We start from the raw sequence: 70,817 nt of genomic DNA, 5'->3' as shown, positions 1-70,817 counted from the left end.
ATAGGTGTGACCAGATGGAGACCTGAAGTCACTGTAAGTAAATACAGACACAGAGAGCTAAACATATCTGCCTACTGTCCACACACAGTAAATAACACAGGACTAGGACATAACTTCTACATGACATACCCACTCTACATGTACTGTGGCATGGGCTTAGCCTGCTCTAAGAGAATGGAGAAACTGTTGAGAACTGCTTGTTCTGCTGAGCACTGTACAAGTGACTGTTCAAATGAAATCAAACCAGATATTTACACTATCAGAAATGTACTTTCAGCTGGTGACACATATTGATCTTTTGCTATGCTACAAACATGACATTAAAGTAGTTGACCATACATCTACAGTTCAAGGTGCATTACATAGGCTTATATGCACAATTATAAGTTACTTCCCATCTTCTGTATCTATTGCTCCCTCTCATAGACAAAACACACTGTCATTTCTGCTTTCACACAGGCATGTTACGTCTCCCTGCACAGTTAAGCAGTGCTTCCAGAGCTCCTGCTGTGTATAATGATAACACCAAGTGTCAACAATACTACAGCCAATGTCATCAGAGTATATTGTGTAGATAGTGTTGGTAAGGCCACAACTTGGGGTTATTGTTATACAGGTGAACACAGTTCTTGACTAGGGTCGGTACACAGCAGAACTGAGTTCCGGCACCTAAATATAAACAGTACCTGCACCCAAAATGTGTATCGGTACCTATTTCAGTCCAAGTCAAGCGCTGGGTGTACAGACTGGTGATTCAGCCATACCAAAAGGAGCCTTGTGTGGCGTGCTTCTACAGTAGGTTCTCCTAATTTGCTGTGAATGAGACTACGCTTAATTATGCTATCTCTTTCTCACACATTCTCTCTCCAATGTATCCCTCTCCGTATGCCAAATCTACACATATTGTAGGTGTTCTTGCAGGTGTAGCGAAATGCTTGTGTAAAAAACAAGTGTTTTTGTCATGTCCCTGTTAACCACAGAATCCTCTTCTCCCTGACTTGTTGTTAAGGGATGTGTTTCTTAGGTCTATAAGGTGGTCTATCCAAAACAGGTCTATCTCTGTCCGCCTCATCCCCCTCTCTTTACTTTTCTCCCTGCTTCTCTCAATGTGGTGATGAATGTAGAGTCTGCTAGAGAAAGGTGAGAATGAAGGCAGGTGTATTGTGGAAGTTCAGCCATAAAGGGTTGCTTATGTCTCATCAAAGATTGACATTCTCAGAAATCACACACAAACAAGCATGCACGAACACTCACACAGTCACACAGTCGCACAGACACACACATACGCACACACACACACACACTCTAACACTCTACTGTGTAAAACACACACCCGTGAGAAGGCCTGTCACTGTTACCAGACACTTTGAAAAACTATTCACTGCTCACAGATATCTCTCACTCTTGATTCTATAGACTATTATATGTGCCATAAGCTATAGATTTGACCCCATAGCCTCATACATGATGTAAAATTTAAATATTATATTCACATACCCATACTGTCACAGACAGGCTGTTGCCTGGACCATATTCGAGGCAGGGTAGCCTAGTGGTTAGAGCGTTAGACTAGTAACGGCAAGGTTGCAAGTTCAAACCCCTGAGCTGACAAGGTACAAATCTGTCGTTCTGCTCCTGAACAGGCAGTTAACCCACCGTCATTGAAAATAAGAATTTGTTCTTAACTGACTTGCCTAGTTAAATAAATAAAAATATTCCTCCAATACAAACTGCCAGACCACATATTGCTAAGTGTCAGTATATTGGTGAAAGTAGTATTGACAAATAACTGTGTCAGTATTGTGGTGAATTTAGTATTGACAAATAACTGTGTCAGTATTGTGGTGATTGAAAGTATTGACAAATAACTGTGTCAGTATTGTGGTGAATGTAGTATTGACAAATAACTGTGTCAGTATTGTGGTGAATGTAGTATTGACAAATAACTGTGTCAGTATTGAGGTGATTGAAAGTATTGACAAATAACTGTGTCAGTATTGTGGTGATTGAAAGTATTGACAAATAACTGTGTCAGTATTGAGGTGATTGAAAGTATTGACAAATAATTGTGTCAGTATTGTGGTGATTGAAAGTATTGACAAATAACTGTGTCAGTATTGTGGTGATTGAAAGTATTGACAAATAACTGTGTCAGTATTGTGGTGAATGTAGTATTGACAAATAACTGTCTCAGTATTGAGGTGATTGAAAGTATTGACAAATAACTGTGTCAGTATTGAGGTGAATGTACTGTAGTATTAAAAAATTACTGTGTCACTTTTTGGTGAATGTAGTATTGAGTTATAACAGTGTCAGTATTGTGGTGAGTGTAGTTTTGACAAATACCTGTCTCAGTATTGTGGTGAATGTAGTATTGACAAATACCTGTCTCAGTATTGTGGTGAATGTAGTTTTGACAAATAACTGTGTCAGTATTGTGGTGAATGTAGTATTGACAAATAACTGTGTCAGTATTGTGGTGAATGTAGTTTTGACAAATAACTGTGTCAGTATTGTGGTGAATGTAGTTTTGACAAATAACTGTGTCAGTATTGTGGTGAATGTAGTATTGACAAATAACTGTGTCAGTATTGTGGTGAATGTAGTTTTGACAAATAACTGTGTCAGTATTGAGGTGAATGTAGTATTTCAGTAACTTCAGGGGATAGTCAGAACAGCCATTCATTAAGGCAATCTAACCACAGTACCACACTTGGAATTGCTTTTAACTTACCAAGGCTAGGGTCATTACTGTATTTTACACTAAATAATGTGGCAGACCTTAGAAAATGTGACATCATAAAAGTTTTTAGGCAACGCTTGAACTCCTCGCCATAACATTTTATTACGATGTCATAAACATGTCGTAAAGCTTCATAGCATATGTCTTAACTTGTCATAACTTGACAAATATAAATTATGGCAATGCTATGACATGTTATGACATGTGTTGTGACATATTGGGATATTTTCTAGCCTTATGACACTGATAATATTATGCAGTAAACAAAGATTAGTGCATAATAGTGTCAATATTTCCAATATTGATGTGTTCTTACCTGAGCCCCACATTGGCAGCTCCTCTCCTCCTTGGTTGAATGGATCTAGTACTTCAAAATTGTACAGATTTCCCAGAATTAACCGGTATAAATGAGGAGAGAAAATGTTGTCCTCTTGTTCACAGAGGGATGAGAGAGAAGGAGCGAATCCAAGCAGATCCTATAGAATCGCACGTAACTGTAGGAGAACATATGAATCACAATACTACAGAGAGCTTACCACATAAAAACAAACACACTCAGAGTGAGTGAGAGAGAAAGGGTGAGTGAGAGAGAGATGAGATGAGAGAGACGTAGAGTGTACGCAGCCACGTGCCCACAGTAAAGCAGAGATCAAACACCAGGCTTATTCACACTCTCTCTCCCTCTCTTACCCACACACTTTCTCTCCCTCTCTTACCCTCACACTCTCTCTCCCTCTCTTACCCTCACACTCTCTCTCCCTCTCTTACCCTCACACTCTCTCTCCCTATTTCTGTCTCGCACTCGTTTTGCCGTAACTATTCACTTACGTTTTCTTTTCCTCCCCTCCCTTACTCCCTCCCCTATTTTTTACTCTCTCTCTCTCTCTCTCTCTCTCTCTCTCTCTCTCTCTCTCTCTCTCTCTCTTTCTCTCTCTCTCTCTCTCTCTCTCTCTCTCTCTCTCTCTCTCTCTCTCTCTCTCTCTCTCTCTCTCTTTCTCTCTCTCTCTCTCTCTCTCTCTCTCTTTCTCTCTCTCTCTCTCTCTCTCTCTCTCTCTCTCTCTCTCTCTCACGGCTTCCTTTCCTTTACTGTCACTATTTTTCCTCCTCTCTCTCTTCAATCCTTCCTTGCTTCCCCACCCCCGGAGAGAGAACGGAACAAGTGCACAAGATTCCAGCAGCTAATTCTGCTTCTTAAGACAGGGAACTTAATATGTGAGGACAACTGTGAGGACGGAGGGAGAGCAAGTGAGGAGGGGGGAGGGAGGGAGCAGGGACAGAATGTAGGATGGCAAATTCAAAGAAGAGAAGTGGATAGAGGGGGAAGGAGGGGGGGAGTTAAAACTAAGAGTCATTGAAATTAGGGAGAGCGAAAGAGGAAGGGAGAAAGGAAGAGAGGGAGAGGATTTGGAGATAGAAAGAGAGAGAGAGAGAGAGAGAGAGGGTGTTGAGGGAGTGAGGGAAGTGAGATTGACAGATGAAAGCATAACACAGGGAGAGGAGTGTTTGTTTTGTTTGACTTAGAGATGAATTCACACACTAGTTTTAACTGCCTCCCAAATGAGCTCCTATGTCAGCCACACTAAAAGTTGTGAATGGCTGTGGCTCCATCGGGACCTGTGCATCATAACTAGACTTTACCAACATCCATCGTCACTGTAATTAATTGAACACACTATGGCGAGAGAAGAGGTAATACAAGTACCAGTCCATCTCAATGTCTCCTCTATGGCATCTAAGATTGTCATCTAAGCTTATAAAACTCCCCTAGATAATTCCTTGCCCCCACTACCTTAGACCAAAACAGAAGAGTCTTTTTAACACTTTCACACCCTGATCTGCTCATCATTTACGCTATTCCTTTTTTGGATGTTATTTTTATGGAATGGTCTGCCTATCCATGTGAGAGACGCAGACTCGGTCTTGACCTTTAAGTCTTTATTGACGACTCATCTCTTCAGTGGGTCATATGATTGAGTGTAGTCTGGCCCCGGAGAGTGAAGGTGAACGGAAAGGCACTGGAGCAACGAACCGCCCTTGCTGCCTTGCTGTCACTGGGATTCTCTGCCTTCCATGCCATCCCTATGAGGGGTGTGTCACCCCCCCTTGGGTTTGTGCAGTGGGGGAGATCTTCGTGGGCTATACTCAGCCTTGTCTCAGGATTGTAAGTTGGTGGTTGAAGATATCCCTCTAGTGGTGTGGAGGCTGTGCTTTGGCAAAGTGGGTGGGGTTATATCCTACCTGTTTGTCCCTGTCCGGGGTAGAGTCGGATAGGGCCACAGTGTCTCCTAATCCCTCCTGTCTCAGCCTCCAGTATTTATGCTGCAGTAGTTTATGTGTCGGGGTGCTAGGGTCAGTCTGTTTTATCTGGTGTGTTTCTCCTGTCTTATCTGGTGTCCTGTGTGAATTTAAGTATGCTCTCTCTAATTCTCTCTTTCTCTTTTTCTTTCTTTCTTTCTTTCTTTTTTTCTCTCTTTCTTTCTTTCTTTCTCTCGGAGGACCTGAGCCCTAGGACCATGCCTCAGGAGTACCTGGCCTGATGGCTTCATGCTGTCCCCAGTCCACCTGGTCGTGCTGCTGCTCCAGTTTAAACTGTTCTGCCTGCGGCTATGGAACCCGGACCTGTTTACCGGACGTGCTCTTTTCAACTCTCTAGAGACAGCAAGAGTAGTAGAGATACTCTGAATGATTGGCTATGAAAAGCCAACTGACATTTACTCCTGAGGTGCTGACCTGTCGCACCCTATACAACCACTGTGATTATTATTATTTGACCCTGCTGGTCATCTATGAACATATGAACATCTTCGCCATGTTCTGTTATAATCGACACCCGGCACAGCCAGAAGAGGACTGGCTACCCATCATAGCCTGGTTCCTCTCTAGGTTTCTTCCTAGGTTCCGGCCTTTCTAGGGAGTTTTTCCTAGCCACCGTGCACCTGCATTGCCTGGTTCCTCTCTAGGTTTCTTCCTAGGTTCCGGCCTTTCTAGGGAGTTTTTCCTAGCCACCGTACACCTGCATTGCCTGGTTCCTCTCTAGGTTTCTTCCTAGGTTCCGGCCTTTCTAGGGAGTTTTTCCTAGCCACCGTACACCTGCATTGCTTGCTGTTTGGGGTCTTAGGCTGGGTTTCTGTGACATCAGCTGATGTAAGAAGGGCTTTATAAATACATTTGATTGATTGATTGATTTGAGTTGTAGTTCATTTGGGGTAGAGTTGCTGTAATATAATGGGATCGCCTGCTGTTTTTTCTATTAGATTATGTCATATGAAATGATACACTGATATGAAGATGAACACAGAACTCCTAATCCATAACAAGTTAACTCCTGATATTGCACCGACAGTAGTTTACAGGAAATGTAGATCCGATGTCATGAAATGTGCTTGCTGGGTGCCATATAAGAGAGGCAAGGGAGGAGGGGGTGGAGGGTGGCGGAGGAGGGTGGAGAGGGAGTGAGATTGACGCATGGTGCAATGTCGAGTAAATGTCAGTCTAAATCTGATGTGCTAAATGGCCTTCTTAGAAGTCAGTTCTTCCCCTCTGCCCCTCTTCAGTGTCTTTTATCCTGCCAGTGAAATGACATGTGGATTGAATGGCATTAGATAACAGAGTATTGTATATCTCATTATTTATTGTAAGATGTTTAAGTGACATATTTAACACGAGGGCCAGTTTCCCACACACAGATTAAACCTAGGCCTGGACTAAAATGCCTGCTCAGTGGAAAAAGTTATTTGAAGTAGTTTTTTACTCCAGGACTAGGATTAACCTGTCCCCCCAAAATGGCACTAAATATATCAGAATAGTAGTACTGTTGAGTTTAAGAATTAGTCATGCATGTATTTATGTGTATTAGCATTATTTGTATTATTAGTTATTTAGTTGCCTGTAGGAGTTCCTAAGGATGAAGTAAAAGGATATTTATGTGGATGTATATTCCAGGATTATGTCTGAGTGTTTGATGGAGGCAGTAAAAGCAGTAATGTGTCGGTCCTGTTAGGCTTGGCAGGGCCCCACGGTGTGAATACTGAGCAGGAGAGCGTCCATGTAAACTCATATCCATGTGTTCAGGCAGGTCAGACAGCCGTCCTCTCCAAAGTTTACCCTGACCTATGGACACACACACACATTCATAAATCACAGACATGCACATGCATATGCTCTCGCTCTCTCTCTCTCTCTCTCTCTCCATGGCAGGGTAGGGTTGGGGGACAGTAAGGAAGGGCAACAAACTGGAACAGTTAGCACATTTCACCATCTGAGAACGTTAGGATAGAGTTACAGGGGCACACACTCCCTATCTCTCCCTCCCATCCCCCTCACAGGCACTCCTTCTACTCCACACAGCTTGTCTGCCTCCTTTCTCTAATAAAATGTTTACAAGAATAGTGGTGGCTATTAAATATGGCAACTTAATGAAGGACGTCTTAGTTCTCCCTGACTGAGCTGCATTTGGCCCTTTACATATGTCTTTTATATGTCCCCGCATGACACCTATTGGTACCAGCATACCAACATGCCAAACGTCCAAGATGTTATTTCTTACACTTAGAAGTTGCCTTTTCTTTCTAATGAAACTGGTAAATGGAAGTGTAATTCTTATGGCTGGAAATGACCATAGGTGCAGGAAAACAAGTTTGGACAATATTTTGTCCAACACATGTTCAGAACCCAGCCATTTTTTTCTCACAAAACCTAAGCTTCTGGTTTTTGAAAATGATATATCCTATATAGTCTATTTTAAACAGAAAACTATTTTTGTGTAAACTGTAAAGCATGCAAACTTAGATATAACTATCTACCATACACTCTGTCGTTTTTCCTTCAAAGTTTCCTTTGAAGATGTAATCAGTGTGATTTCGTGATGAATCCTTTTTCATGTCTGACCACGGTAATTAATCATAGATTCTGATGATAGCGCAGGACTGTATGCAGATTTCTGTTAGAGTCTATTCCCCAGCTAGCTTCATTAGTCTAATTATTCCATAAAATAAGTAGCTCACTTCATCACTCAGTCTACATGCAAATAGGATAGATGCTCCACTTCTACAGTAGGGAACGTACGGTAGTCCTATGTCTAATTGAAGAGATTCTGAGATATCCTCCCACTCCCTCCTCTGATCCCCCTCTCCAACTCCCACTGTTTTCACTCGTCGTGGTCACAGCTGAAGAACTTTGAAAGTGGTTGTGAATATTAATCGCTAGATCACTGCAATAGGCTGTGCCTCCTCATGTTGTCCTTCTTTGCTGTGTTGTGTTCTGACATGAAGAGACGGGCTGTCGTGTTTATAACATATTAGATTCATGTTGATGGACAAAAAAAAACGGTATCTCTACGCCATAGTGCAAACCAACGTCGTTATGCTTTACCACTTTAGATCGCGTCTTATCAAATAGCATTATCAAAAAGTTACAACCCTATCGTATTGTCTGTGTATTTGAATTGCCTTGCTGTCTTAATTTCATCATCAACCTGAATGATGTTGTTCGTGGAAATGTATCATCGTGCAAGGATTCTCCACGAATAAATCTTTGTTTCACCAGTAACACCATCAACATTAGACTACTAGGGCCATCTTGTGGCTAGGCTGATGAACAGCCTTAGCTCTGATGTAAAAAGATTGTAGGACTGCAGTCTCACGCTAGGTGGCACTGCGACTCTATTATTGCAACTTGTAGGTATACAAGTACTTGGACTATATTTGAACTGGACAATGTATTTATTGGCAATGCCATTTCTCAAGATTGGCAGTGAATGTTACTTTAGATTATAGTACAATTTATGTGTAGAATCCATGAGTGTAGAACCATGTAACCATCAGGTATGTTTACTCTACTCTGAAAACATAGTTTATGAAGCTACCAATTACTACACACTGGAAGAAGTTAAGCTACACTAAAGATACTCTTCAGAAAAATATAGTTTACTTAACAAAATATACTTTGAAAAGTAGTTCACCACATCCAAACAACTTTGTGAAAAATTCTGGTATCTAAATCTGACCACAAATTGAAAGAACAGATTGCTCTGGAGGCAGATGTTAACAGAATGTGTAATTCAGCATATTAAACACAAAAACTTTAAGTCAGAATTAGGCAGGTCTGATGCCTACTTCACCATATGTCTTCTGTTCTCTCTACATGGAAAAAAGTAATTAACTACTGAAAACATTACCAATATTTTATTTTATTTTAACTACCACCAAGCTACTGCAAAATGTAGTTAGATGTAGTAAACTACTCCCCAACACTGGATGTAGACCAGTATCAACTTTATAATGGCTTCATCTGCAGGCTTTGTAGTACTGTTTATTTTTCAAGCTTTTTGTTGTTATGTTGAACAAATAAGTGAAGAGTGTGTGTGTGTGCGTTTGTGGTGCGGATGAGGGTATTTGTGTTGTGTGCGTGTGTGTTATTGATGAGGATTGTGCAAAGCTGTATTATTGCACAATGAGTAAGTATGTTCCATTGCAGTGTACTTCATGAGAGAGGATGAGGAGTTTCCTCCCCTACCCCTCTTCCCTCTGTCAGGATTAGTGTGGTAATGCAGCGATTCGGACACTGAGCTCTGATCAGCTGCTTAATACTGCTTTATCCCTCCAAACAACAACACACACACACGTCCTCTCACTGTCAACTGCGTTTATTTTCAGCAAACTTAACGTGTAAATATTTGTATGAACATAAGATTCAACAACTGAGACATAAACTGAACAAGGTCCACAGACATGTGACTAACAGAAATTGAATAACGTGTCCCTGAACAAAGGGGGGGTCAAAATCAAAAGTAACAGTCAGTATCTGGTGTATCCAGCTACATTAAGTAGTGCAGTGCATCTCCTCCTCATGGACTGCACCAGAGTTGCCCGTTCTTGCTGTGAGATGTTACCCCACTCTTCCATCAAGACACCTGCAAGTTCCCGGACATTTCTGGGGGGAATGGCCCTAGCCCTCACCCTCCGGTCCAACAGCTCCCAGAAGTTCTCAATGGGATTGAGATCCGGGCTCTTCGCTGGCTATGGCAGAACACTGACATTCCTGTCTTTCAGGAAATCATGCACAGAACGAGCAGTATGGCTGGTGGCGTTGTCATGCTTGAGGGTCATGTCAGGATGAGCCTACAGGAAGGGTACCACATGAGGGAGGAGGATGTCTTCCCTGTAACGCACAGCATTGAGATTGCCTGCAATGACAACAAGCTCAGTCCAATGATGCTGTGACACACCGCCCCACCGCACCATGAAAGACCCTCCACCTCCAAATCGATCCCGCTCCAGAGTACAGGCCTCGGTGTAACGCTCATTCCTTCAACGATAAACGCGAATCCGACCATCACCCCTGGTGAGACAAAACCACGACTCATCAGTGAAGAGCACTGTTTGCCAGTCCTGTCTGGTCCAGCGACGGTGGGTTTGTGACCATAGGCGACGTTGTTGCCAGTGATGTCTGGTGAGGACCTGCCTTACAACAGGCCTACAAGCCCTCAGTCCAGCCTCTCTCATCCTATTGTGGACAGTCTAAGCACTGATGGAGGGATTGTGCGTTCCTGGTGTAACTCGGGCAGTTGTTGTTGCCATCCTGTACCTGTCCTGCAGGTGTGATGTTCGGCTGTACCGATTTTGTGCAGGTGTTGTTACACGTGGTCTGCCACTGCGAGGATGTTCAGCTGTTTGTCCTGTCCCTGTAGCACTGTCTTAGGCATCTCACAGTGCAGACATTGCAATTTATTGCCCTGACCACATCTGCAGTCCTCATGCCTCCTTGCAGCATGCCTAAGGCACGTTCATGCAGATGAGCAGGGACCCTGGGCATCTTTCTTTTGGTGTTTTTTAGAGTCGGTAGAAAGGCCTCTTTAGTGTTTTAAGTTTTCATAACTGTGACCTAAATAGCCTACTGTCTGTAATCTGTTAGTGTCTTAATGACCGTTCCACTGGTGCATGTTCATTAATTGTTTATGGCTCATTGAACAAGCATGGGAAACAGTGTTTAAACCCTTTACAATGAAGATCTGTGAAGTTATTTTGATATTAATGAATTATCTTTGAAAGACAGGGTCCTGAAAAAGGGATGTTTCTTTTTTTGTTTAGGTTTATAATTGTGTACAATCCTAAAGGTGGTACGGTAGTGTCCCACTTGTAGATGTAGACTAACCTGTGTACAGAGTTATCATGCCAAATCATTCGGGCTGGCTGTAGCCTTTTCGGGGCCCTAAGCGAGATTTGGTTGGGGGGCCTCCCACCTCGCAACAAAACATTTCTATATTTTATATATATTTTAGATGTATTTTCACACTATGAGTTTGCAATAATACTGTGAAATTGTGAACAGGATGATAATGCTCTTTTAGTGTAAGAGCTGTTTGAAAAGACATTTCAGGCGGTCTGTTTTGGTGGGATGGAGTTTTGGCCCTCCATGGTGACATCACTATGTGGTACATTAGTTAATAGACCAATAAGAAAAAGTGTTCCACACCTGTCTGCCAACAACATCTAATTGTCAGTTTTCCCCTTCCTACTCTGGCCGCTCCCGGACAGAGAAATTGCTCTTTGCTAAGAAGCTATTTTTGTTTATTTTTTTATAATTTTAATTGGAAACAATCACAGTAAGGTACTTAATTGTTACCCAGAAATGATTTAATATTGAGATTTTGAAAAAATTGGCTGCATTGGACCTTTAAAGCTATTTTATAACATATTTCCTGCAATTCTACTCATTTTGCTATGTGGCAGAGAGATAATTTTTTGTTTGTTTTACAGCTAATTTCCTGCAATTCTACCCATTTTGCCACGTGGTGGAGAGAAATGTTTGCAGTTTTTAAGCAAGTTTTCTGCAATTTTACACATTTTGCAAGTCATTACAAAAGTCATTACATGCCATGTTACAGTTTTTCTCAGTCGCTTTGGTGCATTTCTTAGATCAAAAGTGCAATTCTTGATACTACTTGTACAAATTCCAAATAATCTCGTCACTTGTGCACATCATTAAAGCAATTTCTTATTCCTTTGAACAAATTGCAATTGATAATGTACAAGTGTCAGCTTTTTTCCACATTATCAATTGCTCATGTCATGTTGATCAAAATATAGTAGATGGTTCTCTGTTGAATAGTCTTAGCCCTCAAAACATATAGGCATTAGTTCCTTGCATAAGCCATTACATGCTAAAGTGTTGAACTATTTGTCATAAACTGTCAAGCATAGTTTTACACATTTCTATTAGACCCTTTGTACAAAAACGTGAATTGATGAATAGTGCAGGTGAAATTGACCCTCACTCATGAAGGAATGTAAAGTGTTAGTTCAACCAACAATCAACCAGTTGTCTAAATTGCTCAAAGGTGCATCTCATGAAGAATCAATTGGCAAGCATATATAGACAGACCACAACACAGAGTTGCAATTTTCCAATAATGGATGGACCAGGAAACGAACAGGGTCAACAGCCAAGAGGAGGAAGAAGAGGAGCAAGGATGCGTGGTGGAAGGCAAAACAGAGGAAGAGGCAGAAGAGGACATAGGCGCATATCTGATGACATAAGGGCCACTATTGTAGACCATGTTGTCAATCATGGCCTTACAATGGCTGAGGCGGGTCGAAGGGTGCAGCCAAATATTGGGAGATCAACCGTGTCCTCAACAGTTCAAACGTTTCGAAGAGAGAACAGGTATGTCCACCAATGTACAGTGCACTGTTACTGTATATAAGCAGTATACTGTATACTTCCTACAATGTTTCATATTACAGTAGTCCACTTGTATTTCACAGCATACAGAAATATACTCTATACAGATACATACTGCACCTTACATGCACCCACCTGAATGTTTTACAGTAAAATGTGTGTTTGCATAGTTTTTGTCTATGTGAAAGTGTGCGATGCATCACTGAATTTTTCCCCACATAGGACTGCAAGATTACCTCAAACCGGTGGCAGAGGACGCCTTTTCGCACCTCAACAGGAGGAGGCTATTTGCACCATGGTCCGAGCAAACAATGCCATGAGACTCAGGGAAATACAAAGGACCATTATAGAAGACAATAATGTCTTTGAAAACATCCATACGGTTAACATCTCAACCATCGACAGGGTGCTGCATAGAAACCAGATGAGTGTGAAACAGCTGTACCGTGTACCATTCTAAAGGAATGAGGACAGAGTTAAGGAGCTACGGTACCAGTTATGTACAGGTAAAACATATATCTATGTAACTACTTTACAGCAACATTTTATAGTGATACAAAGTACAGTAAGCATAAACTGCACACATTTCCATTGCTGTGTAAGGAACAAGCAATATATGTACATTTTATGTCACTCTTCCTTACCAAAACAAATTCAACTGTGTGTTCTGGGATATAGCGTATAATGGAGTTGGAATCAAGTGAACCCTCTCACAACCTTGTATACGTGGATGAGGCTGTCTTCAACCTGACCAAATGCAGAAGGCGGGGTCGGAATATCATCGGTCACATAGCTACTGTGGATTTGCCAGGCCAACGGGGAGGAAATATCACCATGTGTGCTGCTATTTCGGAGCATGGTGTCCTAACCCATATCCCCCTTATAGGGCCATACAACACCCAGCATCTACTCAACTTTTTAGAAACTCTCTACAGGGCTCTCATCCCTGATGAGAGGGGTCTGTATAGAGAGGATTTGCCAAAGTATGTGGTCATTTGTGATAATGTGAGTTTCCATCGATCAAACATCACAAGGCAATGGTTTGTGACCCACCCGAGGATGCTCATAGAATTCCTCCAACCTTATTCACCATTCCTTAACCCAATTGAGGAGTTATTTTCAGCATGGAGGTGGAAGGTGTATGATCGTCAGCCACACACACAGATGACCCTGCTGGCTGCAATGGATGCAGCATGTGAGGACATCACAGTAGACGCCTGCAGAGGATGGATAAGGCATTCCAAAAGATTCTTTCCACGTTGCATTGGAAGGGAAAATATCCGGTGTGATGTGGATGAGAATATGTGGGCCAACAGACAGGAACGTCTGGATGTGTAGAGACAACACAACAGTGCTGCGGGCAAAGTTGCAAAGTTGTGCCTTAGGGGTGGTTTCCTGCGTTTCTTTCTAATTTAGTTTCGTTTAGTTTTTCCTTTGTGCCCCTTGGGTTGTCCAGTCTCTTTCAATCAATAACCCACATACAGTAATATGTAAATAGTACTGTTGAAATTGATATATGCCATAGAAGTGCAGCCTTGTGCATTTTCAATACAGTAACTGTCATCCAAACTGTAGCCTAAGTTTACATCAGGTAATACTGTCAAAGTACACAAAGAGAGCGAGAGTACACAGTCATTGTTCATGAACAATGACTCAATGACTTATCATTCTGATGACACTGACATGAGCATTGGCATGAATATTTACTTTTGAGAGATGTACTAAGGATTTTTAGTGACTGACTAGCTTTAGAAACATATCTATTGTATATTGCAGTTTGTACAAATTGTTCTGAGAAATGCACTTATTATTTTGCACATGAAAGTATTCAGCCCCCTTGAACTTTGCGACCTTTTGCCACATTTCAGGCTTCAAACAAAAAGATATAAAACTGTATTTTTTTGTGAAGAATCAACAACAAGTGGGACACAATCATGAAGTGGAACGACATTTATTGGATATTTCAAAAAATTTTTACAAATCAAAAACTGAAAAATTGGGTGTGCAAAATTATTCAGCCCCTTTACTTTCAGTGCAGCAAACTCTCTCCAGAAGTTCAGTGAGGATCTCTGAATGATCCAATGTTGACCTAAATGACTAATGATGATAAATACAATCCACCTGTGTGTAATCAAGTCTCCGTATAAATGCACCTGCACTGTGATAGTCTCAGAGGTCCGTTAAAAGCGCAGAGAGCATCATGAAGAACAAGGAACACACCAGGCAGGTCCGAGATACTGTTGTGAAGAAGTTTAAAGCCGGATTTGGATACAAAAAGATTTCCCAAGCTTTAAACATCCCAAGGAGCACTGTGCAAGCGATAATATTGAAATGGAAGGAGTATCAGACCACTGCAAATCTACCAAGACCTGGCCGTCCCTCTAAACTTTCAGCTCATACAAGGAGAAGACTTATCAGAGATGCAGCCAAGAGGCCCATGATCACTCTGGATGAACTGCAGAGATCTACAGCTGAGGTGGGAGACTCTGTCCATAGGACAACAATCAGTTGTATATTGCACAAATCTGGCCTTTATGGAAGAGTGGCAAGAAGAAAGCCATTTCTTAAAGATATCCATAAAAAGTGTCGTTTAAAGTTTGCCACAAGCCACCTGGGAGACACACCAAACATGTGGAAGAGGGTGCTCTGGTCAGATGAAACCAAAATTGAACTTTTTGGCAACAATGCAAAACGTTATGTTTGGCGTAAAAGCAACACAGCTCATCACCCTGAACACACCATCCCCACTGTCAAACATGGTGGTGGCAGCATAATGGTTTGGGCCTGCTTTTCTTCAGCAGGGACAGGGAAGATGGTTAAAATTGATGGGAAGATGGATGGAGCCAAATACAGGACCATTCTGGAAGAAAACCTGATGGAGTCTGCAAAAGACCTGAGACTGGGAAGGAGATTTGTCTTCCAACAAGACAATGATCCAAAACATAAAGCAAAATCTACAATGGAATGGTTCAAAAATAAACATATCCAGGTGTTAGAATGGCCAAGTCAAAGTCCAGACCTGAATCCAATCGAGAATCTGTGGAAAGCACTGAAAACTGCTGTTCACAAATGCTCTCCACCCAACCTCACTGAGCTCGAACTGAAATTTCAGTCTCTCGATGTGCAAAACTGATAGAGACATACCCCAAGCGACTTACAGCTGTAATTGCAGCAAAAGGTGGCGCTACAAAAGATTAACTTAAGGGGGCTGAATAATTTTGCACGCCCAATTTTTCAGTTTTTGATTTGTTAAAAAAGTTTGAAATATCCAATAAATGTCGTTCCACTTCATGATTGTGTCCCACTTGTTGTTGATTCTTCACAAAAAAATACAGTTTTATATCTTTATGTTTGAAGCCTGAAATGTGGCAAAAGGTCGCAAAGTTCAAGGGGGCCGAATACTTTCGCAAGGCACTGTACTGTAGCTAATTGAGTGACTGTCAGTGACTGACATAACAAGAGAAAAAGTGGTAATGCACAACCAAATTTCAATATTGCTCCTTGTGTATTGTACTATTATCACTCTCAATAGTAAGTTGAGACCCTGACAGAGGTAAAAATTTATTTTAAAAAGCATTTTTTGGGGTCGGGGGCCCCCTAGCAGCCGGGGGCCCTAAAAGACCACTTATGCCTGGAACCGGTACTGCATATTATATCATTTAAATGCACAACAACTAACAGATGTCACCAGCCAATATTTCACTCAGAGAATTATGAATACAGAACCTCTAAACACGATGGCCCTGCACAATCTGTTACTCCAAGACCAACAATCTAACTTAATTCCCCCACATTCACCTCTCTATCACTCCTCCCTCCTCTTCCCCTGTTTTCTCACATACTGATCAGCCTCTGTCTCTGATCAGTGTGATCAATAGTCAATGTTGACTCTGTATGTGTGTTTCATTGTGCTTGAAGTTCAGAAGAACAAGCATCAGAGCTAGCACATTTACCCCCCCCACACACACACACAGAGAGGCTTATGTTAATCCTTGTAAAAACAAAGCAATATATTTCGCTCAAGCCAAGCGTGGGATGTACGTTTATATCAGGATTACGGTTTCAAATATATCTCCTCTGCTCCAACATGATCTAATACTGAACTGACATCTATATTGGACTGGGGGCACATTTGATGTAAATATTGTGTAACAGCATAGATTGTTAGTACTCAACTGGATGATGTGATGAAACTGACCACCAAGAAGCTCTTAGACCACTCCCACCCCTGACCCCTGAACCCAGATGACCTAATAACCACAGTAAACTGACCTCTCAGTGGGTGGTCTCATCTCAAGCCAGTACAGAGGTTGGACAGACAGACAGACAGACAGACAGACAGAGCGAGCACTGGTCCTCAGCTTGGAAAGAAATATAGTGCCTTGTGAAAGTCTACACACCCCTTGCTCTGTCTTTACATTTTGCTGCCTTCAAATTTGATCTGAAAAAGGATTAAATTAGATTTTTTTTCCGACAGATCTACCAAACCTACTCCACATTTTGAAAGAAAAAACTATTATAGAACATTTACCACATCAATAAAAAAACGTTATCGTAAGACATGTCTTGATTGCATTTGTCTTCACACCCCAGAGTGAATACTTGGTGAAAGCAAAGCAGCTTTGACAGCCATTACAGCTGTGAATAATTTTTTCTAAGATTCTACCAACACTTAGGGCAACATATATCCATTTTTTGTCAAAATTGCTCAAGCTCAGTAACTTGGTTGGAAATCATTGAAGGACAGCAATATTCAAACCGCGTCTCTGATTTTCAAGCAGATTTAAGATAATTTCCATTCAGGAACACTCGTCGCCTCTTGAAGTGTCTTTAACATTTGTGTAACTGTCCAATTGAAAAATAAAACTATTCCAGGGTTAGATTTTCAGAAGACTGAAGCGGGTTTTCCTCTAAATATTTACATCGGCTTTGCTCCTTTAATATTTATTTTGCTCCCAAACTTCCCAGTCCTTGCCGGTGACAAGCATACCCATAACATGATGCTCCCACCACAATACTTGAAAATACAGAGGGTTTCTCTCTGTTGTATTGGATTTGACCCAAACCTGTAGTTTTTTATTTAGGCCAAAACGTTGTATTTGCCATGTTGTCTTCTTAATGGCCTTGTTGAAAACAGAGTGAATGATTTGGAGTGATGTTTTGCAATGCAATGTTGTTGATCCTCTGTATTTTCAAGTGTTGTGGTGGCAGCATCATGTTTTGGGTATGCTTGTCACTGGGAAGGACTGGGGAGTTTGTCAGGATCAAAATAAATACAGATGTAGGATCTTAATTTGAGCCAGTTTACTATAGCAGGAAAATAATCATGCAGCAACAAGAAATGCAAATTATTATGTGGATTATAATTAATAGAGATTTTTGTAGGGGTTGATACATTCATAATGAGGGCAAATCAAGTGCGACATTATAAAGTGTTATAATTTTTAGAAGCCTTTTTAAAACTAAAATACACCACAAGTTCGCATTCAAATTAAGATCATACATCTGTATAAATGAGCAACGCCCAGATAGAAAGTTAGAGAAAAACGCGCCATCATTTTCTGATAACCTAGAGAGTTGTATTTTTCACTTTTAATGCAGAGACACACCAGAATGGCTTTCCAAGTGGTGTTGGGTGTTCTTGAATGGTCCAGTCTCAGTCCTGACTTAAATCTGCTTGTAAATCTGAGACAAGGTTTGAATATTGCTGTCCATCGATGATTTATAACCAAATTTTCCGAGCTTGAGCAATTTTGACAAAAGCAATGGATATACACTGAGTATACAAAACATTAAGAACACCTGCTCTTTCCATCACATACACACCTAAAATAGTTATTTGGCTGTCCCCATAGCAGAACCCCTTTTCATTCTAGGTAGAACCCATTTGAGTTCCATGTAGAACCCTTTACACAGGGTTCTACATGGAACCCAAAAGAGTTCTACCTGTGTCACGTTGGCATGAAGAATCGGGAGACAGGTGCAGGAATGCGTAATAGTTTTTTCTATTGTACCCAAATTACGGCGTGGGCACGGGGATGAAGACCAAACAAGCACGGGTTGTAACCCAAACAAAAAAACGAGGAGTACCTCGAATAAATACACACGAGCACAATGATTAACACACAGTACGAGACCCGTAAACATCTGCCCAATCCACAAGGGCACTAAAGCCCAAAACACACAGCACAGGTACTCACACGCACCAACGGACATTGGAACAATAATGGACAGCCCAATGGAAACCAAAGGGCACACGTGTACAAGTACTAATCAGTGGGAATAGGGGACAGTGTGTGCTTAATGAAAGTGGGGACAGTGTGTGCTTAATGTGTGCTTAATGAAAGTTCCGGATGGATCCGTGACAATCTGGAACCAAAAAGGGTTCTACCTGGAACCAAAAAGAGTTATCCAATGGGGTCAGCTGAAGAACCCATTTGGAACCCGTTTTTCTAAGAGTGTAGACTGACCAGGTGAATCCAGGTGCTCTAAGAATTGTGCAAGGTTGGTAGAAACTTATTAAAAATTATTCACAATTGTGATATCTGCCAAAGGTGCTTCCACCATATGCACTAAATACATCTGAATTATTTGTATTTATTTTTACATTTGGAGTAGGTTGTGTAGATTGCTATGTACATTTTAGATTCAATTTTAAGGCAGCAAAATGTGATTACACTAGCGACTGATTCTAGACCTTATACTCTTTCCCTCTATTCCACTCTTTCTCGCTCTCGCTTTCACATTCTCTCTCTTCTCTTATCTCCCTTTTACTCATCCCTCTCTTACTCATCCCCACAGTGCTCATGTGTTCATGTTAACTCTCCCTCTCTCTCAGGTCTTCTCTTCTCATGTCTCTCCGTTGCTTTACTGCAGTAAAAGTGCCCATCTGTCCCTTCTCTCCTGTTCCTCTTTCGGTCAATCTACAGTGAAGGAACTGTGGGGTGGAGGGGGTCATCGGGGTCAGAGTCAACACGCCCCGCTCCCACAACCATTCACAGCTCTTTAACACCTAAACCCCTCTCACCCCACACATGCACACACACCCTGCACACCGTCCCTGCCCCCTACTGCCTCATCCCTGTGTTGTGCCCCCCCAACCCCCCTGCTACATCACCCGCCTGGTGTGTGTTAGTTTGTGTGTGTTAGTTTTGTGTGTGTGTGTGTGTGTGTGTGTGTGTGTGTGTTTGTGCGAGAGAACTGAGCCCAGTTGAATAGTACAGGATTATTACAACAGCGAAAGCCTCCCCCTCTGCCCTATGAGGCCAGCCATCTTAATCACCAAACTTCATCCTGCTGCAATCCAGCCTCCGCACATCCACTCTTTCATTAAGAGCTAGCCAATGGATTAGTGTAGCTAAACCAAAAGATTGAGAGAGAGATGAGAGATGAAGTTGAGGGAGGAGAGTGGGAAGAGTCGAGAGGGAAAGAGTGGGAGCGGGTTGAATGGTGTAAGAGAAAAAAAGGAGGAGGGCAACTTGCCTTGTCTGTTGATATTTCTTTATAAAGTAAGATTTCATAACCTTCACACTGCCTATCAGTGAGACATACGGTGAAGGTATAATATCTATTGTCTGCTCGGTATGAAATATTTGTTCACAAGAGGTTTCTAATCTTTATACTCTGAGAGTGAGTGCAGATGGACTCCACTGTTAGTGACAGTGTCATTATGTCTCTCAGTGAAGAGTGAGCAGGGACTCTCTCCGTCTCCACCATTCTCTCTCGCTCTCTTTGTTTTTTCTCTCTCCTCCTGTCTTCCTCTCTTCATCTCCCCCCCAATATATTGTTGGCTGGCTTGCTATCAAGACAATCTCCTCATCCTTCAACATTCACCCACAATAACCTTTATTGTCTTCTTGAGAACCACACAGCTTTTTAGAGGTTTCAATTGTTCAAAGGCCAGACAGCTTCTGAATAATGTCTGCCCAGCAACACACACCCAATACACACACCCTCGTACAAATACTCGTTGCATCACCATCTTCCACCTGTCTATGTATGTATGTGTGTATGTGTGTGTGTGTGTGTGTGTGTGTGTGTGTGTGCCTATGTGTGTGTGCGTGTGAGCAAAGTTATGTGTCATTCCAATGCTGAATGAAGAGGGATGGGATTGGTTGGAGGCGGGTTTATGAGGGGGTGTAGCTCACCCTCCTGTGCATTTGCCCCCCCTAGCTGTCTGTCAGAGAAATGTCCCTCCCCTCTGTTTCTCCCAGCTGTCTTTCCCTCCAGAGCCAGCAACCTCAGCACAATGCAGGGTCAGGGGTCAAGAGAAAGAACAGGCTGTGTTTACAATGGATCCACAGTGGCCATTTAACAGCAAAACTCCCCTTTATGCATCTCCATTTTTCATGTCTCTCTCTTTCTCTCTCTCTCTCTTTATCGCTCTCTCCTTCTCTTTCTCTTTATTGCTCTCTCTTTATCTCTCTCTCCCTCTCTCTCTCGTTATCGCTCTCTCTCTCTTTATCGCTCTCTCTCTCTCCTTCTCTCTCTTTATTTCTCTCTCTCTTTATCGCTCTCTCTCCTCTCTCTCTTTTATCGCTCTCTCTCTCCTTCTCTCTTTCTCTTTATTGCTCTCTCCCTCTCTATCGCTCTCTCTCCTCTCTCTCTTTATTGCCCTCTCTCTCTCCTTCTCTCTCTCTTATCGCTCTCTCTCTCTCCTTCTCTCTCTCTTTATCGCTCTCTCTCCTTCGCTATCTCTCTTTATCGCTCTCTCCCTCTCCTTCGCTATCTCTCTTTATCGCTCTCTCTCCTCTCTCTTTATCGCTCTCTCCTCTCTCTTTATCGCTCTCTCCTCTCTCTTTATCGCTCTCTCCTCTCTCTCTTTATCGCTCTCTCTCCTCTCTCTCTTTATCGCTCTCTCTCCTCTCTCTCTTTATCGCTCTCTCTCCTCTCTCTTTATCGCTCTCCTCTCTCTCTTTATCGCTCTCTCTCTCTCTCTCTTTATCGCTCTCTCTCCTCTCTCTCTTTATCGCTCTCTCTCCTCTCTCTTTATCGCTCTCTCTCCTCTCTCTCTTTATCGCTCTCTCCTCTCTCCTTCTCCTCTCTCTCTCTTTATCTCTCCCTCTCCTTCTCTCTCTCCTTCTCTCTCTCTTGCATGCCCGTTTCTCACTCCCTTTCTGGTCTCCACCTGTAGGCCTAGGGGTGTGTGTGTGTGTGTGTTTGTGTGTGTGTGTGCGAGTGTGAGTGCGTGTGTGTGGGAAAAGGATTTTCTCAAGGGTGGTAGCATAATAACAGTAGTCACAGAAGTACTCTCATTTGAAACACCCCCCCGTCATCTTCTCTACTCCCTCTCACCTCTCTCATTGTGTTACAACCTGTCCATACTCTCACATATCACTCCCTCCCACTACCTGCAAACACCCTAATTGCAGTTGGTCCTTGACTGTCTTTTGACCTAACAAGACAGTTTTTTCATCTAAGCAAACTCACTTTCAGAATTTCACACAAAAAAAAAGTTTACATTGTTTTAATTCATAAAATGTTTGTTAAAAAATACAATCCAAAAGTTTTCAGCTTGAGGAACATTTGTACATTTAAAGGAACATATTTGGCAATGGAGAAAGTGTCTGGACAGAATATTATACAACATATACATACAGTATATTTGATTTAGGAATGTCCATGAATAAGATCCACCTGGCTGATAGTTCAACTTCAATCACATTTTGGAATTTATATTTGTTCTATTCATTACAACAGCAGACATTTGTCATTTCCTCATGGGCAGTTTTCCCCTTGGTCATCAGCAACATTACACTAGCAATATTATATGAGAATCTCTTTTCAGTGTGAAACAGGAAAGGACACACAACAAAGGAGAAATGGACACAGAGAGATAACAGATACACTGTCAGAGTCCGTCAACAATGTAACAAGGACAGCACAAATAGAGAAGGCCAAGACCAAACACATATAAAACGGATAAACACAGCATTACTAACAGCAGTTCATATAAATATTAAATAAGATAATAAATAAATGTATAATGCATTAACGTGAATGATCTGTTTCATGTTCCCAGTGCTGGTCAGAAGTGCTCATAATGTGGTCATAATGTGGTCATAATGTTGTCATAATGTGGTCATAGCGGTCAAGCTGAAGTCCTTCTTCAAGACAGACTTTCCACCAATAGGAACTAGGAATAGGAAATGGTCATGGAAATGGTCAAGTTGTGGGTGCCTTTTAACCTAATCAGCAGAAACAACCGCAGCAAACAACTGGTTTAAAGTCAATCATGAGCAGACTTTGACAGTGTTGAGCCTTAACCTTTACAGTACACAAATGTAAACAACAGTCCATAACAGCACTACCCAGTTGTTCACAACGATGGGCTGCTTTCACAGTGTTCAGTACCAAAGTCTGATTTCTCCCAACACCTCAGTCATAGGTTAAGATGAAGCCAGTTGGGGCAGGGTGATTGTTGTGTTGTTGGAGAGAGTAACATCTGCCCCATCTGTCCTCTCGTGCCCTTAATCCCCATAGACCGTTCCCATCTGCGGGGGTGCCATGTGAGGAGGGTGGTACGAGTCATAGGGCATCTCCAGGGGCAGCTCATAGCGGGCGCTCTGGTACAGGCCCATGGAGGAGGGGGTAGTGGTGTGGGGGGAGGTAGTGGGGAGAGGACTGCTTGGGCACCAGGTTATTGCCGATGCTGAGCGGGGGTGTTGGGGGCCATCGTAGGGAGGGGTGTTACAGTCATTAGGGGAGTGGCTCTCGTAAGCCCCTCCTTTCATTCCCCTCAGATGGAGCAGGTGGGCGGAGTCCAATGTGCCATAGGGCGGGCTGGGCAGGCCGGGGGAGGAGTAGCTGATTGGTCTAACAGCCATCCCCACCCCTCCCAGGACTGTGGGCCCTCCTCTCCCCCCATTCCTGTCCTCAGGCCTCTCCTCAACAAAACCCCCAGGCCCGAGCTGCAGACAGCCAGCCACCAAGTTGCTGGTGGGCTGGGAGAGGCCTTCACACAGGGTATCCATGAAGGCCCTGCTCTCCGTGGACTGGTCCCCTTCCAGGGCTTCAGACAGGGCACAGATGTAGTTGCGCGCCAGCCGCAGAGTCTCGATTTTGGACAGTTTCTGAGTCTTGGAGTGGCAGGGCATGATGCTGCGCAGGTTCTCCAGCGCGTCATTCAGCCCGTGCATCCTTGAACGCTCCCGGGCGTTAGCCTTCACACGTCGCGCCTTGAAGCGCTCCTGCCGGGCTTTGGTCATCCTTTTCCTCTTGGGCCCCCTACGTTTGGGAGCATTCCCGTCTCCCTGGCCCTCCTCTTCCTCCTCCTCCTCATCCTCCTCCATATCCTCGCTGCCCAGCTCCCTGCCCAGGTGGCCCATTCCGCCTGGTCTGTAGCGCTGCGCTTTGATTGGCTTGTCTTCGTCTGGGGAGCTCACGTCATCATCCATCCACTCCAGAGAGCTGACTAGCTCCGCCCCCTCGCTGGGCCTTCCGTACGAATTGGCCATCATGGTCTCCTGGAAACAACACACCAACATTAGCAATAGTTCTGACCTTAACATATACACTTTTTATCAAATATTTTGTACTAAGAAAACGAGGCTCATCACAACTTTACCCTTTGACTTGTTTTGTCTATCCTGTCCAAAGCTGATGTGAATTGAGAGTAAGTTTTCTACTGATAGACCTACTGATGCTGGGACATTGACCCAAGCTGGTCTTGAGGACCAGACCAGTCTATTTATAGCAGTTTTATCCCACAGCCTAATGAGTTTTAATGACCTTGTGTGGCCTACTGTAGTAGCCTCAAGGTGAGCGCTAGATCAGGACTGATCTCGCTTGACCTAGAACAAAAATCTCACGTAATTTAGTTTTATGTTTATGTTGTCTGTTCATGAGAGATTAGGTCAGGACTAGCCTTAGCCTGGTTACTCTACAATCTACTTAGAACCACAATCAATTGTCTAAGCTAAGGCCTTTGATTACCGGTTTGGTGCAATGCTTTGGGGGTTCTTTGAACATTTTAGGGATTTTATGTTTTAAGATTTTCATGAAACATGCTGCTTTCATATGTAATCTGTTTGTCCGCAAACAGCGTGCGTAGCCTACAAGGATTATTTTAATCCGAGGGGAGACTTGATCTCGGGGGACTTCAAAACTCTGTAATTCCTCGCTTTTAGGTTGCGGCGGACACCGGGATGCACTCTCAATCTGGGCCATTGCGGGATTTGCTCCCTCCATGGATGAAGCGGCAACATGGGATTAACTCAAGGTTAGACTACATTCCCGGATCAGTAACAGGGAACTCAGAAAAATCTATTTATAACTCTGCAACAAATTGTTTTTGTGATTATGGCGATGATAGGCTAGATTTCACTAGGAGTTTTCACTGTAGGTTTGCCCATAAATTATCGATTTGGGGAGTTCTAGAAAATTATCTTAATTTAGCCTATTAGATCCTCTATAGCAGGGGTAGGCAACTAGATTCGGCCATGGGTCGATTTTTGTCGAAGTGGATGGTTGGGGGGTTGGAAAATAATTTGCACACTGCAAATTGACCACAACTAAGCTCAAATATATATATATTTGAAAATAACAATAATTACCTTCATTATATTGAGACACAATCACATCTCTGTTTTTATTCGTGGGAATACTTTGGTGAATTCCTGGTGATTGTACAGGCCAAAAACTTTAAATATTTTTTTTGTTGAGGCAAAAAAACATTTGGGGAGAAAAAAAATGTCTGTTGCCGATCCCAGATCTATAGGCCTATTTGAAACTAGGTTTTAAGTGATTTGTCCACAATTTTGTGTGTGTCATCGATTTGTATTCCACACCATAATTTAGTTTGATGAATGATAACCTATAGCATAGGCTACTTTCATACAATTATTAGCCTAATATCATAAATATGTTGTTTCTTTATTGAGATATTTCCCAGCTATGTCAGCAATGATTATGACCATTTTAGGAACAAGCTGATGACCAAAGTGATTCTGAAGCAGGCTGAGCAGGTAGGGTAACCCAGGTTTAGGCTGTCTTTGGATAAATAATCCCTGTTTCGATTTAAAGGGAAAATCTGCAGTTGCCACATCCATTCTTTGGATTTATAAATTAATGATATGTACCCATTGATTCTTGAAGAATATAAGTTATAAATGCCTCATGAGCTTAGTTCAACTGCCACACCCCTTCAGAGTCCAAAATATGTTTGTTTTACTCCAATGTTTGTAAACAAGGTAAATGTAAACAAACACTCTATAGCTTCAAAACATGGTTAAAACTATCATTTTGATATCATAGATTCTCAGTCCTTGCATTCATAGCTCTGTCTATGAATTTGAGATTGGTTACATTTCTCCAGCCCCATCCGTCAGCTTTTTACAGAAACAGGGGCGAGGACAGGCTTTGTTATTGTTTCAACTGCTGATTGCCACTTTAAGTAGGCTTACACCTGTTAACGTTTTCCCTTAAGATTATGCCAGGCACATTTTAAGAACAGCAGCCTAGTGCCTAATGATCATGTCGCAGTTCTTAAGAATCCTAAATTGATAACTATTTATTAATCTGTCTGTAGCCTATCTAATTAATCTGTCTGTAGCCTATGCCTCATTCCCGTTACTTAGCCGAATAACCTATGGGCATAACCCAACATTTAGAAAATTTCAAATAATAACCTACTAGGCTACCCTACCAATTTAGAAATGGTCAACATTTCACATTTCACATTCAACTTCACATAAATATTATTAAAATATTTGAATAGTCAATTATTACTATTCCAATGGGCCTATGCTATTCGAAATAGACTATGATCTTTGGAGAAAGAAACATTGACATTCATTCGAAATGAAACAGATGAGGTTGGCCTACCTGATATTTGAAATAACGCTCCCTAGGACCTCCTGTAAGTTGTTATTGGCTGTTGAGCGGATTTAGCCTACAGGTTACTATCTCAATTTGCCTAAAGCACTCAATCTTGAACTTTCTCCCCTGCGTCTCCTTCGCAGTTGTCAGTGTTCCATCCCAGAGTGACGCCTCTCTGCAGTTCACTCCGCTGGGGCCCGGGGTTTTAGCGTCCAACGGACAGACAGGCTCCTCCTCCCACTCTCTCATCCTCTCGCATCCAATTCATCTGCGCTCGAGCGCGCGCGTGGCCCGGCCCGTGGCCAATGTCATGAACAAAAAAAGTTCACTAGTTGTGTGTGTGTGTGTGTGTGTGTGTGTGTGTGTGTGTGTGTGTGTGTGTGTGTGTGTGTGTGTGTGTGTGTGTGTGTGTGTGTGTGTGTGTTCGTGCGTGTTCGTGTGTGTGTGAAACAAAATCGTTTTAATTAGATTGATAGCCTGCAGGCCTAAGCTCTTATGGCCCATAACATTATTGCGGCACTACATTAGAACATGTTCATATTTGCAATAGTTTTATTGGTACAATTTGTATTATCAGTCTGTATCAACAAATAAGCAGTGCAACTTTAGCGTAGAGTGAGATGCTCTGCGAGCTTAACCGATTGTGACAGCTTGCGGTTGCGCGTGAGCAGGTGTTTGCGCCATTCCCCCGTAATTCATACATCCGCGTTTGCTGAACCGATATTGGCGTCGGGCGTGAGCTCATTGCACCCAATTACGCTAATTAAATAGGGCTCCAGAGAAACCCCTCACGAGACAGGACAGGCGCGGCGCCTGCATAGAGAAGTCCTGAGGTGAAAGACAGAACAAACTAACCGAATGGAGACAGGTCATCTAGCTACAAGTGGGCTGTTATTTGTGTAGCAAGTTGGCCTACTAATTTAGCCAATTCTACAAGTAGGTAGGTTATACCATAGAAATATAATGATTCTAATTATGTGGGTTATACAGAGCATTTCATTTCCTCATTCTGTAAATTATTTTACAATTATGCTTTTAAAGGGTATGTTCATCTCTGTATAGACTTGTGTTCAATACACCGTGTGCGTGTGATTGTGTGAGGGAAAGATAGAGAGAGATGGAGGGAAGTGCTACTGTCCCAGGAGAGAAAGAATCACATGTGCTCATGCTGGAGGGAGCGGTGAGTTAGGGGTTGGATGGGGGACTGTCTGTGCACCCAACGGATGTGTCTCACACTCCCCAGCCGACCCCCCCCCACCCCCACCCCCCCACCCCCCCCACCACCCCCACCACCCCCCCTTCCTTCCTCTCCCTCTGGGTCAATGCCTGTCCTACTCCACACCTGCAACCCAGAATGGAAATAACTGAGCCAGGCCTTTCTCTTCCCCAGAGTGGGAATAGCCTCACTTTGGCAGACTCAAAAGCAAACTATGGGTGACACAAAACAAGACAAAAATAAACATATGCCATTTAGGTATGAAGACAAGCTGCCACTTTTCTCACATCCAATTCATCATTTTTTTTGTTCTCTTTAATGTTCACACATTTCAATTTATCTGGAGCAAAATATAACTGGAGCAACATTAAAGAGGGAGAAATATCCCTATTCCACAAGTGGTAAAGAGGTAGATATGATTGCTGTCATGTGCCTTAGTCCCCTTGGTGTTGGTCATGCACTATGAACTTTTCTGACAGATGGCTCATACTTCTTTCCTCTTCCCCCTTTTTTCTCGTTCAGTAACTATCTGCTAGCGGCTCAGATGCACTTGTATTCTCACCTGACCTAACATTGACCCCTAAGGACTATCCCTCCTCACCTTGCCTTGCGTCGGTATGTTTGTATGTTTGCTTGAGAGGGCAGCAGTTTCAGCTGCAGAAAGCAGACCCCCCCCCCCCCCACACACACACACACAAACACACACAGGCACACAACCTCTTCCTGAATCCCCAGCGCTCCTGTTTTCAGTTACAGTAGGGAGAGGGGGCTGTGTCCATCTGTCAGACAGGGAGTCCTATGAGAAATCTTGATACCCTGGTTGGGAATGAGGAGAGAGCACTTACATGTGTGTGTGTTGGTGGGGGGTTGGGTGTTGCAATTTGTCTGGAAAGACTGCATGTGCAACTATAATCAAGTTGTAAACACTTTTATTCACAATATCACGTATCAGAAATGATGCTATTACAATGTGCAATAGATTTTTATTTTTTATTTTTTTACAATTGATTTGAGAATAACATATCACATTCACCTCTTTATGTAATACTTGTGGGCCCAACCATCACATCACCGACATTCTCTCCAAATACTTTTGATGTTTTGAGTAGGGAGGACAATAGGCTGATCATATTGTTTATTATTGAGCGTTCAGAAAGACAAACAGACCTCCAGAGAATGAAAGTTACTCTGAGTTTCATGGTCCCTCATCAGCTTGGAAGTTACATTGAGCCACACTTGAACCTACCTCCAACCTAAGCCCTAAACGTTCTGGTGATCTGGACCATGTGTCCTTACACCAACCATCCCATTGATGAGGCCACTCCACAGGGCCACAAAAATAGACACCCCCCAGCTACACCCCAAACCCTCTTAACCCTTCCCTAAACCCCCCGTTTGCCCCCTGCGGTGCGTGCTCATTGGCCGACCGCCTTCAGGCGTCCCTTTTCCACGAGCCTATTGTCTGGCCCCATAAGCAGCTTTGTTTCTGCATGTGCAGCTGGACTGGCCCGCTCAGCCATTAGCCACGACACGCTAAAGAGAGCGGGATAATATAATTACAAAACAAAAGTCAGGTGGCTACTATATCTGCCAGGGGGAGCCCATTTGGGGGGCTATCTGTGGTGGGGGTTGGCGGGTGGCCAGCTATAATTCGATTATGAAGTTGTGAGAGTGACAAAAGGAACAATTGAATCTTTTTCTCCCACTCGCCCCACTGTGGTTTAATTTGATTCCATTTCGGGTATAAAAAGAGAAGACATTTACTCTTCTACTTTTCAGAGTCGCTGGCCCAGAAAATGTAATATGGTCTGACAAAACTGAACTGGGGAAATTACTCACAGAGCGTATCGTTATTGTCAGATCGATGTGAGACTCAGCCCATTTATTGAGGCCCAAATCAGATGAATTCCTGAAAGACGTGGTTTTTGTATGAAGTGACTGGCCTTGTGTTCTCACTTGGCACGGACGCACACATACCGGGGGACAATGGCATCTAAGGCAGATCCATCTCCTCTAATACTTTCTTTAAACAGGGGTGCAAGTGTGTTCCCCTGTCCTGTCGGCAGACCCAGAGTTTATCCCGTTAGTCACCCTGGATGAGTGAATGGGTAAACTCGACCCCCCATCCCAGCTGGAAGCAGCCTCACACACGCAGATCCTCACCCCCAGCTGGGGTGGGACACACAGGGCTTTACGGACAGCTGATAGGAACAGGTTTAGCTAGTGGGTACTGTTTGGAGTAGGTCAAGCAGAATTGGATCTGCTAAATGTGTTTTTGTTTCCATTAGTTTCCATTCGTTTATCGGTGAGGAGTGCAGGAGACTGCTTATTTTTTTGATTAATTTTTTTGGGGAGTAAGACAGTAAGCGATTGTGTCAGATGCACACATGCTCTTAGTGGTGGGGTGTCCCCATGTGCCCGCTATAGGAGCGTGTAAATGCCCATTTTCAGCCCTGTTGGGCATAGTTTGATCATGCCCTCAGGAGTGCATGGGATTCTCATACCCTGCAGATTTCTTCATTGCTTGACTAAGGGCTATATTCAATATGTATTGCTGAAGCTATAGATTGTGCAATAGACATGCCAAGGTAATATCCGATTGAGCAGATATATACAGTGTTTACAAAATGCAGTCTCCGCTGACACAGGAAATTTGCCTTCAAATATCAATCTGAATGCTGAATGTCTGCAATACATTTATAGTGAGCGCAAAACATTCACACATGAATTGTCCCATTTACAAAAATGGAACCCATTTACAAATACAAATAATGAAATGCTCTTATGTATCAGGACTAAGATTGGACATTGTTGAGTTTGATGCGGGATGTGATTGACAGACTGTTGCTAGCTTGTTGAATGCTGAGTGGCTGCTGTGTGCTTCAGTTCTAGGGCAGGGAAGGCGGAGCCGATGTACTTCTTCCCATTCCCATAGGAGGAGTGTTCCCAGGTGTAGGTCTGGATCACCAGTGGCTTCCCTCCCAGGCTCTGTTTACACCTGGACAGAAAACCAGATGAAATCATAACACTCAATTGCAACAAGCACAAACACACATATACAGTACACAAGCATAATGAGACATAATGGGACACACGGTCCAAAATGGATGGAAATGGAGAACAGCAATGGCTTTGAATAGTGTGTACATCATCTTCGGTAGATAATGAAAAATAATTGACACACACACACACACAAAGAGTACTCGCTGTTTCCCTGGACGGGTGATGTAGCAAAGACTGTACATGGCCAACTCAGAACTGCAGCCAATGATGGCAGAACCAACCTGCTTGAAGTAGCCATCCCACGTAAACTGCATCCCAAGAAAATCAGGGTAGGAAGTCCACTTAGAAAGAGAGTGAACAAAAGGAAGATCAAATTCGACATACAAATTAGGATCTGGCTAAAGATACATGAATCAGTTACAGAACCCATTGCCATTTATGGTTGTGAGATCTGGGGTCTGCTCACCAACCAAGAAATCACAAAATGGGACAAACACCAAATTGAGACTCTGCATGCAGAATTATGCAAAACATATCCTCTGTGTACAATGTAAAACACTAAATAATGCATACAGAGCAGAATTAGGCTAATTTTCAAAATCCAGAAAAGAGCCATTAAATTCTACAACCACCTAAAAGGAAGCGATTTCCAAACCTTCCATAACAAAGCCATCACCTACAGAGAGATGAACCTGGAGAAGAGTCCCCTAAGATAGCTGGTCCAGGGGCTCTGTTCACAAACACAAACAGACCCCACAGATCCCCAGGACAGCAACACAATTATACCCAACCAAATCATGAGAAAACAAAAAGATAATTACTTGATACATTGGAAAGAATGAATAAAAAAACAGAGCAAACTAGAATGCTCTTTGGCCCTAAACAGAGAGTACACAGTGGCAGAAAACCTGACCACTGTGACTGACCCAAACTTAAGGAAAGCTTTGACTATGTGCAGACTCAGTGAGCATAGCCTTGCTATTGAGAAAGGCCGCCGTAGGCAGACCTGGCTCTCAAGAGAAGACAGGCTATGTGCACACTGCCCTCAAAATGAGGTGGAAACTGAACTGCCCTTCTGTCACGACTCCCCCCGAAGTTAGCTCCCCCGCCTGTTCGGGTGGTGCTCGGCGGTCGTTGTCACCGGCCTACTAGCCGCCACCGATCCCTTTTTCTTTTCGGTTAGTTTTGTCTCATGAGTTACACCTGTTCCTATTTTGTGTGTGCTTGATTTGCTTCCCTATTTAGCGTGTGGAACCCGTCCCTTTGTTGTGCGGGATTATTTTGATGTTCACGTTTGTGTCGTTGGTGTTGTTTGTGCTCTGGATCGTGTTACCCGTTGTTTTGGGTTGGTCAGTGTTTTGCGCCCTGTGTGTTTGGGCATTTACTTTTGGTGCCGCATTAAAGTGCATCTTTCCCCTGGACCTCTCTGCACTCTGCGCCTGATTCCTATCTACACACCTAGTCAGCCATGACAACTTCCCAACCTCCTGCCAAATGTATGACCATATTAGAGACACATATTTCCCTCAGATTACAAAGATCCACAAAGAATTCGAAGACAAACCCGACTTTGATAAACACCCATATCTACTGGATGAAATACCACAGTGTGCCATCACAGCAGCAATATTTGTGACCTGTTGCCACAAGAAAGGGGTAACCAGTGAGGAACAAACACCATTGTAAATACAACCCATATTGATGTTCATTTTTTTCCCCTTTTGTACTTTATCCATTTGCACATCGTTACAACACTGTATATATACATAATACTGTCACGCTCTGACCTTAGATATCTCTGTTTTCTTTATATTTTTGGTTAGGTCAGGGTGTGACGAGGGTAGGTATGCTAGTTTTTTTTATTGTCTAGGGTTTTTGTATGTCTAGTGATTTTTTTAGGTCTATGGTGGCCTGATATGGTTCCCAATCAGAGGCAGCTGTTTATCGTTGTCTCTGATTGGGGATCATATTTAGGTAGCCATTTTCCCTTTTGTGTTCGTGGGTTCGTGTTCTATGTTTAGTTGCCTGTCTGCACTATTCACATTAGCTTCACGTTTCGTTCGTTTTGTTATTTTGTTAGTTTGGTCAGTGTTCCTTCTTTAATAAAGAAGAATGTATGCATATGACGCTGCTCCTTGGTTCGATCCTTACGACGAACGTGACAGAAGAACCCACCAAAAATGGACCAAGCAGCGTGTTCAGGAGGAATGGACCTGGGAGGAGATCCTGGATGGAGCAGGACCCTGGATGCAGGCTGGGGAGTATCGGCGTCCGAAGGAGGAAATAGAGGCAGCGAAAGCGGAACGGCGTCGTTACGAGGAGTTATTCCAACGAGGTAGGCCACAGAACCCCCCCCCCCCAAAAAAAAAATTGGGGGGCACATGGGAGTCGGCGGAGGAGCGAACCAGAGCCAGTCAGGGAGTCAGATGAGGAGTTCAAAATCTCAGAGATTCCGGAGAGAGGTGCTAGCATTGAGAGCGCATCATCAGCCCGGTGTCACCTGTACCGGTCCCACACATCAGGTGTCCAGTGAACCTCCACAGTCGAGTACGTCCTGTGCCTCCTCTCTGCACTCGCCCTGAGGTGTGTGTCTTCAGCCCGGTGCATCCAGCCAGGATGCATTGTGCCAGCTCTACGCTCCAGGCCTCCAGTGCGCCTCCAGAGTCTAGTACGTCCTGCTCCTCGCACTCGCCCTGAGGTGCGTGTCACCAGCCCGGTACCACCTGTGCCGGCACCACGCACCAGGCCTCCAGTGCGCCTCCACAGTCCAGTACGTACTGTGTCTCCTCCCCGCACTCGCCCTGAGGTGCGTGTCACCAGCCTGGTACCACCTGTGCCGGCACCACACACCAGGCCTCCAGTGCACCTCCACAGTCCAGTACGTCCTGTGTCTCCTCCCCGCACTTGCCCTGAGGTGTGTGTCTTCAGCCCAGTGCCACCTGTACCGGTCCCACGCACCAGGCCTCCAATGCGCCTCCAGAGTCCAGTACGTCCTGTTCCTGCTCCTCGCACTCGCCCTGAGGTGCGTGTCTTCAGCCCGGTACCACCAGTGCCTGCACCATTCACCAGGTATCAAGTGCGCCTCCACAGTCCAGAGCTTCCGGCGACAGTTCCCAGTCCAGAGCTTCCAGCGACGTTTCACAGTCCAGAACCTCCAATGACTGGCCACAGTCCGGAACTTCCAACGATGGGCCACAGTCCGGAACCTCCAACGACGGGCCACAGTCCGGAACCTCCAATGACGGGCCACAGTCCGGAACCTCCAACGACGATTCCCAGTCCGGAGCCTCCAACGACGATCCCCAGTCCGGAGCCTCCAGCGACGCTCCCCAGTCCAGAGCCTCCAGCGACGGTCCCCAGTCCGGAGCCTCCAGCGGCTGTCCCCAGCCCGGAGCCTCCAGCGGCGGTCCCCAGTCCGGGGTTTCCAGCGGCGGTCCCCAGTCCGGGGTCTCCATCGACGGTCCCCAGCCCGGGGTCTCCAGCGACGGTCCCCAGTCCGGGGTCTCCAGCGACGGTCCCCAGTCCGGGGTCTCCAGCGACGGACCCCAGTCCGGGGTCTCCATCGACGGTCCCCAGCCCGGGGTCTCCAGCGACGGTCCCCAGCCCGGGGTCTCCAGCGACGGTCCCCAGTCCGGGGTCTCCAGCGACGGTCCCCAGCCCGGGGTCTCCATCGACGGTCCCCAGCCCGGGGTCTCCATCGACGGTCCCCAGCCCGGGGTCTCCAGCGACGGTCCCCAGCCCGGGGTCTCCAGCGACGGTCCCCAGCCCGGGGTCTCCAGCGACGGTCCCCAGCCCGGGGTCTCCAGCGACGGTCTCCAGCGACGGTCCCCAGTCCGGGGTCTCCAGCGACAGTTCCCAGTCCGGGGTCTCCAGCGATGATCCACGGTCTGGTTCTACAAAGGCGGAGGGATCAGCATAAGGAGGGGGGTGCGTCCAGAACCGGAGCCACCACCGAGGGTTAGTTTGGTCAGTGTTCTTTCTTTAATAAAGAAGAATGTACGCATACCACTCTGCGCCTTGGTCCGATCCTTACGACCAACGTGACAAATACAACATTTGTAATGTCTTTATTCTTTTGGAACTTCTGCGAGTGTAATGTTTACTGTTCATTTTTATTGTTTATTTCACTTTCGTACATGATCTACTTCACTTGCTTTGCAATGTTAACATATGTTTCCCAAGCCAATCATGCCCCTTGAATTGAATTGAGTGAGTGAGAGAGAGACAGAGAGAGCAAGAGAGAGAGCAAGATAAATTGAGAGAGAGAGATCTCAGTCAAATCTTATTTTGTTGGATTACAGAGTTGTGTTACGATTACAGAGTTGTGTCGTGATTGTGATGGTTTGTTTGGTGCTTACAGGTCTGTCAAAGCTATGGCTGTAATAGTCAATCAGACCCTGTTTCTCCAGCCAGTAGAACTGGAGCCAGTTGTGGAAGCCAGATATCTTCCCACACTTAATCTCCCCTACACTAGCAAATATACACTTTATGAACACACACACTCCTACATACACACCACATACACACACACTACATACCCATACACACACAAGTACACACACAGACCTGCTCGAAACCGCTGGAGTCCATCTTGCCAGGGTAGCAGGAGTAGAGGTCGAACCACATCATCTTCAGGTCATGGAGGAACTTCTCCTCTGAGCCATAGCATCCTGGGGAGGAGGTCAGGTCACACTGGTTACTGATTCGGCATAGGTCCTCAGATCCTCAAAAGACTTTACAGCTGCACCATCGAGAGCACCCTGACTGGTTGCATCACTGCCTGGTATGGCAACTGCTCAGCCTCCGACCACAAGGCACTATAGAGGGTAGTGCGTACGGCCCAGTACTTCACTGGTGCCAAGCTTCCTGTCATCCAGGACCTCTATACCAGGCAGTGTCAGAGGAAAGCCCTAAAAATTGTCAAAGACTCCAGCCACCCTAGTCATAGACTGTTCTCTCTGCTACTGCACGGCAAGCGGCACCGGATCGCCAAGTCTAGGTCCAAGAGGCTTCTAAACAGCTTCTAACCCCAAGCCATAAGACTCCTGAACAGCTAATCAAAGGGCCTCCCAGACTAAGTAAGTAAGCATTTCACTGTAAGGTGCCAATGCCTGTTGTATTCGGCGCATGTGACAAATACAATTTGATTTGAATAATTAGGAACATTTTCTATCATTTTTCTTTGACTTTGGAAATGTAGAGTAGGTTGTGTACAACGGTAGCAAAATGCGAAGACTGTGCAAGGGGTGTGTAGACTTTCATTAGGCACTGTAAATACTCTTGGTGAAGGGCGAGCTCTCTGCCCAACTCAGTTTAACATGGTCTCCCTGAGGAAGGCGTCCTACTCAGCCAGCTGCTGGGGGGTAAAGTCCTCAGTGGTGCCTATGTTCCTCTTGTAGTTGTCCTGCAGGCCATGAAGGCAGCATATTTTTGTTTTTTTATTTAACTAAGCAAGTCGGATAAAAACACATTCTTATTCACAATTACAGCCTACCTGTAAATCAAATTCAAATACAATTTTATTGGTCACATACACATGGTGAGCAGATGTTAATGCGAGTGTAGCAAAATGCTTGTGCTTCTAGTTCCGACAGTGCAGTAATATCAACAAGTAATCAAACAAATCCCCAACAACTACCTAATACACACAAATCTAAAGGGGTGAATGAGATGCACTTGTACTGCTTTGATGCACTTATACTGCTTTGATGCACTTGTACTGCTTTGATACACTTGTACTGCTTTGATGCACTTGTACTGACCTCACCTTTTGGATGATAGCGGTATGAACAGGCGAACCAGGGTCTGTAGTGACGCCTCTAGCACAGCGATGCAGTGCCTTAGACCGCTGCGCCTCTCGGGAGGCCCTCTATCATATGGCGGCTTGGAGAACAGAGATGCCTCGTCCAGGAACTGGAACAGCCTGGATGGAAGACAACACAGTCAGGATATAGGTCAGAGAGAGAGAAAGACATAGAGCAAGGGGTAGAGAGAAGGGGGAGGTTGGACAGTGACAGAAAGAAGAGTGAAGATATTAGTGAGAGAAAAAAATAACATAAGAGACAGAGGAAGAATAGAATAAGAGAACAAAGGTCGTTCTGGGAGCAGGTCTGGGAGACTGGCACTCTGGCCTGGGAGTCAATGATCAGCTCTGACGCAGAGGGCTTGTTGGAGTCCAGAGCATACAGAGCTTTAGACAGAGATGGGATCAGTGATGTTACTGCCGGTATCTCTACCACCAGAGCCTAACAGACACAGAAAAGGAGCACTTTATTTTAGGGACTGCTACCCATAGAACCTAAAATAGCCTACCACCCATAGAACATACAGTATCAGAACCATGGGGAACAGTTTACATGAATAATCATTGTACTGTTGTAGCACAGAGAAGTAATGACATTGTTTTAACATTTCATAGGTCATTTCGATGTTGTTGTGAGGTCATTAACTCATTAACTCTAATTATAATGTACTACAGGACAAATACAGTACCAGGGTTGTAATCAATTTGGTGTAACAGTTTGAGTAACAATTAAGCCATTTCCACAGAGGGAGGTGTAGTCGCTGCAGCAGTTGTTGTGATCTCTTCACTTGGTGTTGCAGTGGCACTTGTTCTGAGAGTTGTATTTCTCCCCACGGCGGCCCTGGCAGGACAATCCTGGAGCGGGTGCTTAGAAGAGAAGTCATAATTAATATGTTTTAGCTTAAATTTACATTTTAACAATAATGTCTAAAAGTGGTGTGAACTGCTGAGTCCTGTGTTTCACATAAGGAGCCTATTGAAGATTGTTGTGATGTGCATGATTAGTGACAATTTACATTACACAACAATGACCTCTACTGGCCAAACACACATCCTGCTGTAAAAGACTGAGGGCACCCTGATTCAAACACTAGTGAACCATCCTGCCACTATGGCCCACAGAAAGGTGAATAGCTGACTGGTCTAATATTGAGCCGGTATGTTCATTTTGATTTTGTTCACAAAGGTTGTGTAGTAAGGACTCTTTCAGATATGATGCAGGAGTATCTGTATGGTCAACTGTGATAGACCTTGACCACTATGTGAATTTCACCAGTTGTGGATAATTGCCCGGGATGTAAAAAAGGCCAGCTCAAACTAATAACAGATTCAAATGAACTGTGCCTAGGTGTAGTAGACAGTGGGATATGTTTCAGGGACATGGTTTTGTTTTCATGCCTCCAGATCAGAATGCCACAGTACCCTCTCACCATTACAGAGGGCTACATAGTCATTGCAGCAGTTGTCATACTGGGAGCACTTCGAGTTGCAGTGGCACTTGTTCTGAGAGTTGTACTTCTCGTCACAACGGCCCTTGCAGGATGTGGAGCAAGATAGAGAAAAGGAACAAGAGAGAACAGTTTACACCCTGCTTTTGTTGACATGAAAGAACTATAATGTGCTCAGCTTTTGGCTATTTTGGTAGAGTTCATATACAATTTAACTAGGCTTAGAGCCAATAAAAAAAGGAATACTCTACAAACGGATGATAAACTAGTCTAACTAACTGACTAACAAGGTGAATTGCTTAGAATAGAGTTGGACACTTCCTATTAACTGCCTAATGTATTGATAATTCAATACATTAGGCAGATTTCTTTCAGACAGTTTTTACCATCATAAAAAAAACCTTTTAAGATCTAAATGAAAAATGTATTTAATTTGTTTTGGGTGTGTTAGGCAAAGGCCAGAGTGACAACCCACAAGACAGCAGACCCCCAGGGCCAGGACTGAGCAGCCCAGCAGCTAGGGATTTCCTTAATAGTGATCTCCCCTGACGTGGGCATGTTTTCAATACAGACTCCTTTATTCGTACTGAATTCCATAGAAGGCAACCAGACCTTATGAAAGTTGCTCAGTATACCCTTAATCTGGTAATAAATCAAATCTAGTGATACATACAGCTGAAGTCAGAAGTTTACATACACCTTAGCCAACTACATTTTAACTCAGTTTTTCACAATTCCTGACATTTAATCCTAGTAAAAATTCCCTGTCTTAGGTCAGTTAGGATCACAAATTTATTTTAAGAATGTGAAATGTCAGAAGAATAGTTGAGAGGTTGATTTATTTCAGCTTTTAATTCTTTCATCACATTCCCAGTGGGTCAGAAGTTTACATACACTCAATTAGTATTTGGTAGCATTGCCTTTAAATTGTTTAACTTGGGTCAAACATTTCCGGTAGCCTTCCACAAGCTTCCCACAATAAGTTGGGCTATTTTTGGGCCCATTCCCCCTGACAGAGCTGGTGTAACTGAGTCAGGTTTGTAGGCCTCCTTGCTCACACATGCTTTTTCAATTCTGCCGACAAATTTTCTATAGGATTGAGGTCGGGGCTTTGTGATGGCCACTCCAATACCTTGACTTTGTTGTTCTTAAGCCATTTTACCACAACTTTGGAAGTATGCTTGTGGTCATTGTCTATTTGGAAGACCCATTTGTGACCAAGCCTTAACTTCCTGACTGATGTCTTGAGATGTTGCTTCAATATAGCCACATACTTTTACTTTCTCATGATGCCATTTATTTTGTGAAGTGCACCAGTTCCTCCTGCAGCAATGCATCCCCACAACATGATGCTGCCCCCGTGTTTCACGGTTGGGATGGTGTTCTACGGCTTACAAGCCTCTGCCTTTTTCCTCCAAACATAACGACGGTCATTATGGCCAAACAGTTATATTTCTGTTTCATCAGACCAGAGGACCTTTCTCCAAAAAGTACAATCTTTGACCCCATGTGCAGTTGCAAACCGTAGTCTGGCTTTTTTTATGGCGGTTTTGGAGCAGTGGCTTCTTCCTTGCTGAGCGGCCTTTCAGGTTATGTCGATATAGGACTCGTTTTACTGTGGATATAGATATTTTTGTACCTGTTTCCTCCAGCATCTTTACAAGGGCATTTGCTGTTGATCTGGGATTGATTTGCACTTTTCACACCAAAGTACGTTTATCTCCAGGAGACAGAATATGTTTGGAAATTGATATCAAGCAAAGAGCCACTGAGTTTGAAGGTAGGCCTTGAAATACATCCACAGGTACACCTCCAATTGGCTCAAATTATGTTAATTAGCCTATCAGAAGCTTATAAAGCCATGACGTCATTTTCTGGAATTTTCCAAGCTGTTTAAAGGCACAGTCAACTTAGTGTATGTAAACTTCTGACCCACTGGGATTGTGATAGTGAAATAATCTGTCTGTAAACAATTGTTGGAAAAATTACGAGGTAGATGTCCTAACTGACTTGTCAAAACTGTAGTTTTTTTAACAAGACATTTGTGTAGTGGTTGAAAATGAGTTTTAATGACTCCAACCTAAATGTATGTTAACTACCAACTTCAACTGTAACTTAACATTGTGGGAGGATAACCAACCTTCCAGTTAATGGCTATACATTTCTGGTTACACAGTTTCTTCAGATGATGGTCTCCAGTATAAACATTTCCAAGAAAACAAAAACAGGGATGAGGGAGAATCAGTAGACATGCTGAGATAAAAGAACATACAATTGTCAGAATTCAGCCAGCCTTCACAAGACCATAACGGCTGTTGGTGGAAGAAGGTGAGGACCAAGGTGCAGCGTGGTACGTGTTCATCTTTGTTTATTGACACGGAACACTATATACAAAAACAACAAAGGGAAATACCTGAAAGTTGAAGGGAAAGAAAGAAAGAAAGAAAGAAAGAAAGAAAGAAAGAAAGAAAGAAAGAAAGAAAGAAAGAAAGAAAGAAAGAAAGAAAGAAAGAAAGAAAGAAAGAAAGAAAGAAAGAAAGAAAGAAAAACACTAAACAGAAATCAACTACCCACAAAACCTATGTGGGAAAAAGCTACCTAAGTATGGTTCTCAATCAGTGACATGAATAGACAGCTGCCTCTGATTGAGAACCACACCCGCCAAACAACAAAGAAATACAAAACATAGAAAATGAACATAGAATGCCCACACTAGTTACACCCTGGCCTAACCAAAATAACCAAGAGTAAAAGCCTCTCTATGGCCAGGGCGTGACACATATGCAAATATGTCCCATTTGGTGTTTTACACCTCCAGCAGAGGAATGCCATTTCTGAGTGCATGATATTCAGTTTCACTGGAATAAAGTACATTCTATGAATGGTCTTAAACTGCAGTAATTGATGCCTGAGATGAAATGAACATGACTGGGCATTCAAACATATCCGTATCCATTCAGCATCAATACCAGGTCTTCCTCACATTTTTGTTTTACGTGTTTTGTGTCATAGGGAAAAGCTATCAACCCTTGATACAGTTTGGAAATCAACTTTGGAGGTTTGTCCAAGTGCCTTAAATAGCTGGCTTGTCCAGTGTTTGCTGCACAGAGAAAATAAAGTGTATCTGCAAAGATTCACCTCAGCTCCATCACAGACTGGTCTTCCCTGGCTGCCTGACCCTGCTGATACCCCTGTGGCCATCTGATCCTCCTAAGAGGAGGCATTATTCCTTGATCCCAGACCGTAGCTTTAAGCTAAAGCTGCTGTCCTGTAGCTACTGGAGGTCTACCCATCAATTCAATGATGTAACTTTTTTTTTGAATCATTCACTGATATTGTTAATATACTGCAAAATTCACATGAGCTCCATAGAATGGTCATCTCTGGCTGTCTGACCCTGCTGGGACTCCTATCACCATCTAATCCTGCTAAGGCCTGATGAGCAGTGTTGTGTACTGACTGTGCATATAGTCCTATGCTAAACGTAGCCAACGTCGCTGTCGTCGTTATTGCTGCTTCAAATTCAGTAGCCATACCTGCGAGATCAGGTTCGCGTGTGGTCTCAATTAAACAGAGTAGGCTATAGCCTATGGATGGGCAGAGAATCAGTTATCTTTCCAAGGAAATGTACTTCTTAAATAGTTTACTACACTGTATAGAAATAGTCCTAACATATTGATCACCCATATTTCTGCGTCTGAAAATATTCCCACTCCTAAAAGGTATGCTATAAAAATAGCTCTATAGAAAGTGTAAGTCTCTCCATCTCTGCTTTCTTCAAACTACTTCTAGCATATTGGCTGATATAGCCCTGTAATACAGATAGCCTAATATAAGGGCCATGTGAGAATCTCTGGTAATTTAAACTATTTCTTAAGTTATTTTTGCGCTTTTGACATTCCCTATATGGTGCAAAATTGCTGGCAAGTGAGCTGCATCACAAAAGCCTAAGGGACAAGTTCTTGCAGTAGCGGGTGGGAGTCATACAGCGGGTGGTCCAGTGAAAGTTGCGTCCCTGATTTTTATTTATTTGTATACATACATTCTACACCGAAGTGAAGCTCCTTCGAACTATTGTAGGCTCAGTGTGGTAGGCATTCCAGTACGTTAGATGGCGCTAAACAAACGTTTATAGCTACATTTCCTGGCTCAAGTTTGTCCATGTTCCTTTGCCTTACCCGGCTAGGTTCAATGACATTCCGGCTTTCATAAGGAGAAATATCGAGGTTTGAAAATATAAAAAGCTCCAAGAATGGCATTAACGTATGTTTTCAGATCAATCAGAACAGAGTTCTCAAAGGTAGGCAAGAAAAGGGTGCGCTGGCATCCAGCATTTTTTTTCTGGTTGTGCTTTCTGAAGCTGCTGTCAGCTGTTGATTTGAAGCTAGCTACCTTCCAGTACCTAGCCTAGCTAACCACGTATGGAACAAGAACGTTAAAGTATTCCAAATTCTGCAGCTAGCCTTTGAGTGTTGTTGGCAAAATCACAGTGAATTGAAATATCTTCCCAGGACCAGAGGTCACCATGGACATTTGATTTAATCTGTTAGCAATGATGATGGCTTCACTGAAATGTAACGTTCGATAATCTCATTTCTTGTCCACCCCAGGTCTGCACCGTTCATCATGCACAGTCTTTACACACAGGATTTCCAGTTCTTGCTGCAGAGAAAGCTCTCCTTATGAAACTACGCAAAAGTACTGGCTACACATTCATTAACTGCAAAAAAGCATTGGAGAAATGTGATAATGACATCACAAAGGTAAACATTGCTTCTTTCAGTACAGCTTTGTTTGCTGAGCAGGGCAGGGATGGATGTGTAAACAATAACAAATATGGTTTTAGTACTTTTCAATCTGGTGAGTTAGTGCTTGGTTGGGACAAAAGCCTGCCCTGCAGTGCTTGCACACAATCTAGGCCTCTTGGATCAGGATTGGGCAGCTGCTGACTTAAATGTAGTGTATATTTAGGATAATGTGTGTAATGTTTTTCTCCAACCAAGGCCGAGAGCTGGTTACATGAGCAGGCCCAGAAAGAAGGCTGGAGCAAGGCCAGCAAGCTGGAGGGGAGGAGGGCCAAAGAGGGGCTGATTGGTCTGTTTGTAGGAGACAAAGCTGCAGTCATGGTAGAGGTAAGCAGATCTCATTCACTCAATGAGATCCTATCACTCATCCTCCTTGATGCAGTCTGCATACAATATTCAAGTTGAATAATACCTGCTTTAACAGTCATCTTCATTTGCTTAGTTTGATCAAATGTAAAAATGATCAGAAGTATTTGTATCTCAATGTCCTCCACGTCTGTGTGTGTTGCAGGTGAACTGTGAGACAGACTTTGTTGCCCGTAATGAGAAGTTCCAACAGCTGGTGAAGGATGTGGCGTTCGCCACCATGGCTCACCACAGCAGTAAAAACCAGGGCCAAACTGGATATGTGAAGGTATGACACATTACCACACCATCCCCCACTCAGTAGCCACATCACCCTAGTATACATGTTGGAATACTTAAAACTGCATTTATCTTTGTTGGTTTCAGAGTCTCCTGGCAGCAGAGGACCTCTCGAAATTGAACTTGGGTGAAGGTGCTTCTCTGGCTGATCAGCTGGCCCTTACAATAGGTGAGTGAGTAATACAAATAGCATTTAATAATTTAGTAGACTCTTATCAATATTGAGATGCTCTCATTGAATTTGAGTTTTAATAACCTCTATCTGCAGCATTATTTGGAAATTGAAGACTACTCTGTTAGTGAAGTTGTAATTTCCTGTCCCGTCCCCTGTCAGGTCGTCTGGGTGAGAACATGTCAGTGAGGCGGGCGGTGACGGTTGGTATCCCTGCAGGCTGGCATATCGGCTCCTACATCCACGGTGGCGTGGCGGGTCAGTCTGATATGGCCATGGGGCGATACGGCGCCCTCGTGGTGTTCCAGGGGGGCAAGGACGGGGCGCAGGACACCCTGGGGAGGAAGCTAGGGCAGCACGTAGTGGGAGAGTCCCCCGTATCCCTGGGCAATATGGATGACCTGCCCTGTGGGGATGCGGAGACACGCCTGCTGCCCCAATCCTTCCTCCCTGACCCTAGTAGGACAGTGGCACAGTACCTGACGGAGCAGGGGGCACGAGTTCTGGACTTTGTCCGCTTTCAGTGTGGGGAGGTTGGCAGTGATGGGGCACATTGAAGGGTAGAGGAGAGCATCTCAGAGACCTTACAGGTCATGTTTTATCTGCCTTTTATTTGTTTCTAAATTAGGCCAAAGTGCAGATGGTTATTTGATGTCATGCAAATGCATTCAACCAATTTCAATGTCTCAAGTTTTCATGCCTTATGTGATAAGCTTAATATGTGTACCAAAATGACATATGCTGTAGGATAAATGAACTGAATCACCCCAACAATAAAGATATTTTAAACTGTAGATTACCATGTCTTCTGTACATTTATATCTCACTAATTTGTCATATGGTAACTCTAGCTACAGTTTATATATTCGTACCACACGATGGCGCACTTGTTCAATCATACAAATGGTTAATATGACTCGTATGATCGTCCACATGAAAGCTTCAATGGAATTGGCTAACAAATTCTGTTTTTCCACCACCACAGCATACATACACCAATATTTATTTACTCGCTTTTAAAGAACAGTCAGGATTCCAATAAACTCACGTTTGGACAGTTTTGTTGCACGTATTTTGCAGAATTACGGTAAATAATCCGAAAAGGCAACGCCTGCCAGATGTGATTGGTTTGTACAGTGCATGAATTAAGGATGACGTCATGAGCATAGTTTTCTTAACGTTCGCGTCTATCGGTCTACATTCCCCTGACCTCCGCCCGTTGACAGGATTCGAATCAAGCCCAGAAATGGTAAATGCCTTTGCTTTGTTTTAAAGATTTTTTTTGTATATGATGTGCAGTGTAGACTGGTAGGCTAGCAAAATGTCGTTTTAAATTCGTGTAGACAAAGCCTGTTAGCTGGCTAATCCACCTAAAACGTTTCACTGCTGGATTATCATACCGTGGCTGGCCAATGTTAGCTGGTTAATGTAGTTATCTAGCTAGCTACTTGTTCTCTTCATCTTCGATAATCATATTAATTTGTTTTTCCCTTTTCATTCTTGCCGTACCTTTTTAACCAGTCTGACTTCTCAGAAGACCAGATCATTGGTGAGTTTCAATCAGCTTTGTGACAGTAACGTTATTTGAAGGCTAACTAGCTACTGTAAAATGTTAGCTAGTTGCTAGTCTATCCCCTTGCTTCATCTGTGCCATTCATTGTGGAATAGCTCTACTTCTTTCCTGTCCCCTTTGTTGTGAGAAGCAGTTTCCCTGCTGACAAGTTGATATAAACTGGAGTTTATGGTGAGTTTTTTTTTTTTTTTGAACGGACCAGGTTTTGTTTTTTCTAACCATTTTGGGAAGACCTTGCATTATTAGAGGCGTTGTCGTCTGTCATGCACACATCAACGAATGGTGATATACAATTACAAAAATATTGATTCACGGTTGTCTATTGGCGCAGTCATCCCCTCCTTTTGATCCCCACATAGCGGTTTGATTGAATGGTCTTTCATCAAATTAATGTTTTGTGTTGAATGTTACTGACCAACTAATTTTGCACTAAGTTCTGTGCCTGGTATTTTCATGCATGCAGAACAAAGTAAAGGGACACGTCAACATTATGGCATTATTGCTAGTCATTATACGACCTGAGTGTTCAAAAGCCAGGCTACTTTGATGAAAGAGTTGCCGTTTAGTAATTCCATTTTAGTGGGGTTTTTTTTGCCAACACCAATTTTGGTATTATTTATCTGTTCCGTTTATTGTTGTGTGATGTCTAGTTCGGCTACCTAGCTACGTGGTTAATTTAGTAGAGGAACCGGAAGTTCTCAATTCTGGAACGTGAATTCATTCGTTCCCGATGCCAGAACTGTATCAAATGTCTAGATATATTAGTGAAAATCAGGCCTCTATATTGTAATTTGTTCCCAGTCCTTCACTGGTGTTGACTCGTATACATTGTGTAAACAAAAGGAAATGACTAAACCACTTATTAACGAGTTGTACGCCTCGAAGGCGTGGCCGAATTAAACCTCAGACATGCTGTTCTTTGAAATTAAGTTGGCGAAGCAAAATGTAACCATTTAGCAAGAATATATGTAGCGACATAGTGTTACTGTAGGCGACTCATCGATTGCCTGTGCTTTTTTCTTTTACTCAATCAATGGCATTTTTAGGAGTTTAGTTTCGCAGTTGCTAGATTTCCTTTGCGGTCGTTTGGTTGATAGATTACACCACCAGCGCTTGCTGTCAATGCCATATATGGGTAAATGAGTGGCTGCTGTGTAGTTCCAGACGGGCCATCTCGGGATGCGCAGCATACCAGCGATGGAAGGCAAGCACATTAACAATGCCCCTGGGAAATGACCCTTATGTCAGAAACCATTCCAATAGAGGCCACCGAATTTACTGTAGATTACACATAATCAAAGAAACAACAAAAAAAAAATCTTTGGATTCTCTTTCTTGACCATTTTTATGGGTGGGGGGTAAACCAAAACACATACACACACAATCCAGCTCTGCTTTTTTTGTGCTTTTTTTTACGCCTTTCCTCTCCCCATCTGTCAGAGTTCAAGGAGGCCTTCCTGCTGTTTGACAGGACGGGCGATGGGAAGATCAGCTACAGCCAGTGTGGTGATGTCATGCGGGCCCTCGGCCAGAACCCCGTCAACGCTGAGGTCCTCAAGGTCCTGGGCAACCCCAAGTCAGAAGGTCAGCCCTACTTCTAGATGCTTACTGAACATGGACCATTAGTATCTATTGGCTGGATCAAACTTATAAAAGTATTACACACATCAGTTAACATTAGTAAGATTTTATTCTGACATGGCATCGTCTTGTGTTCAGCTAGATTTAGGCCTATCCTCCAAAGCTTAGGGCTGGTGTGTTTTTAGGTCTGTTGCTGTTTGTAGTCAACCTCTTCACCAAACCAGTTTGACTAATTCATATCCGGTTAGGTGGAAGATGTCAATTAATGTGCTTAAGCATCCAAGGATAAAACTGACGAAACAGAATGTTCTTCTGGGTATGACATTCCCATCCTATGGAGTGTGAACTTATCCTTGTGTGTAATCTGCAATTGTCAAGTACCACATATGTTCTGTGTTGTAGTCGCGCGTTGTGTGGGGTCCTATTTCTTACGTGTGCTAATTACACACAGAATAGATGCAGCTCATGTCAACAAGATCTGATAACGTAAAGATGATTATCAATTTATAGAGAAATGCAAGTTTACCACTACTTAGGAATTTATAAGGTTTGTGGATTTGTTTACAAAATTCAAAATCAAATCGAAATTTTATTGGTCACGTACACAGATTTGCAGGTGTTATAGCGTTCCGACAAACAAAGTTAGGCTACACATAGTGGGACTGAGTACAGTAGTTTGTCCTTTGGGGATCTAAGAAATTCTTATCAAAGCTCTCCTTTTTTTAATAAATACATTCCAAGCCATTATTTTTACTCTCAGTATGTGGGCCTAGATCTTTCATATAAGTTATTATCTCTGTTTATAGCAAAGTAATAGTAGTTTCTATTAATAGTATCTAGTAATAGTTTTTTTTTTCCACTCCCCAGAAATGAACCACAAAATGCTGGACTTTGAGCAGTTCCTGCCCATGCTACAGGCCATCGCTAAAAACAAGGACCAGGGCTCCTTTGAGGACTTTGTGGAGGGTCTGCGTGTCTTTGACAAGGAGGGCAACGGCACAGTGATGGGCGCTGAGCTGCGCCACGTCCTCACAACACTTGGTAAGACCTCAGAACGGTCTTATATAGCTTTCATGAAGCATTTGTAAGTGCTGTCACTGGCTAGGTTTACATCTCCCCTTATGAAAAGATATAGAACTGCACCGTCTGTTTATTTCTCTTGTATTAGTGAATGGTTTATATTACACTATATAAGCCAACAGTTTTTATTTCTTGTACTTGAGAGCTCAACTTCAGCTTAAAGAGCAACTGCCCCTAAAAAACTAATTTCCCATTTAGAAACATCCTATGTGGCATTGATATGAGTCAGAAACATTTATTCTACTGTTAAAATTGATTAGAAATTGTAAATAGGATAACTTTGGTCATAGTCAGTTTTGTCCAAAACAGAGTTTGAGGTCGTGACTGCGTCACAACGTAAATACAGGTTGCGTTTGTTTCAATCCTGCCCACAGCTGGCAGCACACAAGTAATCCTCAATTTGGAGTGCAGCTGCATTGGACCCAATCATAATGCCTGTGGTAAATTTGGATTAACTTTGGATATCCCTTTGGGATAAGATCTGTAAATTACACAATGTACAATATGTTAAAATTACAATAGTGCCAAATTTCAATGACTTAACTTCAAACAACTATAAATTGTAGAAATTAATATACAAATATTGCAAGCATTTAATGAGAACCTAAAAGGTGTGCAACATGAAAATAGTCTAATTTATATTGTGTCGTGTATTGATGGTCCCTAACTAGCCCCGGAGATAGGCTTTCCAAATTCAAACTAATTTTGCCGCAGTTGCACACCAGCTAGCTGAAGCTAATTGGTGAAATAATTTGGCCAACTCTTCCCACCTGCAAACACACGAGACACACATCAAACCCGCACCCTGAAACCAGCTCCTGTTTGAATTCAGTCATAACATTTCTTAATGAACCAAATTTTAAAACGAGGCCAAATCAGGGAGTGCATTCTTCGTTTAACACTCCAGATAAACCATTGACATTCAGCTCTTGATGGTTTTACCTGAAGAATTGAATTTGGATCAAGCGAAACGTTTGATCCACACAGTCCTGATAGGTGTGGTTGATAAGGAGAAGAGGTAAACTGACTGTTGTACCAAAGGTCTTCATTGTCACTAATCAGTAATCACCTCTTAAACTAGTGACTCAATGCCCTACTGTATCCATATTGATACACTTGATTTGCATCCTGGATATCTTTCTTGTCAGTAAGGTGATTGGGCAACACAAATGACAAGATGTGGCTTTGTTGAGTCTCCCTGGTTAACTGTGTCAGTGTGCCTCTGGGCATGTCTGCTTGGTAGTGTAGGGATTGACATTTAAGGGTTGCAAGTGAACTTGGCAGCCATTAAAGTTAAACCTGCGCCGAGGTTGCCTCATTGGGCAGGTGAAAAAGTGAAAACAACCGAACTGCAAATAATTCCTGTAGCCTAAAACTAATCTTACTGGTTCCTCCACACTTTTTTAGTGAAATAGACTATTTATGGATGTTGGGTAAGTTGAGCCTGCTCTGAGTTATAATTATTATTATTTGATTTTTTTTGTCTGATATCAACCCAAATACAAATAATGCCAGTCTTGAGCATTCTGATTTCTCTCCTATGTGTAGGTAAAAGGCAGGCAATAAATGGCACTTCTGTGTGTAAATAGTTAATTTGCCTGAAAATGTAAGTAATCATAATCGTAAGGGGGAGACCCAAAAATACTCCTGACTTGTCTTTCAGACTTTGTCAATCCGTCTAGTGGCTTTTACCTTTGTAGAATGAAAGGAAAGATGGGATTCCCTTGCTCTACACTGTCTTTGTCTATTTACCTGTTATGAGAATGTAAAAGAGCATTTCATTTGTTGCAGGTGAGAAAATGACAGAAGAGGAGGTGGAGACTCTGTTAGCAGGACACGAAGATGCCAACGGCTGCATCAACTACGAAGGTAAAGCAGAGTGGTGAACTGGATGGATATGATGGCTGTAAAGAGAGAACACTGAACCTCATCCTGTACTGTAGAATATATTACAATGCTTGAGGAATTACCTTTTCCCATAGTGTTTGAATAATAAGACATGAATTGTAACAAAATCCAATAACGAAATACAATTGACTTGAATGGGATGTACTTGTGTTTTGTGCCACGTAACCACAAAGCCCTATGATTATTAAGAAGGAGTAGGCGTAGGACTGGCTGGAGTTTGTATTATTGGATTTCAGGTGTGTGTCCCCCTTGTGTTGTCCCTTCACTGACCTCCCTGTTCCTCTCCCACAGTCTTTGTCCGCCACATCATGTCCGGCTGAGCGGCGAGTACGAGCAGACCCCCTAAAGCCCCCCCTCTCTGTTGTCTCCTACCCCAGCAGTGGGCTCTCACCTGCTCTGGGAGACTTGTGTGTAGGGGGAGGAGGGGGCCCTCTTGTCAGCCCATCACTGCACAGAATGCTCCTACTCCTAGCTACTGATACCGTACATATAGCCAGTAGTTTACTAACAGTTTTCCTCTTTAATGTTTTAAAGTGATACTTGGTTGGGGTTGTGTGGGGGGACCGGGTGCTCCTAGTCTATCTAACACACTTGTTTAATAAGTGGCAGGCTGTTGTAGAGATGCAGAGTAAAAGCTATGATACTAATAGAGTAGGATATTGCTCTGTGCCATGATGGTGTTGTCAGAGGCTGCTGGGTTCCTGTGATGGAGTCAGTGGTTTGAATTTATGGTTTGATCTCTGTTCTCTTTAACTTTCTATCTTGCAGGGCCCTTCTCCTGCCCAGCTCCCTCGCCTCTCTCCCCCTCCCCTGGCTGTTGCCTGCATGTAGCGCCTCTGCATGTGTCTAGGTGGCTCCTCTAAATTACCCCCATGGACACTGACTCTCCAACTGGAAGAGGGCAGGACACTGACTGGGGGGTCTGTTAGCTAGACTAGATGGGTGACAGTTCAACTCCGAATGTCGGGGAGAGAGGGGTTTGGATAAAGTGGTGTGCAATAATAAGGATTTCTTAATGGTTGAATTATCGTCCTCTACTATAATGATTTCCAACTATTGCAGTGAGTAGCTCCATTTCCTTGGCTGGTGACTTCTGTTCCCTTGTACTGAAGGAAGCTGCTGCTGGTACTGTAAGCGTGCTAGAACCTTGATTTATTTTTTCCCCTGCCTTTCTGCCAGATCCATCGCTCCTCCTCCTTCCTCACAGCTGTCCTTGTTCTCCTCTGTTAGAACAGCCCAAATAAGGAAGGGGGTTGCTAATCCTAACACATTCCAGGTCCTGAGGCCTGGCTGAGCAAATCCTTTGCTGTTCTGGCTCGCTAGGAGATTGTTTCTCTGTGTCCCTCCCTCTACAGTTCCCCCTCCCTCGCTCCTGCCTCTAATGCTCAACCTTTTAATGCTGATTCTCTCTTCTGTCTGACTGACACATGGAGTCTCTGTGGATCAGATTCAGGCTTCAGCATCCAGCTGAGAGCAGTGCTCATGTTGGGGAGGACTTACAGTGCATTCGGAAAGTATTCAGACGCCTTGACTTTTTCCACATTTTGTTACATTTACAGCCTTATTTTGTTTCCTCCTCAATCTACACACTAGCCCATAATGACAAAGCAAAAACAGGTTTTTATATTTTTTTTTGCAGATTTAGAAAATAAAAAAACGAATCACATTTACATATGTTTTCAGTACTTTGTTGAAGTTCCTTTGGCAGTAATTACAGCCTTGAGTCTTCTTGGGTATGACGCTACAAGCTTGGCACACCTGGAGAGTTGGTTGTCCTTCTGGAAGGTTCTCTCATTTCCACAAAGGAACTCTGGAGCTCTGTCAGAGTGACCATTGGGTTCTTGGTCACCTCCCTGACCAAGGCCCTTCTCCCCCAATTGCTCAGTTTGGCCAGGCAGCCAGCTCTAGGAAGAGTCTTGGTGGCTTCAAACTTCTTCCATTTAAGAATGGAGGCCACTGTGTTCTTGGAGACCTTCAATGCTGCATAAATGTTTTGGTTCCTTTCTCCAGATCTGTTGTGACACAATCCTGTCTTTGAGCTTTACGGACAACTCCTTTGACCTCATGGCTTAGTTTTTGCGCTGACGTGCACTGTCAACTGTGGGACCATAGACAAGTGTGTGCCTTTCTAAATCATGTCATCAATTGAATTTACCACAGGTGGACTCCAATCATGTTATAGAAACATCTCAAGGATGATCAATGAAAACAGGATACACCTGAGCTCAATTTTGAATCTCATAGCGAAGGGTCTGAATACTTATGTGAAGTATATTTGTATTTTTTTAAATACATGTGTTAATATTTCTTAACTTGTTTTCACTTTGTCATTTATAGGGTATTGTGTGTAGATTGATGAGGGGGAAAAGCATTTAATCAATTTTAGAAATAGGCTGTAATGTAACAAAATGTGCAAAAAGGGAAGGGGTCTGAATCATTTTCGAATGCACTGTACCTCTCCGTTGATTCATTGTAATTTCTCCTTGTGATTTTTAAATATATAGGTGTCTGTAGACTGTGACATCCTTTGAGTGTGCTTTGAAAATGACAGCTTGGTGGGATAATGCTTACGAAGGCTTTTGGTCAAATGTCTTTGCATGTAATAGCCCCTCCATAAATGATTCTCGGAAACCCAAGCCATTTCATATTGAACCATTCAGTAATGAGTCACAGTATGAAGTCATAAGGAAAATAAGGCCCTGAATCTTCATGGTGAGTCTGGGGCTATTTGGGAGAGATGGGAGGCTATAGCACTGCTGGCAGATGCTGGAGGTGGGGTTTGCTCTAAGGCTCTTCTCAGACACTGATGACCAAGCATGCTGCTGATGTTCTTTTTTCTGCTCTCCCTCAGAACTCGTCCGGATGGTGATGAGTGGTTGAAGATTAAGAACACATCCGGATCATTTTATTCCCAAATGTTTTTTTTTCTTCTATTATATACGCAACGTCTGTCTCACCCCCAGCCACTGTGTCATTCCCCACCCAACTCTTGTTAGCCCTGGTTTTGTCATATTTTTTGTATTTTCTTTCAGAAGTGCCTTTTCTGTGTCTGAGTTGAAGAGCCCCTTTTCATTTCACTTCAAAATATCATCCAACCACGGAGGCGCATGCTATCATGCCTGGCTCGTGGACAGAATCGGCAATAACATTCCCTTGATTATTCCATACATTCCCATCACCCACCCTGTCACTCAACCCTTGTCAGCCCCACCACCAAATAGCTGTTTTTTTATACGGAGGAGATGCATGTTCATTGGCTGAGACCATGCTGTAATGTGGGTTTTACCAGGCCAACCAACCAATCATGAAATTACAGATTTACTGTCATGTATATGTTATAACGAACGGTATTTAATAAAGATCCCCAATTTCTGAGTACTGTATTTTTTTCTTTTTAATAAAATGATGGCGAAGCAACATTCTTAATTTAGTTTAAGAGTCAGTGGAATTCTAATAAAGCAGTGCAGTAATATACAAATGGATACATCATGTACTGGACCATTTTGGCCTAGTGTCCAGGATGGGCCGCATACCTAGCTATTCTGGCTACACATCTGGGATGGCTAAAGAGGAGTTTGAGTTGACACCATGTAATGCAATCTAGGAAGTGGTATTCAAGTAGCAGAGTTTAACCGTTGGATAATTTAAGTGAACAAACTTCTCTGATAGCTTTCTCTCAAATGTATAGGGCCTTTATTCTTTTATTGTAAGGCCTACTCAACTTTGTCATAGTATCTTTTTTGCAGTAGTCCTTTATGGTAAGATGGGTATGTTCTATTGCAGTGGCCCTGTATAGTTCTCTATGATGTAGTTCCAGTACTTACACCAGCCCTTGTATGGTAATGCAGATATGAGTCTATTTGCTCTGAGGCAGTAGGCCCTGTACGGTAATGCAGGTATGCGTCTATTTGCTCTGAGGCAGTAGGCCCTGTACGGTAATGCAGGTATGCGTCTATTTGCTCTGAGGCAGTAGGCCCTGTATGGTAATGCAGGTATGCGTCTATTTGCTCTGAGGCAGTAGGCCCTGTACGGTAATGCAGGTATGCGTCTATTTGCTCTGAGGCAGTAGGCCCTGTACGGTAATGCAGGTATGCGTCTATTTGCTCTGAGGCAGTAGGCCCTGTACGGTAATGCAGGTATGCGTCTATTTGCTCTGAGGCAGTAGGCCCTGTACGGTAATGCAGGTATGCGTCTATTTGCTCTGAGGCAGTAGGCCCTGTACGGTAATGCAGGTATGCGTCTATTTGCTCTGAGGCAGTAGGCCCTGTATGGTAAGGTGAGATATTTTCCCGCTGGATTGTTGGTGGTCTCTGCAGTATCTGTTTAGTACTAGGTGATAGTTCAGTGGAAAATTAGAAACGTTCAGGATGCAGCAGTCTCATGCATAGAGGGGGGAGGGGGGGCTGTAAGTAAGACAACACACACAGCCTGCCCTCTTGTGGTGCCTGCAGTGCAGACACTGACTTTAGGATTATTTCTATATGGGCCTAATGTCACATGAAAAAAGTGAAAGATCCTCAGTGTATTCCTTTATATAAAAGTTGTGTAAAGAAATAGACGAGTAATAGTTCTCTCAAATGTAGGGGTCAAAATGATTGAAATCCCTTTTTTCAATACCTTACCGTGTGAGGATAATGACACTGAGCCTTTTCCTAAAATCTTTTATGAGATTGGAGAACACACTGGGAGAGATATTTAGACCTTCTCAGTCGCTGGACTTGAACCCCATTGAAAACCTGTGGTTTGAATTGAAGAGGGCAGTCCATAAGCACAGACGAAGGATATCAAGGATCTGGAAAGATTCTGTATAGAGGAATGGTCTAAGATCTATCCCAATGTGTTTTCCCAATCTCAAACATTTTTTTTTTTAAAGGCACAGTGCTGTTATCCTTGTAAGGTGATGTATTGAAAGCAGGTGACAATAATTTTGACCCCTGACTTTAAAAAAAATATATATTACTTGTTAAAGGTCCAATGCAGCGGTTTCTAACTCGATATCAAATCATTTATGGGTAACAATAAAGTACCTTACTGTGATTGTTTTCAATTAAATGGTCAAAAGGAAACCAATAGCTTCTTAGCTAAGAGCAATTTCTCAAGCAAGAATTTTGCAAGTGTAACAGATGTAGTAGTAACTCTTGCGTTATGTATTTAAAGAAAGGACTGGCCAGCCAGCGATCCCAGTTGATGGTGTTTATTCTGACGATAAGACACGTAGAAACACAGATGTACAGGACAACAGTATGTTGATGGCAGTATATTTGTGATTCGTCGCTTGCATGTCAATATCAGACGGGGTACTTTGTAAACATAACAATGACAAAAATAGTACAAAATACAATAAATGTAAGTGTATGACGATAGACAAAAGGAAGCACATTAGATGTGCAGGACAACAGTATGTTGATGGTTGTAGATTCGTAATTCATCTGTTGGCATGGAAATAACTCAATTAGCAGGGAGCTAATGTGACCATTAGAATTAGAGCATGCTAGCTAACTCGCGCTTTTTTAGCAATTACGTACAAAAGCACATGCCAGAATGCCCCCATTATCTAACAGGTACCGTGCACATACACACCGAGTATACAAAATATTAGGAATACCTGCTCTTTCCATGACAGACTGACCAGGTGAATCCAGGTGAAAGCTATAATCCCTTATTGATGTCGCTTGTTAAATCCACTTCGATCAGTGTAGATGAAGGGGAGGAGACAGGTTAAACAAGGATTTTTAAATCGAGACAATTGAGATATGGATTGTGCATATGTGCCATTCAGAGGGTGAATGGGCAAGACAAAATATTTAAGTGTCTTTGAACAGGGTATGGTAGTAGGTGCCAGGTACACCGGTTTAAATGTTTCAAGAACTGCAATGCTGCAGGGTTTTTCACACAACAGTTTCCCATGTGTATCAATGATGGCCTACCACCAAAAAGACATCCAGACAACTTGACACAACTGTGAGAAGCATTGGAGTCAACATGGGCCAACATCCCTGTAGAACGCTTCCAACGAATTTAGGCTGTTTTGAGGGCAAGGGGGTGCAACTCAATAGGAAGGTGTTCCTAAAGTTTGGTATACTCAGTGTATATACATCAGGACATGTACAAAGTGAACTCGTACACATTGTACATTTGAAAATAGAATGCATTATTTCAGAACGTGAGCTCCTGCTTGCATGTTAATATCAGACTGGGAAGAATTGATATTCATGATCTATCTCCCCCTATCTGCAAGCGTTACGAATGGCATAACATTTTATTGATATGTAAATTCAACCAACCAATAAGAATACATAAACATCGAAAACATAGTTCTGCAGTGGCAAGTGGAAACATAACCAACATTGTTACACTAGGACTGTCTGGGAGTGGTCTGAGCTGGGAGGGGAAAACTGAAAGCTAGCTGTTATTGGCAGAGAGGTTTGGAACTCTCTTTCTTATTGGTCTACAAACTAATTTACCACCTGGGGTTGTCACCAGGCAGTGCAAAACTCCATCCCACCAAAACAGGCTGAAATTTCAGGCGGTCTTTTCAAGCCACTCTTAGACTAAAAGCGCATTATCACCATTTCCACAGTTTTACAGTTTTTTTTTCCAACATCAATGTGGAAATATATATATATATATATATATATATAAATAAAACTTAGGAAAAATCAGTTTTGATTGCACAGGGCCTTTAAACAAAATCTCTTTCTTTGAGCAATTGTATTAGTATAAAATAATATAATTAAAAACAAATATATTGCAAACAATACAGCTCAGTATTTGAATTATTTCTTTTATACAGTCATTTTTGCTCACCTTTATCCAGGGTGTCAATAATTGCGATCCCCACAGTAGCAACAATGACCAAACTATACACGTCACGTCATCTTCATTTATTTGACTTCCCCCCCCCAAAATTAAGTAAAACCTTCGCATATATATATATATTTTAATTCAATACGAACGGCAGAGCAACTGTTGACACTCATTTGGCAAGAGTTTGACTGAGGAAAGGTTCATTTCTACTGTATAATCAATGCAATCATTGCTATCATTAGCAATCATGAAAAACAAACAGAAACAAGAAACTGAACATACACACGTATTTCATATCACGAAATCCACACAATGCAATAACAGAGACCAAAGCGGTCCATCCATGGTCACGACTGTAGTGAAGTTTCTAACACTGGCTATCTGGACACAAGTTGTATTATCAGAGTATATGTACGACACTGTCAGAGGAGAGGGTTTGTGTAATGTGTTGCTGTGTCATCATTTTCTACTTCTGTATGAGAACAATGAGCATCCCAATTCCTCAGCCTTTGTAACAATTCAAAAACAATGGCACAAGGGGGTTAGATGGAACTGAACTGAAGGAACAGTGGGGAAAACACACCCATGCTCACAGTCACACTGATTGAAAGGTCATGGAGGCCTATCAGGATCGCGCACATGACAATGAGGGAGGGGATTAGAGGTTACATAGATAATAAAATACAGCAATAAAATGCAAACAATAATTTCAAAGAAACAAAAATGGAAAACCTGACATTCAAATATTATAAAAATAGATAGGATACATAGAGAAGATATTGTTTACAGATATTAAAGGACAAAATTCTCCTCTGTAAGCTGAACTGACTTCTCAGATTCCTTGATTTAGAAAGTTATTTTGTAACATTAAAGCCACTTCCATCACATTCTAACAGCTTCATGCGAGTTGGACAGGTTATTGGAAAACACAAAACAAACTATAAAAATCAGTGGATTTCCAAATGTCCACATCCCACAAACTCATATGGAGAAAATTACAAACCTAAAAAAAATGAACAGAGTTGTGATGGTGATACCTGCTATCTTTGAAGTTGCCAATAAGGTTCTTCCGGAGCTATATCCAGTCATTGTTTTAGAGTATAATCTCTACAATGGTATGATTCACTGATACTGACTAGCCATACTGGACATACTGACAAACACCATCTTATTTGTGCAGTTACTGCTAGGCTTATGATTATGCTCTGCTCTGAGCATGTGCAACTGTTTCAGAAGTGCTTCAGATGTTAAACTTAAAAAACAAAGGGCTCTGTTCAATCTGTATTGCTGAAGTGTTACAGATTGTGCGATAGCAATGTAAAGGTAATTTCTGATTGAGCTGACATATGCAGTGTTTACTGTGAATGCGGTCTCCGCTAAAATTGCCTTTACATTTCAATCACACTGTAACGCTAAACTTTTGCTATATGGATTGAATTGAGCCCAAAATAGAGTTCAAATAAGGCCTTTTAGGACATTGTGTCCTAGAGGACACTGACTCTGGGGGTGTGGCCCTTCATCAATACTTCAAGTGGTTTCTAATGCTCAGTCATGGAGGGATTTTCTGTTCCAATTGGAATGAAACATTCGTAACAGAAAATCCAGTTTACAGTACATAGTCTTAATAACAAATGGCAGTAGGGCAAGATGAGACGGTTTCCACGTGGAATACATATCATTACAAAAGAGTAATACCATTCGTTCATCCTTTTTCATTTCCCTAACACATACTTTGTTTCAGTTTACGATACATCTAACCAACAGACCAACCCCAATGCTCTATAACAGCACATTCACACACATAGGGCAACAAGCAGCCAAACCAATGAAATAAGGTGACCTAGAACTGAGAATCTCATATTTGGAAACTATGACGTCGTAGTAAAAGTTCAAAACAAGAGAGCAGCTAAGTGCTTCAGGTCAATTGAGTTAGGGCTCTATTCAATCTGTATTGCTGAAGTGTTACAGATTGCGCAATAGCAATGTAAAGGTCATTTCCAGATTGAGCTGACATATGCAGTGTTTACTGTGATTGCAGTCTCCCCTAACATTGCCTTTACATTTAAATCACGCAGTAATGCTGAACTTCTGCAACGCCTATTGAATAGAGCCATTAATAATGCTTCATGTCTCTAGATATGGCCACCGGGGAAACATCTTTTCAAAGTGCAAATCTTTTTTTTCTCTTTTATAAATTCCTACCAGGGGTACCGTGGGTGAATAGGTAGGTAGGTACCTCTGGGAACATGGTAGGACATCTGACTACAGTAAACTATAACAGGAAACGAAAGCACCAAAGCACCACTGGTCAAAGGACTGCTCAGACAAGAGCCTTTTAGTTCTCTTCATATCCTCAGGTCAAGTGGTGTATTTACATGACCATACTCTCTTGGTTTAACCTTGGGCTCTGATGTGAAAGGTGAAAGTCATTAGGCAACTTATGTCTGAAAAAATGCCTGGGGGACTGTTAGTTTGAAAACCGATAAAGTTCTTCATTGGTATTTTCTTGTTTAGTTGAGGGGGATCTTTATATTCACTCTGGTAAGGTAAGGTAGACTTCAGTGAAATGTTTTTGTTTTGCTTTTCTTTCTCATGTAAATCGTTCAAAATGTTAAACATGATCAAAGTTTGTTATATGTCCTTCAGTTTGACTTCTTCATTTTTAGATTAAACAGGCAGGATTCATAGGTACAAAGTGGTCAATGTCATTCAGTTTGCCAGGACCCTTTCTCTCACTCTCTTCTTCCCTCTCTCTTTTCACTGTGGAGGGGGAACTGGGGCTGAGGAGTGGTGTGTATCCTCAGGTAGAGGGGCACTAGGCTCTGGGTTCAAGAAAAGAGAATAACACACACACACACACACACACACAGCAAAAACAATAAGTCACAGTAAAGTTCAAGTTGATTCCAGTGGCTCATGTGATTATTATTATTTCTTTTTAACCCCTTTTTCTCCCCAACTTTGTGGTATCCAAATGGTAGTTACAGTCTTGTCTCATCTCTGCAACTCCCATACAGACTCGGGAGAGGCGAAGGTCGAGAGCCGTGCGTCCTCCGAAACACGACCCCGCCAAGCAGCACTGCTTCTTGACACAATACTCGCCTAACACGGAAGCCAGCCGCACCAACGTGTCGGAGGAAACACTGTACACCTGGCGACCGTGTCAGGCGCGTTGCGCCCGGCCTACCACCGGAGTTTCTAAAGCGCGATGGGACAAGGACAACCTGGCCGGCCAAACCCTCCCCTAACCCGGACGACGCTGGGCCAATTGTGCGCCGCTTGATGGGTCTCCCGGTTGAGGCCGGCTGCGAAACAGCCTGGGATCGAAACAGGATGACGCAACTAGCACTGCGATGCTGTGCCTTAGACTGCTGCATCACTCAGTAGGCCCACGTGATTACTTTTGTACAGTATTAGCTAAATACTGAATTCACAGTTCGATAACACAAAGTGTGACTCACCGTGGAGTGTTGGGGTGGTGCTGGAGTGGGCCGTGGGGGGCTGGCCTGGCGGGCGGGGAGGTGAGGTGTGAGGACCACTGGGGGGCGGCTGGGCCTCAGCAGGCTGGGCAGAAGAAGGGATGGAGGTGGTAGGGGGTGCTGGGCTGGGAGCTGGCTGTGGTGCAGGGGTACTGAGGGTTGGCTGGGACTGGGTGGCTGAGGGGCCCTGGGGTGGGGGTGGGGGGCCAGTGGGGGCCGGGGCGGAGTGTGGGCCTCCAGTCTGGCTGTGCTGCTGGATCTGTTGGAAGTGCTGCTGACGCGCCCTCATCTCTGCATATTTCAGCTGCTCCATGTGGAACGACTGACGGTCTGCCAGCAGCTGCTGCCTCTGGTACTCCAACTACACACACACACTCACAAAGGGTAAGAACATGTATATGCACACTCCAACCAACAAAGCAAAACCAACAAATCTACTTAAACTACATCCCCCATAACCCTTCACTTCTCCTTGACTCACCGCCTCCCTCTCTCGGTCCATGATGGTCTCCAGCTCTTCAAAGTGTCTAAGTTTGATCTCCAGCTTCTTCATCTGAGTCTCCACCAGCAGAGCCACCAGAGACTTGATCTTCCTCTCCTCCACAGCAGCCAGGTGCTATGGAGAGAGAAACACCGAGAAGGATGGAGGGGGAGACAGAAATGGAGACAGGGGGGAGAGAAAATGTATAGGGGAGATCGAGAAAGAGAGAGAAGTATGGATGTGAGTCATCTTTTCATGAAATGGCACAGACATATTGAACAATCCCTGGTTGATAATCTGTATGAGAAACAGATAGGGTCAGATATGATTTAACCCTGGGGGTTGGCTAGGAGAGCTGATCTAGGATCAAGTGCATCCTAATGTAATCTGGAATGAATTGCAAAAATATCTGAAGCTGGAGACTGATATTTCCCTCACTAACTTTAAACATCAGCTATCTGAGCAGCTAACCAACCGATCACTGCAGCTGTACATAGCCCATCTGTAAATAGCCCACCCAATCTACCTACCTCATCCCCATATTGTTTTTATTTACTTTTCTGCTCTTTTGCAAACCAGTATTTCTACTTGCACATCATCATCTGCACATCTATCACTCTAAATTGTAATTACTTGCTACTATGGCCTATTTATTGCCTTACCTCCTCACGCCATTTGCACACTGTATATAGACTTTCTTTCTTCTATTGTATTATTGACTGTATGCTTGCTTATTCCATGTGTAACTCTGTGTTATTGTTTGTGTCGCACTGCTTTGCTTTATCTTGGCCAGGTCGCAGTTGTAAATGAGAACTTGTTCTCAACTAGCCTACCTGGTTAAATAAAGGTGAAAAAAATAATAATCTTATTCATTATGATCCCAAAGGCAAAACTGACCCTACAGATGTAGGATCTTAATTTCAGCCAGTTTGCTACAGCAGGAAGTGAATCCTGCAGCAACAAGAAATGTGATTATAATTAATGGACCTTTTTTGTAGGGGTTGATGCATTTTTCATTAGGGCAAATCAAGTCTGACATTTTAAAGTGGGAATTACAAACTTTAGAAACCTTTTTAAACCTTAAACACACTGCTGTGCAAGAAAATCCTCAGCAGCAAAATAGTGATCAAATTAAGATCCTACACCTGTAGATCAGCACTCCTACTCTGAGAAGTTTGATAAATACAGCCCCTCATCCTAGATCTGTGATTAGGGGGATCATGCTAAACACGGGTCAGAGGTCAGACCTTGGCTTTGACGGCAGCAGCAGCCAGGGCAGAGGCAGCAGCGGTAGCCAAGTTCCCCTCTCCCACATCCCGCTCCACCTTAGCCTTCCTCTCTCCCTCACTCTCTCCTTCTCTCTGGCTCTCCTCCGAGCCCTCCTTCCCTTCCTTATCCTTCTCTCCATCACCTAATGCAGAGAGGGAAACATAGAAGTCACGCATAATTAAGTGTCTGTAAAAAACAAGAGACAGAGTTGACTATTTTACAAAGTTTACAGAGATACATTCAAATTCAGTCACAGACATAAACATTACCCATCTCCGAGTCGGTCTTCTCAGCCTCTTGCTCTCCCTCTCCTTCTCCCTCTCTTCCTCTCTCCTCCTCCTTCTTCCCGTTTTCTCCTTGCTTCTCCCCCTCTTCCATGGCTCCCTCTTTGTTCTCCTGTTATCACCATGGAGACGGGGACAAGGACAATGGTCAACACTTGAGTATAAATCATCACAACCTAGACAATTCAGACCCAGACCGTAGCTGGTTTCAGAAGACTCGACCACATAAACACAAGGAAAGTAGAAGTCCTAAAGACACCATACCTTGGTCTCCCTCTTCTCTTCACTGGATTGGCTGTCACTTTTACTCTCCTCACTGCTCTCTTCTGGAGGCAGAGAAAAGACAGATGAGTTGTCAGCAAGCCTAGTGTCCTAAGTGCACCCCACCGGAAACTCATTTCTCTTCATTGACATACAATACATGGAAATATGACCAAAGACAACTATAGTTTTAGATAATAGTAGATGGAAGCTGCACCAGGTTTTTCTCCCTCCTCCAGGCTGGTGCCTGCGATGCCGCTGCCTTCCAGGCCGTAGAGGGGGTCCTGTCTGCCACTGGTCCGCGCCGCCTCTTCCACCCTCCTCACATGGGCCTCCACCAGTGCTGCTGGGACCTCCTCCTTCATACGGGAAAACTCCTCTGAGAGAGAGAGAGAGGGGGAGGGGGAAGGAAAGAGAGATAATGAACGGTGGTAAAAGAAGCAGGGAGATGGTTCTGAACCGTTGAAGGCTACACCAAATACACATGCCACCTCTAAAAAGTATCTCTTGAGAAAAAAAAAGACACTTCCTGGTAAATAAAGTTTAGCTAAACAGCTCTGACACAAATCAGGCCAGCCTGTACTCTGTGTGATCCAACGGTTATTTAGTGAGTTGACCTCTCACCCAGGGCAGATTTGGCGGCTGCGGAGGCCACGCGGGGGTCCACCACGGAGGCCAGGAAGGCCACGGTGCTCATGACGGGGTTGCCTGCCTGGCTGAAGGGGACGGGCTGGTAGGCCAGGGGGCCCAGGGAGGAGGACGTGTCCTCCAGGTATGGGTCCTCGATGGGCAGACGCAGGAAGTGCAGGATACACTCGTCCTGGGTACGTGAGCCCACGTGCTCCGACACCTTGTTCCAGTCATCCTTGTACATCTCTAGACCCTGAGAGGAGAGGGGAGAGGATATGATTGATATTAATAAGGATGTTATATTAAGCCCTAGGTTACATTTTCAGATAAGTTATTTGTGTGTTTTTGTTGTCGATCCTCTCAACACTGTTTCAAGGTTATTTGGATTTAATGGGCATTTCTATTGAATGGTAATACAGTGGATGAGACAGAGCTGTGCTGTTATTTACCTCTAGCAGCAGTAGTGTCTCCTGTTCGGTCCAGTCTCGCATGGCGCTGGCAGCAGTCTTACTCTGCAGACAGGAAGAAGTAGCATCCCCGTAACACATCTCACTACTCTTTACAGATAGCTACACAGTGCACTATGATCCTCATCAGTCCTGCAGTGTTGTGAGCCATACCTTAGGAGGCCCAGTCTTCTTGCTGTACATGTCTGTCCTCAGGCCAAAGTTCTGCAGGTCGGCTGGCTGCTTCTCCTTCACCTTGTCTGGGAAGGACAGAATCTGCTGGGCCGCCGGAGTCTGGTGGGGACAGAGAGAAGTAGAGTGAAGCTACAGTCAAATAGAGGCATCTAGAACCAAAATATAGAAACAACCTGTCTGTGTGTGTCTGTGTACCTGGGAGGCCTTGGGCTGCAGGGGCACCAGGCTGGAGGGGGTGTCAGCCAGGACGTGGAAGTGGGAGGTGGGCGGGGGGCCCATGGGGGTGGGACGGCTCTCTGAGTCCACCTGGTAGTTGATCAGACCCCACTGCTCCAGGAACGCATGCACCCTGAGGAAGAGGAAGAGGAGAGAGGGATAAATGGAGGCAGTAAATATTACTGCATGAAGTAGATGAAAAGACAATGCGACTGTGGTAAATGTCCTGTGTGCACTGAGTCCTCCCGACCTCATGATTGCGCACACGTCTCCGGCCAGGTTCCTACGACAGGCGGTAGAGGTAAGGTACTCCTGCGGGTTCAGCCTGTAAGTGTCTATCATGAAGTTCCTATAGGCCAGGTAACTGTGAAGAGAAAGAGAGAGACTCTCGTCATTGGTTATGCAGCTAAGTTACTCCAAACTCCAAAGCTGTTGGTCTCTGTATAACACAGAAGAGTGTACATGTGTATTAAGCTAGGCATGTGTAATAATAATAATAATAATAATAATCATAATAACATTATGTTAGCATGTGTTTACTCACATCTCAGGGGTTTTGGATTTGTTCTTGCCGTTGAAAAACTCTGGGAGGGCTCTACGCTCGATAGCATGGACACTGGAAAAGACAGAAAGAGGTCAAACATACATCATTGATCAAACTATCATCATTGATGGTCGGGAGAGACGCGTAGATGTGTAGCCTACCTGTTGTAGTCGAACCAGGCAGCATAGCTGGGGATAATGATGTGGTGGGTCTGCTCGGTCACGTTGTCCTCATGAAGGTCCGACCCTTTCACCGGCTCTCCCTTCACACTCGGAGAGCCCTCCTCCTCCTCCTTTCCTGCAGTTTCCATGGATTCATCCTCTTGCTCATCTGTTCAAGAGATAAAAGAGGAGAGAGTGAAAATACAGATCAGGGGACAGAAAGGATGGAGAAAGCTCAAATATTGTAAAAAGTGACCTCATCCTGCAGACAGTGTATATACACTGAGAACTTAAGTTGTTCAGGGAACTCACCCAGGTCTGTCATGGTACCTCCCTTTACTGGTGTTGACTCAGAGTCTTTCTTAGTGTTGGCTACACACACACACAGACAGAGAGAGGTATGGGGGGAGAAAGAGGGGTATGGGGGGAGAAAGAGAGAGAGAAAGAAAGAGGGGTATGGAGGGGAGAGAGAGAAAGAGAGTGAGAGAGAGAGAAGGGTGTGGGGCGAGAGAGAGAAAGAGAGGGGTATGGAGGGGAGAGAGAGAAAGAGAGAGAGAGAGAGAGAGAGAGAGAAGGGTGTGGGGGGAGAGAGTTGCATTTCCTGTGATACAACACTTCAGTTCAACCCCTGACTTTGTCACAATGATGATGAATACTAACATTTCAACCAATGTAAATATCAGGAGGACAAGCCAATTGGCTGAGTCTAAATCTTAGATATATATATATACACACACACACGTGTGTGAGCATGTGTACCTGTCTTAGGTAGGGTGACCTCCTCCACTGCAGGTACAGGTGATGGTTCATCCAGATCTTTAGTCAGATCCTCCGGCTCCTCCTCTCTCTGGCCTCGCTTAGACTTAGTGTACGGGGTGGTGGGCCTACACACACACACACAAAGTTAGTCATTATGTATATATCATTTTAAGGCTTATATTTCTTAGTCATTGTGTGTTTCAGCAATCTACAGATCTCCCAATGTATTACACAGTAGTAAACAAAGGGTAACACACACCCACACCCTTTCTTTGTGTTCTTCTTCTTGCTCTCCTGGGGTGGTGGGGTGGGCGAGGGGGAGGGCGAGCGCTTCCTCTTCTTGGCACTGCCGGGCTTCTTGTCACGACGCTCGTCCCCTGGGGTGGTGACCTCATCCGTTAGGGTCTTGGCTGAGATTCTCTTCCTCTTGGGGCCCCCCTCCCCCACCTCATAGTCCTCCTCATTCATCCACTCATTAAACTGGTCAAGGTCTAGGATCCACTTGGCATGGACCTGAAGACACAGTTTATATGGTGTTAATTTAATGTAGTAAAATGTTATATATTGGCTATAAAAAACACAAACAGAGAGGAGGGAGAAAGAGCAAGAGAAAATAGAAACTTAAAGAGAGGGGAAGAGAGAGGATGTGTTCGAAACCTGTCTTGCCTACCACTTACTAAAACAACATTCTGTGTACTCAATGTACTACATACTATTTAGAACGTACTGTTTAGTAAAAATGTATGCAGTAAGCAACAGATATCAACAGACAATGTGTCATCTAATGCGCAATTGCGTTGTGGTACAGCCCCGTCCCCTTATCTGACTATCAGCTCACACAGAAAGACACAGAAAGAGAAGAAGGAAGGATGTGTGTGCCGACCTTCCTGGGTTTCTCTGGGCTGGGCGCTTCTTCCACAGCAGCCTCCACCTCACTGGCTGAGATCCAGGTGTCATAGCTGAGCAGCAGGGGACAGAAGTCAGAGGTTAGACTAGACTAATGTTTCTAGTGCACCACATGTCAACACATGGTGCTACAACACAGGCTGAGAAAACGGTGTGAAGCTCAAATGGTAAAGGAGATGTGGGTATGGGATAGAGAAAATGGTAAAGGAGATGTGGGTATGGGATAGAGAAAATGGTAAAGGAGATGTGGGTATGGGATAGAGAAAATGGTAAAGGAGATGTGGGTATGGGATAGAGAAAATGGTAAAGGAGATGTGGGTATGGGATAGAGAAAATGGTAAAGGAGATGTGGGTATGGGATAGAGAAAATGGTAAAGGAGATGTGGGTATGTGATAGAGAAAATGGTAAAGGAGATGTGGGTATGGGATAAGGAAAATGGTAAAGGAGATGTGGGTATGGGATAGAGAAAATGGTAAAGGAGATGTGGGTATGGGATAGAGAAAATGGTCATGGAAATGGGATAGAGAAAATGGTAAAGGAGATGTGGGTATGGGATAGAGAAAATGGTAAAGGAGATGTGGGTATGGGATAGAGAAAATGGTAAAGGAGATGTGGGTATGGGATAGAGAAAATGGTAAAGGAGATGTGGGTATGGGATAGAGAAAATGGTCAAGGAGATGTGGGTATGGGATAGAGAAAATGGTAAAGGAGATGTGGGTATGGGATAGAGAAAATGGTAAAGGAGATGTGGGTATGGGATAGAGAAAATGGTAAAGGAGATGTGGGTATGGGATAGAGAAAATGGTCAAGGAGATGTGGGTATGGGATAGAGAAAATGGTCAAGGAGATGTGTGTATGTGATAGAGAAAATGGTAAAGGAGATGTGGGTATGGGATAGAGAAAATGGTAAAGGAGATGTGGGTATGTGATAGAGAAAATGGTAAAGGAGATGTGGGTATTGGATAGAGAAAATGACAGTGTACTTTCAATGCGTCTGCACCCCAAATTGTGACATTTAAGACACATGGTGCCATGCTGCCGGCAGAACACCACCCTGCATCCCACTGCTGGCTTGCTTTTGAAGCTAAGCAGGGTTGGTCCTGGATGGCAGACCAGATGCTGCTGGAAGTGGTGTTGGAGGACCAGTAGGGGTAACTCTTCTCTCTATTCTTAAGATCGAATCCCAATGCCCAAGGGCAGTGAAAGGGACACTGCCCTGTGTAGAGTGCTGTCTTTCGGATTGGATGGGATGTTTAATGGGTGTCCTGACTCTTTCTGGTCATTAAAGGTCTCATTATCGTATGAGTAGGAGTGTTAACCCTGGTGTCCTTGCAGAATTCCCAACCTGGCCCCATTTCCATCATGGCCACTTAATCATCTCCCTCATTCCTAGTTGGCATATATCACTCCTCACCATGCTAGCTCTTGTATGATGAGCGTTCTGGCACAAAATGGTTGCCATGCATCACCCAGGTGGGTGCTGAACATGAGGTGGATGAGGTGTGTTTCCCCCTTACTGTGTAAAGTGCTTTGAGTACCAATGTAGAAAGGCACTATATAAATCCAATCCATCATTATTATTATCATCATCATCATCCTGGGTTTCCATGGTGTTAGAGCACCCTGTTCTGCACAAGGCTTTATCCGAAGGTTGTGTTGACGTTGTCAGGCTGAGGCCCCAATATGGACAGTCCCTACCTGTCAGGATAGTATCCCCAGTGGAGCAGCACCTGCTTGTCTCTCTTCATTACCAGACGCACCCACTCCTCTGAACCAATGGGGTAGGGGAGAGGAAGAGAGAAAAATGTCTCTATGATCAATCCATTAGTCTAGTTAGCTAATAGACCAATTCACTTTCCAGGCATACATTCAGAACAAACATTCTGGCCACCAGATTATGTTTGATCCATAATGTTAGACTGACTCACCCTCCTCCAGACTGGCAGGGATGGGAACCACCACATGGGAGCTGGACGTCTTGTCTTCAGTCACTGAGCCCTGCAGCAGACAGCAAACACACTCTGCTTAACTGTGTTGTACTGTATTATATTATATTGTGCTGTATTGTATTGTGTTGTATTGTTTTGCATGAAGGTGTACTGTATTGTATTGTACTGCATTGTATTGTGCTTTATTGTTTTGTATGATGCTGTACTGTAATGTATTGTGCTGTATTGTTTTGCATGAAGCTGTACTGTATTGTATTGTACTGCATTGTATTGTGCTTTATTGTTTTGTATGATGCTGTACTGTAATGTATTGTGCTGTATTGTTTTGTACGAAGCTATACTGCATTGTATTGTACTGTATTGTGCTGTACTGTATTGTATTGTTTTGTATGAAACTGTACTGTATTGTATTGTGCTGTATTATAATGTATTGTATTGTTTTGTATGAAACTGTACTGTAATGTATTGTTTTGTATGAAGCTGTATTGTAATGTATTGTTTTGTATGAAGCTGTACTGTAATGTATTGTTTTGTATGAAGCTGTATTGTACTCTAATGTATTGTGCTGTACTGTAATGTATTGTGCTGTATTATAATGTATTGTGTTGTTTTGTATGAAGCTGTACTGTAATGTATTGTTTTGTATGAAGCTGTATTGTACTCTAATGTATTGTGCTGTACTGTAATGTATTGTGCTGTATTATAATGTATTGTGTTGTTTTGTATGAAGCTGTACTGTAATGCATTGTAATGTATTATTTTGTATGAAGCTGTACTTGCATTGTATTGTACTGTATTGTGCTGTATTGTATTGTATTGTATTGTATGAAGCTGTACTGTATGGTGTACAGTTTCATCATTAGGTCAGTGAAGACAAGCCTACCTGGTGCCTCTTGATGATGTCCTTCAGTTTCCCCAGTAGCTTGGCCTCAATGTCAGAGCTCAGGTAGATCACTGGTCGACTCAGACAGTTGTTCTGATGGACAGATGCAGAGAAAGAGAGTAAATTCAAAAAAGAGAGCGACACTGACAAAGAAAATAGTTTTCCAAAGAAGACAAGGGCAGACGGACCTGTACTAGAGATTTCTCGATAGTCATGAACATCTCCACATTGCGGTCCATCCGAGAAGGATTCTGAAAGTCAAACCTGCGCCTGCCATGAAGACAGACAGGAGTCAAAAATCTCACACAACCTCATAAAATATTTCAATAAAAATGCATCATTGTGAAAATGAAAACGTCTCAAGGATCAGTCTATTTGGTTTAATCTTAATCAGAACTTCTCAACCATACAACTTAGTGGGTTAAACTCATTTGAGGGGAGTGTAAGTGTAGTGAGCAAAACAAAATATGCAGGCTAGAATGAAACTCTTACCAGCCCTGATCGCTCTTGAACTTGTAGGCTGCAGCCAGAATGTGGCAGAGAGCCCCACCAGACTTAAAGTCCAGGAAACTCTTCATCTGAACAGAAAGACAGAGGATCAGATACACTATTAGAACAGTGGAATAGGGGAAGCACAAGAGCAAATTGTGTGTGTGTGTGTGTGTGTGTGTGTGTATGTGTGTGTGTGTGTGCCTGAGCACATGTGTGCGTGCAAGTTCTCTCACCGGCAACCTGGTGAGAGGTGGGTTGCTGACATGTCGTCCGAACACCTCCTCCTGAAACTGCAGCAGCTGGACCACCAGGCTGGACAGAGACTTGTTGGTGGGGGGCTCCGCCTGGATGTACTGAGGGACAAGAGAGAGAGAGGATTTACATGGAAATATCAGGATAAATATACATTGTAACTATGTTGACATGCACATCATCATTATTCTGGTATTATCCCATATATTCAAGTATGGTGTGAGTGAGTGGGTCTTAGATAGATCTTTGATAGTTGGAACTGTACAATTAACAAAAACAGAGGTAATTTGATGGTCAAAGAAATGATAGGTTCATCTATGTGAATCTTTGTATTCTTTCGGTCTGGCCCAGGTTGAAAATGGTGGGGTTGAGCGCTTGCTCTGAGACAATAGACATGGCTTTTTTGGCAACACTATAATGAGAAAATCCTTCTCACCATCTGGGGGTAAAAGGAGCCGGACCATGAAAACTCATGGCGCTTATATTGCCCTAAAAGACCATGGAGTGAAATGGGGTGAAAGAGAAAACTGAAGGCGCCGGTAAAAAAAAAAAAACAGTTTAACATCTGGATTTGTGCACTTGCGCTGGCAGGAGTAGGCATCTGCAATCCATGAAATTACCGTTAGCTAGCTAGCTAGCCAGCTAGCTAGGTTCCCTCCCCTCCCCGAACAGCAACCCCCAACACAGGCCATTTATTTCCCTCTACTAAATGGGTGTAGAAACATCCACTTAAAACATATCAAGTGTCCATGTCCATCACGCGGCACTTGCCAAGACGTTTCCTCAGCATCCTTTTGTTTCCGTCTCGTGAATGTGTGGATTAAACAACTGGACTATACTGCAACCCATCTCATCACACCCTCACTCGCCTGCCCACTCCTTCTACTGTTAAAATTGCCCTCTTTCATTTATGATCATATGAATGAATGTATTCATTACATGAACAAAATACAGCAGTACCTTTTTATAATTCTTGCCCAACCAAACGCGGACATTGTCGAACTGCGAGACTGTATCAGACGCTTCGAAATATTTTACGTTCGGGCCGCCGTCTTTCTTCCGCACCGCCATCTTTATCTGCAGAATGTCGACATCGACCGCCGCCCCGTGGTAGAAATATGACATTGCAGCCAATGGGCCCATTAATACCGCTGTAGTTACTGTAAATGTACTGCAAGCGGTGTTGTTGTATAAAGAAAATTCCGTTTAAAGGGCTTTCACCCAGCCAGCATATATATATATATATATATATATATTTACAGTACCAGTCAAAAGTTTGGACACATCTCCTCATTCAAGGGTTTTTCTTTATTTGTACTAGTTTCT

The 70,817-nt window shown here is 43.4% G+C and overlaps 4 protein-coding genes and 2 pseudogenes across 8 annotated transcripts in view; 2 read left to right on the top strand and 4 right to left on the bottom strand.

Annotated features, from left to right (window-relative positions):
- Positions 1–3,588, bottom strand: part of LOC112217612 (zinc finger protein 385A) — a 79,789-nt gene extending 76,201 nt beyond the window's left edge. Inside the window, exon 1 of the mRNA XM_024378034.2 lies at positions 3,060–3,588. Coding sequence (XP_024233802.2) covers positions 3,060–3,072 — 13 coding nt within the window. The 5' untranslated portion in view covers positions 3,073–3,588. The remainder of the gene's footprint in view (positions 1–3,059) is intronic.
- Positions 3,589–21,874: 18,286 nt separating this feature from the next.
- Positions 21,875–26,406, bottom strand: LOC112262244 (annotated as a pseudogene).
- A 3,899-nt stretch (positions 26,407–30,305) lies between these two features.
- LOC112262911 lies at positions 30,306–40,913 on the bottom strand (annotated as a pseudogene).
- Positions 40,914–41,858: 945 nt separating this feature from the next.
- Positions 41,859–44,128, top strand: tsfm (Ts translation elongation factor, mitochondrial). Its single transcript, XM_024437949.2, has 6 exons — positions 41,859–42,012; positions 42,323–42,475; positions 42,716–42,844; positions 43,029–43,151; positions 43,250–43,331; positions 43,497–44,128. The coding sequence occupies exons 1-6, from the start codon at positions 41,965–41,967 to the stop codon at positions 43,889–43,891; spliced, it is 930 nt and encodes a 309-aa protein (XP_024293717.1). The 5' UTR covers positions 41,859–41,964; the 3' UTR covers positions 43,892–44,128.
- A 326-nt stretch (positions 44,129–44,454) lies between these two features.
- On the top strand, positions 44,455–52,851 carry myl6 (myosin, light chain 6, alkali, smooth muscle and non-muscle). 3 transcript variants are annotated; one of them, XM_042296957.1, is made up of 7 exons: positions 44,455–44,583; positions 44,856–44,883; positions 46,348–46,491; positions 47,356–47,529; positions 49,360–49,437; positions 49,768–49,799; positions 52,328–52,851. In XM_042296957.1, the coding sequence occupies exons 1-6, from the start codon at positions 44,494–44,496 to the stop codon at positions 49,794–49,796; spliced, it is 543 nt and encodes a 180-aa protein (XP_042152891.1). In that variant the 5' UTR covers positions 44,455–44,493; the 3' UTR covers positions 49,797–49,799; positions 52,328–52,851. The 3 variants fall into 3 exon arrangements, with proteins under 3 accessions (XP_042152891.1, XP_042152888.1, XP_024233822.1); XM_042296954.1 differs by having other exon boundaries at positions 49,768–49,803; XM_024378054.2 differs by lacking the exon at positions 49,768–49,799.
- Positions 52,852–56,345: 3,494 nt separating this feature from the next.
- smarcc2 (SWI/SNF related, matrix associated, actin dependent regulator of chromatin, subfamily c, member 2) lies at positions 56,346–70,575 on the bottom strand. Of its 3 annotated transcripts, none has more exons than XM_024378061.1 (25): positions 70,452–70,575; positions 69,473–69,592; positions 69,240–69,325; positions 68,936–69,017; positions 68,748–68,840; positions 67,844–67,913; positions 67,614–67,683; positions 65,892–65,967; positions 65,268–65,521; positions 65,009–65,133; positions 64,562–64,621; positions 64,250–64,418; positions 64,089–64,160; positions 63,795–63,908; positions 63,524–63,677; positions 63,308–63,427; positions 63,137–63,199; positions 62,682–62,940; positions 62,275–62,436; positions 62,061–62,122; positions 61,782–61,908; positions 61,491–61,654; positions 60,244–60,378; positions 59,745–60,123; positions 56,346–59,105 (listed from the first exon to the last, which is right to left on the bottom strand). In XM_024378061.1, exons 1-25 carry the CDS (start codon positions 70,560–70,562, stop codon positions 59,041–59,043), a joined length of 3,192 nt encoding a protein of 1,063 aa, XP_024233829.1. In that variant the 5' UTR covers positions 70,563–70,575; the 3' UTR covers positions 56,346–59,040. The 3 variants fall into 3 exon arrangements, with proteins under 3 accessions (XP_024233829.1, XP_024233838.1, XP_024233847.1); XM_024378070.1 differs by having other exon boundaries at positions 65,274–65,521; XM_024378079.1 differs by having other exon boundaries at positions 68,936–69,011.
- Positions 70,576–70,817: the final 242 nt, after the last annotated feature.

Source organism: Oncorhynchus tshawytscha, linkage group LG02, assembly GCF_018296145.1.
Source record: "Oncorhynchus tshawytscha isolate Ot180627B linkage group LG02, Otsh_v2.0, whole genome shotgun sequence".
Lineage (NCBI taxonomy): Eukaryota > Metazoa > Chordata > Actinopteri > Salmoniformes > Salmonidae > Oncorhynchus > Oncorhynchus tshawytscha.
The sequence above is the reverse complement of the archived record's forward strand: the minus strand, read 5'-3'. Positions and strand labels throughout refer to the sequence as shown.

What these genes read in the sequence shown, in the direction of transcription:
- smarcc2 (XM_024378061.1), bottom strand. Translation starts at nt 70,562, where the DNA reads ATGGCGGTGCGGAAGAAAGACGGCGGCCCGAACGTAAAATATTTCGAA. An exon ending in TGGGCAAGAATTATAAAAAG is followed by an intron (nt 69,593 to 70,451) that starts GTACTGCTGTAT and finishes CTTGTCCCTCAG; the next exon opens with TACATCCAGGCGGAGCCCCC. An exon ending in AAATCCAAAACCCCTGAGAT is followed by an intron (nt 63,909 to 64,088) that starts GTGAGTAAACAC and finishes TTCTCTTCACAG; the next exon opens with TTACCTGGCCTATAGGAACT.
- myl6 (XM_024378054.2), top strand. Translation starts at nt 44,494, where the DNA reads ATGAGCATAGTTTTCTTAACGTTCGCGTCTATCGGTCTACATTCCCCT. An exon ending in CTCAGAAGACCAGATCATTG is followed by an intron (nt 44,884 to 46,347) that starts GTGAGTTTCAAT and finishes CCCATCTGTCAG; the next exon opens with AGTTCAAGGAGGCCTTCCTG. An exon ending in CGGCTGCATCAACTACGAAG is followed by an intron (nt 49,438 to 52,327) that starts GTAAAGCAGAGT and finishes GCTCTCCCTCAG; the next exon opens with AACTCGTCCGGATGGTGATG.
- tsfm (XM_024437949.2), top strand. Translation starts at nt 41,965, where the DNA reads ATGGCATTAACGTATGTTTTCAGATCAATCAGAACAGAGTTCTCAAAG. An exon ending in GTGATAATGACATCACAAAG is followed by an intron (nt 42,476 to 42,715) that starts GTAAACATTGCT and finishes TCTCCAACCAAG; the next exon opens with GCCGAGAGCTGGTTACATGA. An exon ending in TCAGCTGGCCCTTACAATAG is followed by an intron (nt 43,332 to 43,496) that starts GTGAGTGAGTAA and finishes GTCCCCTGTCAG; the next exon opens with GTCGTCTGGGTGAGAACATG.